Source organism: Apteryx mantelli, chromosome 4 (genome assembly GCF_036417845.1).
Source record: "Apteryx mantelli isolate bAptMan1 chromosome 4, bAptMan1.hap1, whole genome shotgun sequence".
Classification (NCBI taxonomy): Eukaryota; Metazoa; Chordata; class Aves; order Apterygiformes; family Apterygidae; genus Apteryx; species Apteryx mantelli.
In genome coordinates this window covers 73,060,767-73,132,496 of record NC_089981.1, presented here as the reverse complement: position 1 = coordinate 73,132,496, position 71,730 = coordinate 73,060,767, and the positions used below count along the sequence as shown (strand labels likewise).

The 71,730-nt window shown below is 43.6% G+C and overlaps 2 protein-coding genes across 4 annotated transcripts; one reads left to right on the top strand and one right to left on the bottom strand.

The window, feature by feature from the left end:
- The first annotated feature begins 18,921 nt into the window (after positions 1 to 18,921).
- On the top strand, positions 18,922 to 49,747 carry ASB2 (ankyrin repeat and SOCS box containing 2). Of its 3 annotated transcripts, XM_067295624.1 has the most exons (9): positions 18,922 to 19,179; positions 26,110 to 26,373; positions 32,594 to 32,760; positions 33,331 to 33,486; positions 34,972 to 35,217; positions 37,639 to 37,810; positions 42,570 to 43,131; positions 46,893 to 47,046; positions 48,357 to 49,747. In XM_067295624.1, the coding sequence occupies exons 2-9, from the start codon at positions 26,129 to 26,131 to the stop codon at positions 48,491 to 48,493; spliced, it is 1,839 nt and encodes a 612-aa protein (XP_067151725.1). In that variant the 5' UTR covers positions 18,922 to 19,179; positions 26,110 to 26,128; the 3' UTR covers positions 48,494 to 49,747. The 3 variants fall into 3 exon arrangements, with proteins under 3 accessions (XP_067151725.1, XP_067151726.1, XP_067151727.1); XM_067295625.1 differs by lacking the exon at positions 46,893 to 47,046; XM_067295626.1 differs by lacking the exons at positions 18,922 to 19,179; positions 26,110 to 26,373 and adding an exon at positions 28,012 to 28,070.
- Positions 49,748 to 54,908: 5,161 nt separating this feature from the next.
- Positions 54,909 to 55,959, bottom strand: FAM181A (family with sequence similarity 181 member A). The gene has a single exon (XM_013941017.1). It carries the CDS (start codon positions 55,957 to 55,959, stop codon positions 55,084 to 55,086), a length of 876 nt encoding a protein of 291 aa, XP_013796471.1. The 3' UTR covers positions 54,909 to 55,083.
- Between the last annotated feature and the right edge of the window lie 15,771 nt (positions 55,960 to 71,730).

The window sequence follows — 71,730 nt, the reverse complement described above, 5'->3', positions numbered from 1 at the left end:
GTGTATTTATTAAAAAAGCAAGAGAAAAAAGCATCAAAGCTGGTTGGACTGACTTGCTTGTTTGGAGAAGCTGACAGAGCATATTTGACCTTAGACATGTCGGGGGGAGTCAGGGAGCAGGACTGTATTCATTTTATAGTGTAATAAATGTTTCAACATATCACAACCCTCTTGGTCGCCTTTCATGATGCTACGGGGGTCACAACCAATTTGCTGAAAAACACTGAGCTATAAAATAGGCTGGAGCCTCTCCTACTGCAGCTCTAATTCCCTAATAAGTAAGTGGAGAGAAACAGGCTGTGTCACTCACAAGAAGGTGGATGCCCAAGTTCAGAGCTGTCTACGGTCACGCTGTTCCCATGCAAGCATGTGCTCTGGTGCTGTTTAGGGCAAGTGCCACAATCGCCTGGAGGGAGATAACCTCCAAACCTAAGCACTGTGGGCTGAAGGTGTGTCCGTGTCATCTGGAGAGAAAAGAGCTATTAAGGCCAATGAGCTACAACTTGTCCAGGCAGGTTTCTCAGGGTTGGTGCTACCTAGACGTGGTGTGGTTATGTGGAGTCCAAAGCACAGCAGCACTAATGACCAATGACGCAAATGGGAAGCAGCTGAGGCATGAGCCTCAGGGGGCTCATACCGACTTTCAGTCCAGTCCATACTTGCAGTGGTGTTGTGGCAGGAGCTGTGCAAGCATCACTACCCCCTTCCTCAGGTACTGTAGCCCTGTTAACTGCAGTGTGTGGCTTGAGTCTGGCAGATCTAGGAGCTCCCTGTACAAGATGCCCATCTTAGACTCTTCTTTCAATGGCAGACAAGCTGAACAAGGCAGAAATGAAATACATGTATATTGAAACCTTCCAGCAGCATAGCGTCTTGGCCCAAACCAATTCCTGAATGAACAATGTCATCAATAAATTGCTCCAATGCTTTGCAGCTGTATTTTGCTATCCCAGCTTATTTTGTTCACAGGCACAGATTTACAGGTAAGTTTAAGAGGATTTTAGTCCCTAGCACTGGTATCACCTAATGAAGTGTTTTTTTCTGGATCACAGCCATGTGGCTATGCAGACCTCACAGTCAAATTGGGCTGCAGCTACCTTATAAAAGGAGTCTCACTCCCTCATCCTGTGTCTAGAGCTTGGCATTGCTGACTAGACAGGCTTAGCCTGGGAAAGTGGGTTTGACTCATTCTCTGCTGTTCCCCAGGCAGGTCAGCATCTGACTCTGTGGAGAAGTGTGTTGGGGGTGTAGCCAGCAGATATTTAGAGGCATGCTTATTGCTGATGGCTGCGTTTACTGGCCCAAGGCTCAGGAACAAAGGGAGTCAGTGATGGTTGCTGTTACTACAACAAAAGAGATGCATTAGAGTAACATTTACTGTCAGGCAACTTGTCAGTGGTTTTGGGTAGGAAATCTTCATATCTTCATATGCTTTATACTTAGCAACTATCTTCTCTAACTTTTGCTGCCTTCAAAGAAAATGAAGAAATAAACCAGGCCATTTTAAGTGAGTTAGTTCAAACAAATGAGAACGAAATATGTTGTTAAAAGGATCCTTCAGTGTCAGAGGTGCTTTTAGTCATGTTCTGCCACAAAAAGGATTTCCATGATGTTGGCAGGCTGTGTAAAAATGAGTATTCTTTGAGGGGCAAATCTAGTAGTGTTCAGACAGCTTAGCCTCCTCCCAATGGCCTCCTGTAATAATAATAATTATTATTATTCTATTATTATGTAGGAGAAGGATTTCCAGTATAGGTAGAGAAATATTAATGCCCTGTGATACTAGGCATTAATGAAATCTCATCCCAAATGTTGTGTGTAATGTTCACAAAAGGGGAACTCAGACCAGACAGGTGCAGGGAATGATAGCTAAGTAGAGCAGGGGAACTGAGAGCTTGTCTGAGGACTAGAGGAACTTGGCTGGCTTAACACAAGCAAGAAAGTATCCAAGAGTGGATACCATTGCTTTCTATAAATAAAGGAAGGGCATAACACCAGGGAAAAAGAAGAGCCAGTTAAGCTGAAGGACAGAGTTGGCAGCAAAAGAAATAAAGGGCCATGAATCAGTTAGGAGAACGTTTCTAATCAGAGGAGAGAGGTCCTGAACAATACATCACTGAGTGTAGTGGGAGCCAGGGGCTAGAGCCATGTTGGACACCATCCCTTTGTGCACCATCACTACAGACTATAGCTTCTTGAATGCCCTCTATTGCTGGAGGTGCCTAAATCACATAGTACTCTCCTTGAAAGTCTCCTAGGCACTGCAAGATCCGCTTCCTCACGTGCCCTGCACTGCTTGGACTGAGCAGCTTCGCACTTCTACTCACACCTCAGCCCCATCAAAAGAGGCTGACACCAGTTGAGACCCCTGAGGGTCAAACCAGGAGAGCATATCACAGTGGGTTTGCAGTGGGTTGTCAGGACTGAACCCCTAGCAATATTCATCAAGAGCCACTTAATTTTAAACATGGCTAGGGGAGGGGGAGGCACTGCTCCACCGCCCACATTTGTTTGTAGTATCTTTATTAACAGCCAGTCTACATAATGGTGGCTAGTGCACTTCTCCAGGAGCTGGAAGACCTGAGACTGTCTCCGTTTTAGCTTCTTGGAGTTCTCAGGTCACCAGGTCACCTCTGCCTATGCCCACCAATTGTAGAAGGAATCCGAGCTCCCAGATCTCAAGTCCCCTTTGGCTCCCAGTGCCTACAAATCAGGATTTGCATTGCCTAACTCAGCAGTGCTGCAGTCCTATACTGTGTCTAGCCCAGTCTTCCTCACTCATTTTAGATGGGTTTTGACATATGCTGAATAGGGGTTACATATACTGTTTAATAATACCATACTATCATGCTGTTGTGTTTTATTAAGTGAATAACTGGAGCAAGGGAGACACATGGACAGAGACAGTCCAGTGTGACACAATCTGATATTGTAGCAGGGGGGACCTTAGCCCTCCCAGCCTTGTTGGGACTGCATCTCCCTTTAGCCTGTAGTATATATAATACAGTAGCAGCAAACTGAGTTGCTGCCACTGCTAGTATCTGTACCTGCAGGGGGTAAAACTTTAGTGCAGCCTCAGAGGTTAGAGCCAAAGCCAAAACCAGGTAACCATCAAAATGAGGTCAGGTAAAATAGAAACAGCAGCTGTCTGTAAGTCATGGTGGAAGAGAAGTTCCCCAAGCTGTCTGTCACATACCTGACTCATTTTTTAAAGCTCTGCCACTGGTTTATTTCTCTCTCTCTCTTTGATTTCATTCAGTTCTACTTTTTCATGGCACTTTTGGATTGATTATCTCCTCTTCACGTCACTATCCTTAAAAAACTTCTTAAACTTAAGAATTTGATCCTTGTTCCAGCACAAAAGAAAAAAAATGGTGTATGGAATAGGTGGATGAGACACCCCAGTAGGGCACTTGAATAAACTGGAAAACAGATGAGGTTGTACCCTGGATATTAGTTAACAGCAGATCTACAAAGTTCCAAACAGTTGAAGTGTCCACACTGAGAATAAAGCATGGGGAAAGATGCCCATGTGATAACTGGCCCCAGTGTCATTGCTGAATCCAGTCCCGAGAACTTTACAGCCCAAGCAGAAAGTTCGGCTTCAGTCTACGGAGGCTGCCGCACTGACTCACAAGTCATGGTAAAATATGAAAATCACTCCTGCCCTGTATGCAGGATGTGTACTTGTGAGAAAGAGTGAGAGAGTGCACACTACTTCCACTAGAAGAAAGACTAGCATTTGCAGCTCTCTCTTTGCTCCAGCGGACTCTGCCTGCTGCTCAAATGCCCCACTGATTGCACCATGCATGAAAGTGCAAATGTTCCACGTGAACAGCCAGAACAGAGTCACTGAGGGATGAACCAGGACGAGGCCCAGTCACTGGGGCTATGCTCTCATAACGCAGAGCAAGAAGGGTGCTCACATCTTGTTGCTTGGTGGCTAGCTCTGCTCTCGGCTAGGACACGGCTTCCATCCACTCTTTAATTTCTTGCGTTTTGACAATGAGCTCTGCTGTGACACGATCGACTTGGAGCTCTCTCTTTAGAAGCAGAGTCTTCTGGAACATGTTTGTGCTGCTTTGCAGAGTGTTGCAGGGGTCCTGCCAAGGGAATTATCATGAATAACTGCTTTGGGGTAGCTGTATGTATACCAAAGTGCACATTTTTAAATGTGTAATTTTCTGTGAAGGAGGTACCCCTATAAAAATGTGTCTTGGCTCAAATTTGAACAGATAAATCTACTGTTGAATCTACTGTTTACTGTGGCTTCCTGCACTCATGGCATTGTCTCACCTCAGCCTTTGATACACAGTACTAAGGTAATTTTCCTGAAGAAGAGTGCCATGCTCTCACTTCTCTAGGGGCTTGAACTTGGTTCCAAATAATAACAGACAAATAGATAGAAACATCTGATGCGAGCTTGGCTGACACGTGTACCGTACACTGAGAGGGCTGTATTTAGTTTTAAGAGTTAAGAGGTTGCTCTCATTTAGGGAGAGAATAAAGTTCCCTGAGAATCTCTGACATGTATGTGAATAGGTAAAAAGATCTGCCCAACCTCATGGATGATGAGGATGTAAATGAGACCTTTATCCTCTTTCTCCCTGGGAAAATACACCAAAGTCAATCAAGAGAAATATTTTTGTCAGTCTGGACCAGGACTGCACAATACAAGGAATGTTGTAGTCTCACCAAAGCATTACCCAAACCGTGAGTTTCCTACTCAGTGTTCACTTGCTCCTGATCTAATGAAATGGCCTATGGCTTCCGCAGGCATTTTGTGTAAGAAAAGATTTCATGAACTGACCCGCTCTCTGTAAAGGTGCTTAAGAACAAAGTCATCCAAGAATATGCAGAAAAATCTGAATGTCATGCCGGACTGCCAACCTTACTGGCCTCATACCCACAGCTTTGGAGAGTCAGGAGTGCAAGATCTCTCCCTCATTCCTTGGAGAGTGCAGGCTGGAGATGACCATTTCTCCTTCCCTTCCCTGGGGGCCAGAGAAGGGACCAACCAGATGTTAGTACTGTTGATGTTGTGTATCACCCAAACCATACAGTGTATAAATGTAGGTCTCCTTGGTAATCTTAATTCCAGACCAGGGCTCTCTCTGCTGGCTGCTGACAACACCGGTATGGGACAAGGTGGTTGTGTCAGCCAGGAAATTATTGAATTGCCATGTTTTAAAAAGACCTACATTACTTATTTGCCAGCAGAGATCAGGCAACAGCTTTCATCAGGTTTCTCCTGATAATATTTATAGTTACTGAATTTTTGTTGAGATACAATTATTTACTTCTTTGGCCAAGTCATAAGCTCAACAATGCTGATGTAAATTGAAAGGGAATTCATTGCATTCAGTGCTGTTATAATCATGTAAATTAGAGGAGCTGAGGGCAGGGTGCATCTCCTTTTCTCTATTAGATTTGTCATCAAAATAGTGACTGCAATGACAGTTTGAAAAGGTCTTTATGAATTTATGAATTGATGACAAGAGAATACTTTGATTTTTGTAATGCTTGGTTGGTTTCAAGAGCAATTGCACTACCTGGAAAATTTTACTGTATAATGCAAGGTCATTTCAGTGGGTTTTTTATTTTGACTTTTCTTTTAGATTCAAGATTGAGGTGAATGGAAATGAAACTGGAAATCTGATGATTTTTATTACATTTTGCTTACTTAAGAAAGACTATGCTGCATGTTTACAAACAGGTCAAGAATTTGTTCCTGGAATTAGACCTTGTACAGGGAATATCAGCTTGCAATGATGGGAGTTTTTCCTAATACTTTTCTTAACCCTGATAAAGGTTATTATATGTGGTTCATTGTTATGGTATGTAATCACACAGCTCTGCTCGGTAGCGCATGATAGCAAAGATGAGAAAAAAGTAGAAACAAAGAAAAGAGTCACTTTCATTGTGCCAGCATCAGCACTTTCAATGCCAAGGGGATTTTGGTCTGTGTTTCCAGAGATGACTGTACTTTGAAATGTTATGTGTACAAAATGCATGGGTGTCTTTATATATATGGGCAGGGCTCCCTGCGAGGACAGAGTGGCCTAAAAACAGTAAGAGAATATAAAACAGGTCTGTCCAGCTTCTTGACAAGTGGGGTGCAAAGATTATACTTTAGCATTTTACTCAGGGGCCAGGCAGCAAATAAACTGTATAATATTGTACGATGGAGAAAGACATTCAGGAGGCAGACAGGTTTTCCAACAGGAAAGTTCAACCCACAAGCCACAAACAGAACAACTTTTATAGCGCACTTCCCTTTCAAGTTTAAAATTCACTGTTTAAATCTTCAGATTTGATATTTTATAAATTCATGAGTTCAGATCCTGACAGGTAAGATCCACATCTATTCATCAGTATAATCCAGAGTGTGATGCTCTGTTGAATGAATCCTTCTGTAGGGGCAGATGCTAAAGAGCTCCTGAGGATTTCTTTCAGATGAAATTTTTCTTCAGATGAATCTCTGCAGAGATTAATACAGTGCTCATGACTGCCAGAGCCTTGGGGAAGGTACCTGAATGGTTTTATAAGTTTTACAGATGGGAAAATGAGAGATGGTTCCAGTTACTGATTTTCCAATGGCCACAGAATAAACTTGGTGGATTCAGGATGAAAAACGAGGTTTCTGTTACAGGATTAGTCCCATTTGAATGGTCTTAAATGCTCTTATCCATTTGATTTGTTTATGGTTGTAAATTTTGGAAGTCTAGAGTCTTTTATTACAGGGCATTGAGGTCTTTGAGGGCAGGCTGCAAGAGAATGGTCTTGAAATGTGCAAAACTAATGGGCATGTCTGGTATGTTGCTAATTCTTTTTAAGAGGTATTCTGTTGGGAAGAAATGCTGCCAAAATACATGAGAAGGACTGCACCTCTTTGATCTTTTGTGCTGTTTTGAGAAAGCCCAAAGGCAAGTCAGCTGGATGTACAGCAGCTAGGTAGGTAGATTTGGACAGTAGTTCATGAAAGCAGATCGATGCACGGATGTGGTATGTAGATAGATAGCACAATAGTGGGCACGTTACACATTGATGGATGGATTAGATGGACTCACACATGAACAGCAGCTGCGCGTACTCAATTTCCCAGATCTGTCCTAGGCTTTTTGGGGGGTTAGACAACCAGTTGTGCACATATGTGTCACATTATGCATGGTGTTGTTTTGTCTTCTTATTTTTATTGACTCCATATTATCTGCTATAAATTCTCATTTTGAAATGAGGAATCATCTCACTGCCTTCTACAAACTCCCTTCCCCATTTTGCAAGATGAATTTAAATTCAGTCAGCATGAGCCATCTGTAAAAATGTAACAAACACCTAACGTATTGTCAGTGCCTACTAACATCATCCCAGTTCTTTTTTATTTTCTGGGATGCCATAGTTAAATGCACTGCACTAAGAGAGAGCTGTTTATATATACAAGAAAGTTACTACTGAGTCATTCCTCCTCTTATCCTAAATTCTTTAGAAACACTTCAGTTTCTGAGAATCCCCAACAAGCACATTTCCCATAAAGATTTCCTCTTTGGACTTTAAATTCAATGATATGCTGTAGGGTTTGAAATCCTGCATTCACCCACCTGGGTCACAAAAACATTTCTTGCTGTTCTTCAACTGCAGTAAATATCTGGAATCATCATTTAAGATTGCTGGGAACCCCCAGTCACTCATGATGAGTTGGGAGCACAGTAGGAGTCTTTCCTTACATGTAATGCTTTACACCCTAAGCCACATGTATTTTGATGACTTCTGCAAAGGGTGGAAGTGGAGTCAGGGAAGAAGAGTTTAGCAGGCCCTTGCCTGCAACACCATGATTCAAAATATGACCAACTACAGTTTGGTCAGATAGAAGCTTCAAGACAGATTGCAAATCTTCTGCAGATCTCCACTGCACGGAAAGGGAGCAGCAGGGAGGTGAGCTTTGCATTGCTGCAGTGAGCTTCCCATCCATGGCTGCTGCCAGCGTTCCCCTAGCAACCTCAGGCTGTGTTCGGGAAGAGGCTGCAGGACAGTCGATCACAGGCCTCAAGGCTTGCCCTGGCAAATATTTCTTCTGCATGCCACTATGCAGAGCACTGCCAAGTCATGTTAACACCCTTGCTTGGGCTGCAAAAAGCTGCTCCCTTCCTTGCTGCACATGACACCCCAGGATAAAAGTTCAGACTGAAAGCCTCAAAATCAACTGCAAACTTTAATAATCCATTCCCAGAATACCTTCAAGATACAAATGATGCAAATAGAATTTGGGGGTTAGATTTAGATTTCTTTGATTTTTCAGAAGCTGTTCAATTTGCCTGGTGTTGTCCTTCTCATACACTTCCAAGTCCCCTTTTTGCATCTGTGTGTATGTGCGTGTGTATCCAGTTCAGTGTATGTAGAGACATACAAACTATCTTCCTCAGAGCATAATGCTCTCAACACGATTGTGATTGATTTGTATACCAAAGTTCGGTTTTCCTCTACAAAGTAAACAAAAAGGGTGCAGAGTCCCCACGCTTATATCTAGCTTGCCCCATCTAGTTATAAGTAGTTGTAGTTGTAGTTTTAATTTATTTTGGTTCTCTGCTAGGAAGGAAATCTTTATCATGATTTTTGTCCTGAGGATGCCTAGCCAATACAGAGCTCTGACCTGTCAATCCCTGATGATAAGGATATTCACCTCCTAAGACAAATTCTTTTTCTGCTTATTACAATTCAGCCTAACCATCTGCATAATGCACACCTATTTTTTATGTTTCCCTGATGCTGTGCTCAGACAGGGTGATGGACTCTGTGCACAAATATGTCATTAAGTCCTTTCCAGATCTGCTTACATTTGTGATTGTCATTCTGGTCAGCATACTACCCTCACCCATACCAGATCAGTAGAGAGCTTTTCACTGGTCTCCAAAGAGCCTGAAATCATGTTATATTTGTCTCTTACCAGACATAGGATATTGTTCTGAAGCTTAAAAAGGAAAAGCATAAAAATGTCACAAGACCTTCATATGGCAAGTCAGTGTATGCAATTTGCATGTCATATTATTTTTTTAAGTTATGAGACAGTTTCCAAAATCTTGATGGAACCTACATGTCTACCCTGAAGCACGATCTCTGAAGTACTTCTTGTGCTTCTAGATCTGAGCTGGGTCTCCTTTGGAAATAAATAGGCAGAGTTCCAGTACAATTAGCAGGGATATGCTCATTTCTCACAGCTAAACATCTGCTCATTCTTTACGTAAATACATACAAAAGACTGCATTTCCTGGCCTGGTCAGTCCATGTTACACCATAAAGTAAAGAACTAAAGGATGGATTAAAAGCATGTGGAAGTAGAGTTTTTTTCTGTGTAGAGGAATCCTTTATCAGAAGAAAGTTGGCAGAAAGCCTTCAGCTTCTGCAATATTCACCCCAACTACTCTCTTGCCACACTAATTTATACCAGTAATGGATATCTCAGATAAAGGACTTCACCCTCTTCACCCGAATATAATGGATTTCCAGTAAGAAATCTGTATATGTGCACATGCGCATGTGAACAGAAAGAGAGGATGTGTGTTTATTCATGGGTGTGTCTGTTGTATGATGAGAGAGTCAGAAGAGATGATAATAGTTTGTTATAAATAATAATGTGTAACTACACTAGGGAAAAAAAGATCAGGTAATGCCTGGTTGATCAATTCATTCTTTGCATATTTATGTATTTTATTTCCAGTGTATTAAGAGACCTTAGTGAGTTTTATCTGATTGTTTTATCCTTGCTTATTCTAGTGTAACACCATCAGCTTCTCTCATCCTGGACCAATATACCTGAGCAAACCACTAAATGAATATTGGCTCAGGCTCTCGTGCTTTGTTATACAGATGTGATACAGAGCAGAAACAAACTGATACTGCAGCCAAACATGTGGTATGGCTTATGGTTACAAAGATCAGTGATGAGGACAGCACCCTCCAATTACTCCAGTGGTTTCTGCTAAATCTTTCTTTTCTTTTCTCTTCCCCATCTCCTTTTCGGTTATGTTAAAAGCAAATAACATGATTATGCAACACTCCACTCCTGTTCACATCCTGAGCACTGCACCAATAGCCAGAGACATTTCTTAATGTTGATGAAAATTTATACAGGCTATTGACTGCTTTTTTATGATACAAGTGTTTTAACTCTAGCCAGACAAAAAAGTGTCTAAGGCTCTGCTGGTGTCATGTGCTGCAAAGTCTGCCCCAATGAGTGTGCTGGCATATTTATCAGAGTTGCTGTCTGCAAAAATGAAGTTTTCATGCAGGTTATGAGATTTGGAATTTTTTTCTTTCACTATTTTTTAAAGATAACCACAAAGTTTCCTGTACAACTTGAACTCAGTATTTGAAGCATGCCCCCATGTCATTTCCGTGTTACTCAAAGTATGAAAAGCCAGTTTAGTATGTGCAGCCTTACTTTCCTCTAATGACTGGCTCACAGTGTCAGCAACCAACAGTGATAGGGGTTCTTGCTCCTGGTGTTCAAAGCTGCATGTGGTTTTCTGCTGGTACACAGCAAGATGTAGTTAGAAGTTTGACAAGCCCAGAAATGTGCTATTTAGGGTTTTGGAACTCATTGCTTCAAAATGTCATGGAGATAAAGAATTTAGCAAGATTCAAATTTGGGTTCAACATTACATGACAACAGGACTGTTCAGAAGTAATCAGAAAAATATTTGGAAAGGTTACAAAGTGCCAAGCTGTGAAGATTTAAACCAGTTTTTTTCTGAGCTGGCAGGACTTCTCCAAGGGGAACAGTTTATCCTGCCAGAAGTTTCTTGCAAATGCTCCTAAACCACTCACTGTCAGAGTCAGCCTATGGGGTCTATCTAAGCTAACCACTGGCCTGATTGATTTTTACCTATTGAACAGCAGAAAATAAAATTAGGTCAGAGATTAATCCATGATAGATAATTGTGAACATGGCTAATGTGAATTAAATGCCATGTACAATCTCATCACAGAAAACAAAACCATTGTCATGAAAAACAGAATGTGCCAAACAAGAAATGACTCATTCTTAGCAGCATTTTAATAACAATATCTGTGAAACGCTGCATGCACTTACCTACACTTGCATACAGTGTGAGTAGCTTTAGATGTCTAAACTTGTCTCACAATCTCAGGTCAAAAGCACCTCTCTCATTAAGGGAAAAAATGATACTTTTAACATGATTTAAGCATTTGTGAAAGATGCTGTGCTGGCATGCCCTGGTAGCAAAGTGTTTTTGTATCTGGAGAACAAGCACAAAGTGGACAGACAGACTTCCCTAGACTGGCAGGATAATGTGCCTCACTCTGGTCCCAAAAGACTGTTCCCTTCTGATGGTGGGAGAAGCTTTTTCGGCTGAGGAGACAGTGCAGTGCCAGCTGCACTGTCCCTGATGTGATCATGCTGTCACCCAGACCCGGACCAAGACCACATGCTTTCTTATCAGCTATTGCACAACTGCCAGGCATCACCTCTTTCATTTGGGCTGGGCTGGTTTTGGCCTAGTGACCTAGGGAGCCATTTATATACAGTTTCTAATCCCTTGAAACAAAACCCTTTCCTTTCTCAGCTACTGCACCAAAGGAGCGCACCAAATTCCCCGCACTCCCACACTCCCTGCTCAGTAACACCTCATACTGCCTTATGCACTATTAGTATATTTAATAACAAGTAGATTTGAAAATTACTGTTGTTGGGCCCCCTCATGCAGAAGTGTGGAGGGATGCTTTATGTACAGCAGCATTCAGCATTTTCTGTCTTGTCCTGGAGATCCTCCCTCCACTGGTGGCCAGCAACAGTAGCTCTGGTGACATGCGTGGACATGGGCCACTTGCACCAGCTGAAGATCTGTCGTGATGTTTTCAGCATTGAGAAGTCACTGAGACTGCTGCTGGCCCCTCGGCGTGGTGTTGACTTGAAGGGCAGAAGGACGGAGGAGCTCAGAGCAGTGCTTGAGGAAGATCAGGGAAGAGAGCTCTGTGCTGATGGCTCTTGCCTACCTGCAGCCAGGCACATCCAGAACTCGTTCTTCAAGGTCTGCTGAAAACACCCTGCACTTTTCTTATATGGAAGGTGGGACAAGATTAATGCCAAAGAACAAAAGCATGTCAGTAGCTCAAATGGAGAAAATATGTCATACTTATCATTACAGATCTGATTAACGTCAAGACAGTTTGGCTGAAATTCGGCTCCTTACTCCGGCCTTCATCTGTGCTGTTGTGCTTGTTCTCATCTGTAAAGGTGTTAAACAGATTTTCCTTTTAACTTTGTGGGTTTTGCCACTTGTATAACAGTTTTTTTTCTGCACTTAGGTTTTCCCTGGAGCTATGATCTCCAAACACAGATCAAGAAGTTAATCATGCTTAGTTTGGAGATCAATTTCTCCTTGCCTTAGCTATGCTCAATGGTGTGATTGTAGTAGCTCTATTGTAGTTAAGGAAACCACAAATGTAGCAAGCTGTTTCTTAACTGTGAAAGAACCTGTGTTTTTCTAGACTTAGAGTGGGAATTTTAATAGTCGTTGAATTCTACTCATGATGAAATCAGGGATCTTTCACTTCAATGGAAAAAAAATTCCACAAATCTTTTCACAGTTCCACTCTACCTACTCATGTCCTTATTTAGGATGATCTATATTGTCATACATAAATGGTAATGGGACAATAATTATTACTTAATACAACAAAAAGAGAACTAATTGGGATTTTTTCTGTCTTCTTGCTTTTAGTGATGTCTCTTCCTTCAGTATGCTTGTGACTTTTATTATTGCACTGTCTGCTTACCAGTTCAGTAGATAGAGTCCACAAATCTGCTGAATTAGGTAAGTGTACAGTTATTTTTAACTGAGTTAAACATTACATGTTCATATGGCATGTTGTGCAACAGACATATGCTAGTCTCATATGACATTCTGTCCAGACACTTGTCCTAAATTTAGCTCTAAATTTATCCTGAGAGATGTAGGGCAAACAATCAAATGTCAGCCCTGCAAAACAAGCCTGTTGCATTATGGTTTGAATTTAAAGGAGGCATAAATATTCTGGTCCTCTCTCATGCATGCTCAAATCAGTTTGTGCAGGAAAACTAAGCCTTCTCGGTGGCTGTATGAAGGATAGTTAATTTGATCAGCGCTTCAAATATTGTATTTATCACATTTGAATTTGATCACACTGCCAAAGCAGCACTGGGTAAATAGAGATGATGGTGCAATATCCTTTAGTTCAATCTATTTTAGCTCTTTCGCTGGTCTCATTTGCACAGTAACTGATCACCTCCCAGGTCTGGCCATCTCATGGTAGGGGAAGCATAGCTGAGACAGGCCAGTATCTCCAGCCCATAGCATAGTGGCATCAATGCGGATGACAGTATGTCCTCTTGCCTTAATTTCAGAGTCTGATGGCAGCAAACCCACTTCCAGTTGGGATAACTGGAAGCTGCTTCAGCCTTAGTCCCAAGCCAGGCTTGAACACATCTCTCTGGAATCAAAACCACCCTACTGACTTCTTCTCCCTGAAGCATGTACACAGGAAGGTCCCGCTCTGCCTCTCACTTACAGGCCAGTCCAGTAAAGCCTGTTAGCATTAGTTTAACTCTCAGCTTGTAGAAAGTCATAACTGAATTCCTTGATAATCCTTGTACTTGAAGATATGTAAGTTTTTGCAAGGTGCTGAATTTAGGTACAGATATCACTTGTTTTCTGAGGGCTGTTTATCTGAGGGCATAGTAAAGCAAGGACAGATCTGTATTTAGAAGGCCTGTTGTCCTTTGTCATTGAGGGAACGGAAGGACAGCAATACAGCAGACCATATTGTATACAACAGACACAATGGTTGGAAACAAATGACGATCTTAAAGGAATTGCAGAGGGTACCAGAGGAGTGCATCAAAAATCATGAAGTAGAAGAAGGAGACTGTTCAGAATTTAAATCAGCCTATGGGACTGAATGGAGAGATATATTCCCATTGTAGTTTTTTACAGACTGCTTTAAAAAACTCTGTAGAAATGTTGTTTCCCATCAAAATCTATTTGACTTTTCCATCATTGCCATTTTGAAGTCACTATTTTTGCCAGTACCTTTGCTATTCACAGCAGACTGTGTCTCATGTTGGCATTCTTGTCCTCCTCCCCTGCAAGAGCCTCAGAGCAATGGGGCTGCAGCAGTATCTCTGAATTTTGTGTATTTTGTAAAGGTCAAAGAAAAGAACAAGCCTTTCATTAGAATTCTTACTAACACACATTATAACATAAAATAAATGATATTTGCACAGCAAAGTATAAATAAAAGATAATGTTTATGCTTTCCCACTTCCTCCAAGGGACACGTATTTGTTTATACAGTCTTTGGGTTATGTTCATTTTGTATTAGCATTTCATGTTCTCCTCTGACTGATTCCTCTTTCAGTTTGAGTCAGTGGATATGACCTTATGATGACATTTGCAGAGGGAAGCTATGACTACAATAACTGTAGGTTCTTCCAAAGCTCACTGGCAGGTCAGGTCTGGGCTGAGTCATCAGATATCTGAAATGGGGCTTAGGAACCTGACTGCTAGATGTTCCCATTTTTCCTCATGTCATGTCTCTAAAGGAGTGAGAACTCCATTTTGATTGTAACTAAGAGGTGAAAACTTTCTGTGAAGAGCCATCATGAAGACATGTATATTGAGCCAAAGTCCACCCTGACTTGTGGGAGTGAATCAGGAGCTATTAGAATGGGATAGATTCCTCCTGAAGGGGGAATTATGTTCTTAGTAGAGAGAACTCAAAACACCTACATCTTTGCAACACTGTAGCATTTAGACAGCAGAGTCATCAAGAAATAATGTATATTGTATTCCCTACCCCTGGGCATGTGTGACATTCTGCACCTTCTCCTGTAGAAGTGCCTCTGGCTCCTTGCCTCTCTCAGGGTACTATGGCCAAAGCAATCATTAGTTCTTTCAAAGGAAATTGAAACCATCTTCCCCTGTGGGAGTTTCCATCTTCTTGTTATTTGAACATGGGTTGTATAGCAGGAGATACAGGAGGGTTGCTTTTGGTTATGACATATGCATTTAGTCTTTGGGAGTGTCTGATGGTAGCACAGTATGGCCCACACTGAATATAAGGCAGAGCTTGAGGCTCTGCTCATTGGAATATGATTGTAAAAGGTATAGAGACATGTGCCCTTGATCTATGTTCTCAGTGAAATATACCACCTAAAATATATTGCTGTCTTTCTATAGTGAAAAAGTTCAGACAAGGTATAAGTAGAAAGTGAACGGTTCCAAGTAACTGGTGCATAAAGTAGTATGTTGTTCTGTGGCAAAGGATTGTGATGAATTGTGATGTGTTCTGCTTTACACATGAGAAATTAATGTCAGCAGAAAACCTAATCTAACAGTGGTTGTGCAACTGCATAATGCATTAGGTCCTCTAGCTGCATCTTTTTGCATCTTGTATCTGGGTATATTCAGTAGTTGCTGTATTCACATGCTTAAAAACTATTATGTATGAATGGAACCACATTAAATGTCCTGGGACTGTTATTCTGTTGCAACTAATCAATATTTTCTTGCTTTCAGAACAGTACCCATGAGCCAAATGCTTGGGGGTGCAGTAGAGTTAGTCATTATCAGTAGTAATATGCTATCAGTGAGAATACAGTTTGTGGTAATGTCCATTCTCACGTGCATTTCATCATGAGATGGCAGAAATATTGCCACCTTTGCACAGAGAATGAGTCTGTAACAAGCTCATTGGTCTCCTGGTTGCACAAATCAACTTTGTTTTTTCACCAGCCTTAGTTGCCTGATACAGGTGCATTTTAAAACAAAACAGTGCTGAAGAACTGAAGAGCTACTTAATTCAAACTAATGGAAGTTAAGCTAGTGAACAAATCCAGAAATGGAGCAAATGCTAATTGTGCTTTCCTAAACTGACTTCTGATGGCTATTTTGAAGAAATATGAAGAATAAAGAGAATCATACTGTTTGTTTAGCCATGTCTTGTTTTCCTGTGGTAATCCTCCTTTGTCTTCTCTCAGATTCAACTCTCTTTTATTGTACCCTGTTTGTGAGACCTAACTCCCCCATCAGTATGAGTTGGCTATCTCCATCATTTTCCAATTCAAGAGAAAGAAAACAGTTACTAATATGCAGTGCCTGAGTTTGAAATTTGTCCCAGAAAATGGCATCAATTTATGTATTTATTTTTGCAGGTGACATTTTGTAATCTCTTGAAATGTCTTGAGGTTAAGCTGAAAATGCAAATCCATAACTGGCTGTGTCCCTTGGGAAATATTAACAAGTCCAATGCGATGCTAATAAATCATAATGATTATTATTATGCTTTGGATGTGTTGTAATAAAGCCACAACATTGTTTTACTGGAAAAAAAAATCAACCCCCAAATGTATGATTTCATTCCTATATAGTAATATTTCTGTACTTAATATTTTAAACTTCTATGAGGTCTCCTCTGAGGATACCAAAGTATTTCACAGATATTAATTAAATAAGATCTTATTCGTCAATCTCTATCCATATAAGTAGTCTCACTGGCTTCCCATCTGCAAGGAGTTTTGGACTCTTCTCTGAAGTTAATGCATTTGATTATTTCCACTTCACTAACGTAAAAAATGAGACACAGAGGAGTTAAATGATTTACTCAAGACAGAAGGGAGAGTTAGTGGTATTTGAAAATAGGTCTTCTGATGCAGAGTCCTGTGCTTTCATCAGAAAATGGTGCAGAAGTATTTGTAGGAGCTTGAAGCAGATTGGATCCCTGTTGCTCACAGTACTGCAGTTCTCCAGCAATGGGCACTTACGCTGCCAGGTGTGTCCAGTCTTGTGCACTGAGTGAGACACTCGTACAAAGAGCTCCTGCATGGTGATCCTCCCTGGCTAGACTTCTCTCCCCTGTGTCAGCTACAGCTGGCAGTGCTCATCCATGATCTGCCATCCCGTGGCATTTGGTTTGCTGACACATGGAGTGCGGAAGAGGCTACAGTACTGTGCCATGTTGGGCGTGTGCCAAAGAAGCCTCCACCCAAAGCAGACACCCAGCTGTGACACTTACCACTTGGTGTGATGCCGTATGTCCTGCATGTCTCTCTACACATGACCAAACATAGTGCTATCTCATGTGCTGGGCAACTTGAATGGTCTATTCTGGATAAAGCTGAAAAAAAGCAGGGCATGGCTCGCGCTTTACAATGACATGCTCCTTGCTTCTTGTGTGTCCCAGGACTGGAGTATCCTTCACAGTTTCTGTGTGGGAAGGGTGGACTGGGCACTGGAAGGAAATCCAGGAGTGTGGGAGGGAGGGAACTGCAGTGTGCATGGTGTGAATGACATGGGGAACCACCTCCAGTGTTCATAACATCTGGAACCTTGAGCCCAGTATCTTCTTTCCAATCAAATAGTCCATCCTGGAAGACTTAGGCACCCTTGCCTTTGCAAGGTCTGAAGTATCACATTTTCCTTGATGTCAGTGGGACATCATACAGGTCATAAGAGTGCCAAGGGTGTGGATCCAATGAGCGACTGCCAAGGGGCAAACAGAAGGGTTAAATCAGGGAGATTTTCACTCTTGGTTTTACGCCAAGGCTGGTTATGATCTTAATGTAGTATCAGGAAAATTAGTGTTGGGTATTGTTTAAAAGTCTTCAAGAGCTAGCTGACATGTTGTCAGGGATGTAAGAATTTCACACCCTCCTGGCAGTGACAACCAGGGTTCCTTTGCCTGCCACAGTAACTGCTGAATATCCTTAACTATGGGCAAAACAATTGCTCTAACATGCAGTTATGAGGGGCAGATCATTTAGTGGGTAGCAGAGAAGGTGGATGTGTGATATAATGGCCTGAGCAAGTTGGAGCAAGGAACAGGTAAGGAGCAGTCACGGAGAGGGAATGAGGTTGATCCTGAAAGACTCTAAAAGCAAAGCAAGTGAGTTGGAAGAGATCATATATTGGTAGATGATGCGGTCCTGCTAAACGGGCTCCCTTCAAGATTGATCTTGCTAAGCCTTAGGTGAGGGGTGTTTATGCACTGACACTGCGAGTACAACTAGCCTGAGGCTCAACAAGGTATTCTGAAGTAAAAGGAGACCCATTACATTCTGCAGTGTATTCTCCTTATATGCATTGTTTTGCCACTGGAATCAGTGAAGTAAGAGCTGAAGGAAAAAGTGTAGGCATCATCTTGATTTCATATTATGCTCTTCCCCTGCATTCATTATATAAGCTGGACAATACATACTACCTTTCCAAATTGGGTATTATCCCCATGTTCCAGCTAACCCTATAGTGTCAGTTCTTCTATATGCGCCTGACTATTTTCTTCTAGCTCATCCTTGCATCAGAGCTCTCTCTTCCCTGGCCAACTTGCCCTGTACCAGATGTGGGGAAGATGGCTATCATTTCACATTTATGGCCTCAAGCAGTCTGACATAGGGTCTGTCTTTCATATTTACATGTTATAAGAGCAGTTCTTTCCCAGTAGTAAGCTCTTATAAATACTACTTGGAACAGGTTCACAGCTGCTTTTGTCATCTTTTGGAATTCTGAAGTCCCACATTTGTAGCCTTAAAAATATACGAACCATTGTAAAGCATCAATAAATACCCATGGTCATATTTCCCCCCCCCCTTTTTTTTTTAACAAGCAGCAGCTACAGGAAAAGTAAATTGAGCTCCTTTCTCCCCAATAAATAAAACTCTCCTGGACAATATATTTTACTTCAAAATTATACGGTAATTTCTTTTTTTTCTTTAGGTTCCAGAAACATGTCCATATATGGTCTGCTTGTCAGCGACAATAAATAATGATGTAATAGAAAGGTCAACTTTGTGCCATTTAGCTACAGGATGCTTGATGAAGTGAAGTTCCACAGATTAATGCAACAAAAAAGAACTTTAGAATGGGTAAAAGTTTCTCCCGTGCATCTTCAAACAGGAAATCTGAGATTCAGAACAACTTATATTTTGGCTTGTATTCACTGATCATGGGGTGATCCAGAAATAAACTCCAGGCTTCAAAGTGAGACTGTTTCAAAGCTGTCCTGCAGTTGATCGAAGCATCCAGGCAAAGCAGGGAGATGAATACCAACGAGGATTTTCTGAATTAAGACTTAATCAAGGAGATAACTCATTTCAACAATATTATTAGCCTTTTATTTCAGAACAAAAAGGTAATGCAAATGTGCATGTTTTGAACTTGTTTTGCATTTTCAACCTGCCAGTTTGCTGTGGCTATGCAAATACTTATTCCTGTAGCAATTTGTAACCTAACACCCTAACACAGTATTTAGAGTTTTTGTGTTTTTGCTTTTGTTTTTTTAAAATAAGCCATAAAACACTTACTGTTTAAAGTTAATTCTGGAATAGTTAAGCAGAACTGTAGCTCCATCATTTCCTTATTTTTCTTTTACTTTCAGATGATGCTTATGTCTTTCTCCCTAGAATAGTTTGCTCAGAAATAATTGTTATCGTTGTTATGACATGCTAAGGTACAGTGAGTGTAGTGTGCAAGGTCCAGTGTGAAGAAAAAAAATGACAAAAGTGAATGATTTCCTTCATTTAAAGCTTTCCAGTTGGTACAACAGAAAGCTAATACTGCACTGAATGCCATATGAATTGATGCTTTCTGAGAAGAAATCAAAGTATGCAATATATACATTTGCAGTAAAGAATTTGTGCAGAATCATAATTTGATGGCATTATACAATATGCCAGATTGATAGGTGACCTGTTTTGACAGCTGGGGCTTGACAAGGGGATTTGTTTACTTGGAGAATTCCTTCGGGAAGACTATCTTTTGCTTCCTTCAGCACTGGGCTATAACTTGACCGGTTTGCCTAAGCTGTTAGTACAAAATATGTTTGCCTGTTGCTGCAGCTGGACACCATAAGATGTTGTTCTTCTAATGCCCCACTTCTTATGGGCACTGAAAATCTTTCTGTTTTTAAAAGAATTATTTATTTCCAAGCATACCTGGAAAACTGAAGAGATTTATCTTGAAACTGACCTAAAATACAGCAAAAATGTCAGTATTTCAAGTGCTGTAAATTGGTCTAGTTTCCATTGCCATCAGAGGATCTGGCCTGAAAGGTGCAGCAGTAAGGACTAAAGTGGAAGCTTGGTTTACTCTAAAGAGTTTCAGTCGTGTCCTGCTGTGTTCAGAAGTAAAGGTTAACACATGGAGCAGTATCTGCAGAATCTGGGACTCAATCATTTCTTGGAAAAGAAAAGGCAAAACAAGCAAATCGCTCCTCTTCTCTTTCTTTTGCAGTCTCTTAGCTACTTGTTTTTGTTTTTAGAAATGTGGTTTATCGGACCCTGAGCCATAAATACTGAGGTTCTGTATTGAGTTACAAGCTGATCAGGGTAAACTGAGTGCTAAGGCAGGCAAAGTCCCAGCTCTGCTCCTTTAATGACCTTGTCGCTCACCTGCCACCCTCCTCTGATGGACAATAAGTAATTCTGCTAATTCTGCTGCCTGGGGTCTATTGAACAAGGACAGGCAGCCATGCTAAGCTTTTCTTTAAGGAAGTGCTATCAATGGGGACCAGTTGTTTCAGATGCTAATGGTATTGAATAGCGGTTCTGCATGTTCAAAGCCAGCTGTAATCCTTGTTGTTTATTTATGTTGCATCAGGGATCAGAGGCCCACTCTCCCAAACACTGTATGTTGACAGAGCTTGTAGTCCAAATATAATAACAACGTAATTGTGTTTGTCTATGGATTTTACCGTAGTGTGAATGGTTACTAATAGTCACCCTGGTGAGTAGTACCTTTGCTTTCAGTGAGCTGCCAGGTACAGCTGCTCATTAACGCAGGGAGGAGCACCACAGTTTGGCCCTGGCACAAGCATTTAATTTCTTCCCTTATGTTCTTGTCACTGAATGCAACTAAGCTATCTGTGCATGTCACAGGCCTGATTTCTATGTCTTAAATAAACAAACTCTCGCTGAAATCAGGATAGCAAAATTAAGAATCAAGTGGGGATATTGTTTATGTGGAGAAAGCAGGATCAGGCCCTGTGTGGAAATGGCGATAAATTTAGATTCAGGAGATCTTGTCAGACTGAGATATTAAATGGCAGCACAGACAGCAAAATGCTAAGATGTGTTTCTACCAAGAGAAATCAGTAATAAAGCAATTCAGACCTGAAGGCAAACAGTTCTGTAATGAATAATATTGACACTGTAATCAGAGCTTTTAAATTCAGGTTCTGTTCTTAAGGACAAGCAATGCTATTGTGCTATCTGTTTGCGAGAATGGGTTCTTGGACTGTCAGAGAAATGCAGGGGACAGCCAGACATTAAAACCTCCCACAAAAGCCTGAAGTTGGAGTGAACAGTTAACCCAGCATTTAATTTGTAAATCTGATTCCAATATTTTAAACCTACAATAAGCAGGCTTAAAGAAAGCAAACAAACAGATTCCTACTGAATTTAGAGAGACTGCTTTGGTTGGATCTTACTTACCTGAACTACTTCAACCATCTCTACAAACAAAGATTGATTTTTTTTCACACCTTTCTGACAGAAGGTGGAAAATATTTAGCTTATAGCACATCATTAGTCTAGTTAGCTTTTGTAAAGTCATAGTAGGTAGTTCACTACTAACCTGATGGCTCTGCCACCAGATCATATTATCTTAGCCCTACGGTGTCAGTTGAACCAGGGTCAGTCTGTGCGACTGCAGCAGTGTCATATAACGTGACTGAGCTTATCCCACAATGAAAGAAGGTTAAACTAAATCAGGTTACTCTGGATTAGCCTCAAGCTAAGGGCATGCACTTGGTCTGTTACCACTGCTCACCTGGCTTGCAGTAACTTGTTGCAGAAATAACTTGAATCTGTGCCTGAGCCCCATGGCTCTATAGCTACAAAGAAAACTATTTCCAGGTGGAACGGGACGGTGCCAGGTCTGCTCTGCGCATTGTCAGGGTGCTCTGGGCTGCAACACAGAGAGCTGGCATGCTTCTCACCCTCGTGGCCTGATTCAGACACACCATGCATCTATTATCCACATGATAGCACAGTCCACAAATGGAGCAGGTTTGAGCTTCTATTAGAGGAGTCTTGCTGATCCATCCCTCTACCTAAGAAAACCGAGTTTTCAGGAAGATGATGAATGAAGCAGAGGGGCTTGTTTTGGTGGATTAAAATATGCCAGCAAATGGAGTGGGTATGTCACTCTGAGCAAGAGGAAACAGTGGGAAACAGGAGAGAATGGATTCGTCTGAGAAATGAACTACTTAACCAGAGAATGGTTTCAAACCAAACTTGAACTGTCTCTGTTAGGGGGGTCAGGATAACCAAAGCTTTCAGCTGCTTAGGATGGGCCTGAAAGCTGCTAGAACCCCAAATATGACAGTCACACCCTCATCGGGGTTGTGACAGTTAGAGGAGGAGAACTTAAAGCTTTCTCTATTTTGGGCCCCACAACATTTCTTCCTGCAGGATGAGTCAGTGGCAGGAGCTGCTGCCAGCACTGTTGTTTCTGCACTCCATGGGACTCCTGTCAAAATATTTAGATTGGTGAGGATCACCATTGTGTAGGGAAGATTGTCCCATTCCTTTGTGAATGGAGGGGACCTAGTTAACCCGTACAAAGAAGTGGGAGGTGAAATAGAAATGATCCCCGATATCAAAATGTTCTTTTTCCCTCCTTATGCCTCAGTTAGGCATGAAACAAAAGGAGGAGGGAGAGGAAGATGTCAGAAAATGGCCTTTATGCCTAGATCCTTCAGGGAGATAGGAAGGCACCTAAATCCATTAGCCCCTCTGTTGGAGTGAGGAGCTGCATTGATATTGATCTCCTGTGTGCTCCTCAAAGGAGAGGGAAGGGACTCCGACAGCCAGCTTAAAGACAAAGTGAGGCTGGACCCGCTGTCCACTCTGCCTCCTGCGTAGTCATGAGTTAAAGAAGAGGGGTCTGCACCTTACGCTCTACTGAGGCAGGTTCCTCTTGGAGAAGAGGTCCTTAGTCTCCACTCTCACCTCCTCCTCCAAGGATTCTTTCTGAGTTTGCGATTAAAGGCAAATGCAACAAACTCATCACCTCCTTTAGGAGCTCACAGATCCCTGCCTCTCCACTGATCACTTAGTTCAGGTCTCTGAGTCATCATCAGAGCTAGGTCTCTACATTTAGGCATTGCACTGTTGGGTGTTGAAGATAAGCCATCTGATTCCAGCCCATGGGCTCCACACATCCACAGCATGCCAGTTACTAAGTATGTAGGTTGACAGACTATAGAAGTGCTGTCTAGAGTGCCAGGAACTGAGCAGGCAAGCAGCAACAGAAGCTGTTGGGAAAAGAAAGCTGTGTCATGGTTCTTGGTTAGCCATGGGATGGAGTGCAACCAAGAAGAGGTACTGAAGGGGCTGGGGTGCAGGGAGGGGCCAGCAGCTCTGTTATCGGAGCTATCAGCTCTTTTAAATGCCTTGGCTTAGTTCCTTTGGATAGACAGGGATCATAGCATAGGCCTCAGATATGCCCACGCTCACTGAAAAATATAATCAAAAGCAGCCTTGAGAGATATGGCAAAAAACAAAAAAACAACAAAACTGGTTGTATTATTTACAGCAACAGAAGGTTTTATTTTGGCAGTTTTCAAGGCTGTAAAACACACAGTGTATTGTAAAGAGTAATAATGTTAATCTGAAATCTGCTGGGCTTCTCTTTACCCTGAACTCTTCCCACTTCCTCTGCAGTATGCTTGAAGTCTGAAGTAGATGCAAGCAGCGCTAGTAGATGTAGAAGACACCATTATTTATGAAGTGATATGTTTAAATCCAAGATTTTAAGCTTCTTGCAGCTTAATTCAAGCTCTTGCAATTTCTTTAAACTTTATATTAATTGATTTATTTTTAATTATGGTTAAACTGATGCACATAGATATGGCTCTGTTATCATTTGGGGGAGTCACAATTTCCTGCACTGTCAGATACCATTTCCTCCATGTCAGGACTGTCTCTTGGCCATATGCGCAGTAGCAATGATTATTAGGGCATGGTAGTCTACTGGAGTGAGGCTCACCGCTTGCTAGACTCCCACCCACAGGGATACGATGAGCCAACCTTGTCATGCCACTGCTGCTGATATGGGTGCGATTCCCTGTGAGAAGTCCGGCTCTCTGTGAGACACTGGGAGCTGGAGGAAAAGCCCCAGCCAGCGGGAGAGTGCAGTTAAATGGGGGAAGGAGAGCAGGGGTGTTAATTTTGTCAGCCGGCGCTCTGGTGTGGTGGGTGGCAGCTACCAGCCTTGTGCAGGAGGGGAGGTGGCTCCACAGTTCTTGCATGTAAGCTGGGGCAGGAAGGTGGGCGCTTTCCCAGGTACTTAGGGCAGGACAAATTCTGCAGGGCTCTTGGTGCCTGGGATCTCTTTGTAGACGTGCGTGTGCGCAGCACTCCTCTGCAGAGCTGTTTGTATCCTTATGGTGTCACATAAAGTACCTGGCAAATGTCGTTTTCAACCAGATGCCAGGAAAAGCACGTGGAAATGATGCAACTGCTGGGACAGAAAGCTGAAGTTCGAGAACCTCGCTAGGGCACGTTGTGCTGATGGTGTGCTCTGTTCTGCCAAGCACTCAGCCCCTCACCTCCCAAGTGGCAGGCAGTGCCTTCACCCCGGTCCTGCAGGACACCCAGTAAACCAACCGCCAAGGCAGCGAGTGCTGCCGGAGGGCACAGTGGTCATGTTGGGGAGCAGCGCAGGCTGGTGGCTCCCCGGGGCCAGTGTCGGGGGGCTCCCCAGGGCAGCAGGGCCAGGCCTCACCACCAGGGCCCATTCCACAGCCCCAAGGGAGCAGGGCACCAGGGAAGCCGGGGCAGCCCCAGCCCTGGCATCAGGCACCACCACGGGGACGGGGACGAGCGGAGGCCGGGCAGGGCAGGGCGGTGGCAGGGCTGGAGCCAGCACTGCTGCGGTGTCATGGGGCAGGGACTGATGGCCCCGGGCTGGGCTGAGGCGGGGGCCTGGGGCTGGGGCAGGGGTGGAGGAGGCCTGGGGTTGGCAGGGACAGGGAGGCGTCTTCCCATTTCCAGTCTAAACCCTTCCATGGGCAGTTTGGATCCGTTTCTTCTCATGCCAGCCCTCTCCTTTACACAGCTTTTCTTGCTTGCTGATATGCTTTTAAAGAGAAAACCTGCTCCCTCTGGGCTACCATCTTCTTAACAAACCAAGTCTTTCCATCTCTTCTCATGAAATATGCCCTTGACTCTTGAACGCTGGAGGCCAGAATTGTCCCGGCATCCAGATGAGATCCTGCCAGAGCATTGTATGTTGCTGGTGCTAATACTTCCCTGTCATTGCTAGAATTACCACAGTATTTTGTATTGTCTTTGCCTTTTTTGAGTCCCTACTGCACTGATGATTCAGTCTGTGACTGCTGAATGTGCTCTGACGTTTCCCCTCCTCTCTCATTTCCATCTCTGAAACTCCAGTTTTCAGAAGATAGTCTTACTATGAGTCTTAAAACTGATGACCTTGAACTTTGTTCTGTGAAAATCAGAAAACCAGAAGTGAAACTGAGTAGTGTCATGTTGCTCTTCTAGATTAGTGAAACAAAGAAAGTCACTTCAAAGAGCAGCTTTGCATGTTGCTAGTGAAATCTTCAGATAGCATGAGAGAAACATCTCCACGAAGTTGCTTTACCCCGGCTAAGAACCTGCCCTTGCAGAAAACAGACAACCCTCTTCCCTTAATTTCCAACGATCAAGCAAGAGAAATAAAAAAATAAAAAAGAGATATACATTAGTGTTCTCCTAAAGAAATTAATTTCAAAGCTGTATCTCCTTAATCTGCTGGGGATTTCCTTTACCTATTTTTCTCCTGAACTGTGACAACCAGAATAAGTAGATAAAAACTTGTCTTACTTCCTTGCAGCAGCTCCCTTCCCTTTTTAACCAACAGATAAAGCAGTTACATCTATGTGACAGAAAGGAGTTAGTTCATTAAGTTTATATGCAGATTTAATGTTCTCTCCATGGTTAAGGTTTTTCTAAGGAATTCTGGTCAGTCTAATCAAGAGATATAGCTGAACAAGATCACAAGACAGCTGAATTTCTTTCATTTTCCACATTTTGATTGTCACAATCTCCTTTTACAGGAAAGCAAAAAAAAAAAAAATGGCTACAACAGCAGCAAATACTCAAAGAGAAACGATCGGCTGTGAGGAATACAGTCTGTACAGTAGCCTGAGTGAGGATGAGCTTATAAAAATGGCCATACAGCAGAGCCTAGAGGAGGATCCTGCGGGGCAGTCAGCTGCCCAGAGTCACCAGAAGTCGATCATGACGGGTCCCGGTGAGGCAGCCGCCCCCAGCCGCACCAGCAGCCACAACCCACCCTACCAGATTTACCCCTGGCAAAGGTGAGTGAGCCCGAGTTTAGCCTGTCTCGGCAAACAGGCTGCCCAGGAAGGGACGGCCAGCCTCTCCTGCCAAAACACACGCTGGCTAACTAATCGTACCAAGTGGCTTCAAATACTTCATCATTAGTTTGGAAGTCAGATTCTGGCATACATGCAATGAAGTCAGTGATTTGCACCTTCACAGTGAAATAAGAATCTGCTCAAAGTTGTCTCTGTTAAGCAACAAATAAAATAAGAAACTGGGCAGTTCTACAAGCTTTCTTGACCTAAAGAAGCCCTGTTGAAGTGAGCAGCTCCTTTCTCCTGTGGGGACACACTGCACTCCTGGCTTAGGCAGAGCCAGAGAGGGAGCACAGGATTTCTTATGGGAAAACATAGGAGAGAGGCCAAAAATGGCATATAAAACCATGTGAACTGAATACCTTCTAGATACTACAAACTCTAAAAGATGTAGTTATTTCAGATCAGAGTCCAATCTCAAGCGCGCTTGCTCTCAGCCAAGAGTAGCTCCAGATACCAAAGTGTGTAAGCATCCCCCCCTTGCCAGTGATGTTGTGCTCAGGCTGTGGGTTACAGAGACCTGCTGACAGTTTCAAAACCAAACTTTGTTCTCCTTTCATTTTTTAAAAAGCAGAATTCTCAAGGGGGAAGGGGAGTTAGAAAGTCAAAGAAGATAGAAAAGTATCCTTTCAACCTTTTTTTTTTTTTGTAATAATTGGAGAGTAACTGACGTTCTGTTCCTCCATCCTTCTCACAACTCCACTGTCCTCACTACCTCGCTACCAAAACCTCACTACCTGCAAATGTTTGATTTTCAAGGTCAGGAGACTTGGAACAATTTGATGAGCAGTAAGGATGCTTTATAGTTGCAAGATAAAAGATGCTTTGCAGAATGCAATCCTGCTCTAACTAAAGGCTTCTCGGTGTAATTACTGCACACTTGTATTGTCAGCTCTTCTGTGGGAATCTGACATGGGGGGAGAAAGGGCTACCCTGGCTGTTTGGTCTTGTCTTCCTTGGGGGTCCTTTGACACCTGCTACTTTAGCAAAAGACAGCATCTGCTCTTCTGTACATTAACCTGTCCTGCCTCTGCCTCGGCTCAGCAGCTTTTGACATCCCACTGGAAGAAAAGCCTTTGCAGAGTTTGTAGCTCCAGATATGTAGTGTTGCTGGACACTGCTGCTGCCTGTGAGAGCCGGGGCTCAAAATGGAGCTTGCACCTGGGGCCCTGGATCCTCCTCCACCCCCTCCTCTGACCTGCTTACATGACACTTCGGGAGGTGATGAATGTCACCTCGTCTCCTGCCTGCTTCCTGTGCAGTGGTGGCAGGGTTAACCTCACTGTTGTCTTATATGGTCATTTGAATCCCCTGACACTTCCTCAGAGGGCCAAAAATAATCTCCAGCCGAGAGAGCAGCTGAATCCAGTGCGGAGCAAGCCGTGGCCATCTGCTTTCATTCAAAGCCCTGACCGGCAGGCTTTCGCTCTCCCTCTCAGTGGGTGTGTGTGTCTCTGTTTCTGCCTCAACATGACCTGTTTCTCCTATTCGGAGTATTTCTCTTTATTTCATTCCTGTCATCGCCACTCCAGATTGGTGGCCCAGGCGAGAGGCCGTGCTCAGTCTTCCAGCTCGGGGGCAGCCTGGGGGGTCAGGCGAAGGTACGACGGCAGCCTGTTCAGCATGCCTCAGCCCGTGTAAGTGCCTTGTTTTCCCTCTCCCACTTTCCCCTGCGGTCAAAAGAAGCCTTGCTGCCCCCTGCCCTCCCAGTCAGCTCCTCTGGGCGGTGATGGTGTCTGGGGGGAAATGGTGGCATTTTGGGTGTCATCCAAGGGATTTCATGACCTGCTTAGAGGGGTCTTGCCGATATCTGCTCTGCATGCTCTTTGCCTTCCCTTTCTTTCCTCCAGCCTCCCACCTGCCCCGAACCATCACACTGTCTCTTGTGGGCAACCCCACCTCCAAACCTTCCTTGTCCTCTTCTCCCCTTTCATCCCTCTCCATCCCTCCAGTGCACATGTCTTGGGGACTCTGGGTCTCTTGGTAGCTCTGAGGTGACAGGGGACAGCAGGGAAGCGACGGCTGTGTTGTGGTTTATTTATATAGGCTGGCTCCCACATTGATACAGCAGATGAGGCAGATGGGTGCTGTTTGTACTGCGTTGGTATTAAGTTCATAGTTCAGTGGTGGGGGATGGTGGGGAAAACAAACATTTCATGGCAGTATATAAACAGGGTGAGAAAGTCCAGTCCTTCAAAGTAATGTTTTATAAATGCTTCCAAGATGCCGTGGCTGCTCCCTGGCACAGCAATACCTGCACTGTCCTGCCTCGTTGAAAAGGGCTGCTGGGAAGCCACACTGTATCTCACCCACCCAAGGAGAAACCACCAGGACAGAGTTTGACCCTCCTGGCTCTGTTTTGCCATTGGCAGAGACCGTAAATAAGCTTGGCTGAACACAGTCATGGTTGAGGAAAACAGATAGGAGAGGGTGTGGGCCGAGCTCTGCCCATGCATAGTGGAAGTGTCTGGACCATGATGGGTTTATTATAGCTCTCTGCCAGGCAGCGTAGATGTTGGCACCTGCCTTTAGGGATGAGAGGAAGGGTAAAAAGTGTCACAGGCAGAACTTCTCTGTACCTTGCAGAAAACTTTCCTCTGCCTTTTTTGTCTTCTGGTTCAAACACTCTTTGTTTTATCCATCTTACAAATCCCTCCCTGGATGCATTGTTATATTGACTACCACATCGTCACTCTTCTTCCTTTCATCTCTCTCGCCTGTCTCTATCTTCTCCCCCATCTCACCCTGTACCCTGCACCCTGTCTGATCTGGGCTCTGCCCACCATGATCTGCTGACATTGCCCTCACTGACATATGTGAAAACCTCTTTCTGCTGAAATGTGGGGACTCCCTCACCTCTATCACTTGTCAGCTCCCCTTGACCCCACTGAAATCACATGCTCTCATTATGTGATCTGCACTCCTTTCATATCTCTCTCCTGCTCTGATTGCAATGACTGAAAAGCAGGCTTTTTCTTCTGCGTCATATAGCTCAATAGAGTTCAGTCCACAACAAGGGCCACAATAATGCTGATAAACTACCCCTCCTCTGCTGTCAGGTGAGAGCAGAAAAGTGGCTGGGAAGTCACAGGGGAACATGTTGGCACAACTGTTTTCTGGCCCTGCTCTCAGAGCAAGGCAGGAGGTGATAGCTGACTTCACTCAGGAAGATGTTACTTCATGCTGTCTGCATCCCACCAAGCTGCCAGGAAAAGAAGGTGCTTCCTGAACCCTTCTGTGCACTACTGAACCTCTTCTGCAGCACTTAAAATTGATCCCACCATGCACCTCTTTTGCAATGAGTATTTATGAGTCTGGCTACTGGCCTTTGAAATGCATAGCTTTTTTGATTAGCCTATAAAGTCAAGATTTCATCAGAGCTTCAGAATTCCTCCTTAGTCCTAATACTGAATTTTTCTATTTCTGTTAAAATCCAAACAGCAGAATGTGTTTTTATATACATATGTGTGTGTGTGTGTGTGTGTGTGTGTACATATAGACCAACTCTGAGACAGACAAAAAAGAAGGATTTCACATGGACACTCATTAAAACTTCTGTGCCAATCTGGAATTTGCTTGGATAAAGCATCTGCAGCCGGGTCCAGCAAACCCCTTGTATTCCTCAGGAATCATTTAAGGTCAAGGGGCCTAACGGAAGTTTACTTCATTCAACATCTGAAGGCTCAAGCAGACCACTAACTGATTCTGCACACATTTTTAACCCTACCACAGAGATGCAGTATCCTCTGCTTTCACTGGGTTCTCAGTTAATGTGATTTACTTTGCATTTGCTGTGTGCCAACAAAATGCAAACAGACTCCTGTCGTATCCCACATGGCATGCAGTAACTCATTAAACTCCAGTAACTCTATCATGTGCCCAAGTCCAGGGTTGCGGTAAGCAGCCCTGTGTATATAACATGAAACTTTGCATAGCACAACAGATGGTTTTAGCAGGCTTGTGCCAGAGGCTTTTAAAGATAAAGATCCCCCACCTCCTTCTCCTCTCCCAGCCAAATATACCAATTGTTGCTATTAACTGACTTCAACAAAATGCTGAATTTTACGTGCCTATATAAAAATCTCTTATCTATAACTAACTACTAATGTTATAGTCCCTTAGGTACTCTAAGGAGTATGGGGATACAATGGGGTCCTTGGGACCTCAGTCCTGCAGTTATCAGGAGAAGGTCAGTTGATTCCTTCTGACTGGGTGGTGGCCAGGAAGGCAGCTGCCTGCTCTAGCTGTTATCTCCTCAGGCAAATTGCCTGACTTCATGTCCCATATCTCCCTCCATTCCAGTGTTGCTATTTTTGTGACTCTGCTGTCTTGAGATCACTGCTTCCAGCTATAGAGAAGAAAGAGCAAGTGGTACTAAGTACTTTTTCACCTGGAAAATGCTGTCTTTTCCCATTTATTGGCCTACCCATTGTATTCATGGGCTTCCACTGCAACCACTGAGTTTGTCCTTAGAGAAGCAGCGTGGTGACTTTTCTTTCAGTGCAATTATTAGTGTTGCACCAGACTGGCTTGAATACTTCTAGGCAAGCTGAAATTAATGACTACTGTGGCAGTTTCAGGCTGCTGGTCTGCTTAGCCTCCGCTGCAGGCCAGCAGTGCTCCGGGAAGCTCCCTCAGCATGAGTCATGCTACTCTCCCAGTCTCCATGCCCTTCTGCCACATGCAAGGTGTCACCATGCAAAGTGCCACCTGCAAGGTGGTGAAATTCAGTGCTGTTCCTGTAACCTGCACTAAATGCAGTGGTTGTACCAACAAGCTGCTTTTTGGGGATTCCACTGCTGAACTGCCCACGTTTTTGTGTCTCAGGTCTTGCTCTGTTGTAACATTTTAGACCTTTTGTTATAACCAGAGTTTCTAGCTGTTCTCATTCTCACTGCTGTGACTTTAGTCGTGTGTTGAATTCCTGCCCTGACAATGCAAGACGCTCACCTTTGAGACACTCATCTCCCTCCCCAATTTCTCTGCCTTCAAAACTGCAAGATTATCTCTTCAGAGTTAATTCAGCCACAAACTCTCCTATGTTTTCAACATCCTTGTGTCCTCTGTCTCTAAAAATATAGCCTATCTCCGGCAGAGGTTTCCTGGGTTCAAATGTACTATCACTGGGTAACATGAACCACTTCACTGCATGGCATCTGGTTCAGCTGTGGTTCCAGAGACCCCTCACTGATGTGGTCACTCAGGGCATTGCTAACTTGGCTAAGAGGTTTGCAGGAGTGGGCTTGTCAAAAAAAGCTAATGGGTCAGCTCCCAAGCAGGCATCTAGAAAAAGAACTGATTTTCAAGTGTCCAGCACCTAGCAGGTCTTGTTGTGACACTGGACACCTTTTCAAAGGTCTATAATGTCCAAAGTGGTTATCATTTCTGAAAATTTGAGTGCTTGATACTGAAATAATAGCTGGGGATCTCTAGGGTATTGTCATTAAGGGCAGCTCAGAATTCATTTCAGTGGGTAGATTTTTCTTTTTATCTTCCCTGGCCAAAGGAAAGAGAGCCCAGACCAACACCATAAGGTTTACAAGGTCCAACTGGAGTTCTCCTTTCTTGGTAGCTGGTTCACCTAACTTCTCATAAGAGAAATAGAAAGTATCTCTAAAACATCAGAACAAGATTTATTCAGAATTTCTGCTTTAGAGCTCAGCCATCTGCAAATTAAAGCTAACATTTCTTCAGTGGTGAAAAGGGGCAATTCTTCTCTAAGTTGATCTTGTTTATGAGATCTCACATGGAACCACCTTACCACATTTGACAGCAAATGGCAAGGTGATGTGATTATCACAACTGTGGACACTTAATGGTAGTGTACAGAACAAGGCTAGCGCTAGTCTCACCCAACTCTAGATTTCTAAAATGTAAATGTTTATGTCAGTGATAGTCATGCCTACACTTTCTTTACACTTAGTGGAGAAAGATCCGCACCTCCAGAGAGTGCTGCTTCTGATCCGTCATGACTGGCTACATTAGGGCAGATAGATTTTACCTCTAGTGACGACTGCAGCTAGATGTCCTAGGGCTACAAAAAGCTGTCATGTAGGCTGTAGATGTTCATTGTTTTTTGTCTAATGATACCGTGCTGTTGCTGTAAAAAGCTCCTCAGTAATGAAGAAAGCAGTAATCAATTTTCAACCTTGTTTTAAAGAGAACTTGACCCAGTGGTGGCAGCAATCAAGGATGGAGATGAAAAAGCAGTATGTAACATGATGAAATCAGGAAAAGACCTTTCTGAACCTAATAAGGATGGCTGGATACCCCTCCATGAAGCTGCATACTATGGCCAAGTGGGTTGCCTGAGCCTGTTGCAAAAAGGTTAGTGAAATTAAAATTAATTGATTACAAAATGGTTAAGAAGAATATGAATAAACCAAAAAGCAGAATTAGCACCAGCCCAGCCTGAGTGGGTCCTCGTGTGAAGTTCTTTTTTCAGCCTCTGTGTGTACATTAATTTCACCCTCTCTCTGAAGACACATTTCCAGATTGCGTCCTCAGCTGTTGTAAACTGCTAGGCTGCCACAGCAGGCAGCAGAATTACCTCCGTTCCCACTAGCTGAAGATCCAGCCCAGCCCCTCTTTGCCAGTAACTGAAGGGGGTTAGCTATCATATTGTGCTTCAGATTGCTACTGAAGAGCATTTACTCAACAGCTTTCTGCATCACTAATGGCAATAGATGCACATTAAAATCTAAGCCCGTGACTAATCTGATTTAGAATAAGTTCACCATTTGTTCTTAACTTACTTTCCTTACTAAAAAGGAAAAGAAAAGAAGAAATAAACAACAAAGACTCACCCAGAACTCTAAGGATAGTGAAAGGTGATTGTGCTTCAAATACTTGCGTACTACACACCACAATGACTGTGGGCTAATGGTTTCTTGACAGCGTACCCCGGCACGATTGACCAGCGCACTCTCAATGAGGAGACAGCGCTGTACCTGGCCACAAGCCGGGGCAATCTGGACTGTCTCCTCACTCTGCTGCAGGCTGGAGCCGAGCCAGACATCTCCAACAAGGCCAGAGAAACACCTCTCTACAAAGGTGAGCAGCCAAGTTCCCGGAGACGCTGAGCTCTCCTGGTGCCATCAGAGGAGAGCTGCTGGTGCTCAGAGAATTAGCCCCACATAGCTCTCCTCAGATGTGGTAGGCACACTAGGTCTTGCATGCAAAGACTCAAATTCAGCAGTTAGTTAGCTCCCATTTGTACAGGTAGGCATGTATCTCCTGCGTCTGACTTGCTGTGGCACAGCCTCTCCTCTCATCTGCACCAGGGACAGGGGATTGGTGCCTGCCGCAGGGCTACAGGCTGTAATGTGGGGCTGAGGGAGGGGGTGGGATGCTCAGGGAGGTCCTCAGCACAGGTTGTCGTGTGGGTCTCTGCATAGTGTCTCAAACTTTGTGAAAGCAGAAAGCTGGGTACTAAAGAAAACTGTTACTAAGAATGTGCTAGTCTTGATACAAAATTTTCTGGTCCATCCTGTAATAAAGAAAGAGTGAAAAAGTTATAATGACAAATTAGTCATCCTTTGTTTGTAAGCAATTGAACTCTGTAGAGCTGTTGTGCATAGGTAATTACAGCAGTGTCTAATCAGATAGTTTGCTTTCAGAACATGTTAGTGACACTCGTGAATGGGAGAGGAAGCCATGAGGATGTCTCAAGGGAAGAACCAACACTGAAAGGCAGCACTTCTATGAGAAAAAGACAGTATTATTTAAAAATAATAATAATTACTATAGACTGTGCTGGCCTCTCTCACTGAGCATTGTACAGCATATGCTAATTGGGGGTTGTAAAAGTGGCTACTTATTCTAGAGGCTTTTGATTTGGGATGCCACAGTAAAAGTGTGTAGAGAGCCTCATGACTTTGGATGCAGAAAGCAATGGAACAAATTAATAGAATAAAAATTTAAAAAAACAATTACATATCAAGAAAATACCTTTAGCTTAGGGTGGTCCTGAGTTGTGAATTGTGGCAGGCTGGGAGAATGCTACAAGCTCACCCCATTCTTATATTCTAAGGATCCTTTGCTGGCTACTGTTTGTTTGGTCTTTTTGTATTTTCTTGACTATAGAGCTTTATTCACAGTTCAAGGCAGTAAGATACAGGGTCAGTTTGCATAGAATTTGGACAGAGTCTTTAAGTCATGTGGTTTCTGTAACATATTCATTCTTCATGAATATCTCCTGCACTTCATCACCTCCCTGTGTCACAGTGATATCCAATTAGTACAAAGGTGCTGGGCTGCATCTCCCTCAGTATCAAGCTTGGTTCAAGTGCAGTACATGACAATTAGCCTCCTCCAGGTCTCAGCTGAAGACTGCTTTTTCTGCTACACCCTTTGCCTGCCCCGACACTGTCATTTGGCTGCAGCCTTGGCTCTCATATTGAACTAGATGGATCTTTGGTTTGACCCAGTATGGCCAAGTTGTGTTATATTGCTTTGTGCTACACGAGATGGATACTCAGAACACCTAGAGTCTTTTCAAAAGCTTGGCCGATATCTCTTTCCTTTTTCTCAAAACAGCCTGCGAACGCAAGAATGCAGAGGCTGCGAGACTCCTGGTGCAGTACAATGCTGATACCAACCATCGTTGCAATCGAGGATGGACTGCTCTCCATGAGGCTGTCTCCCGAAATGACCTGGAGATTATTGATATTCTTGTGAAAGGAGGTGCCAAGATTGAGTCCACAAATGCCTATGGAATCACTTCTTTATTTGTGGCAGCTGAGAGCGGGCAGTTGGATGCTTTGAGATACCTGGCAAAATGTGGTGAGTACAGTTGTGTGACTGACATGCCTTTACTCATTTTATCCTTAACATTTCAAAGTGCCTGTTAATTCTCCCTGCCTCATTTTTTCAATCTCTGAAGACAAGGCTTAGCCAGAAGAAGTGCTGAGCCCCTGTTGCCCCAGAAGGCCAGATTGCATAGGGTCTTTGAGAGTGCATGGACTAGACACAAAAGTTTCTTCAGCATCCATTTGTGGTCACTCACTTTGTGAAGTAGTTTGGTGCTCTTTAATTGTATTGACTGGCAGCTTTCAAAACCCATATGACTGCACACACGTAGCCTAAAATCCAGTCAGTTATAAAAGAAACTGTAGGTAGTAATAAATGGCAGAATTTGAACATTAGCCAACCCCATTTGCTCATGAACATGTGCAGTGATGGGCAAGGTTAGTTTTCCTCTGCTAATGTATCCTGATGAGAATGAAGTACTACTGTCGTTAACAGTTTTACACAAAGGAGAAGCAGACTCACTCTTTCTCGTGTGTATGTGTGTTCAAACATATAAGCAAAGTGAATTTGATTCTAGTTTATACTAAACTTACCTTATACTGCTCCAGTCATATAAAACAGCTTTAAAATAAGCACAATATACTTTACTCCCATTCTGAGGCATATTTTTGTTCTCAGTGTGGCATAATATCTTCAACATAGGTGAGAATCAGGCCCTACACATGTGAATATGCTTGTGAAATGAGACCAAAACAGCAATGAAGATAAAAACTTCTGAAGCAATTTGTATCGCCAAGAGACATATGACAATTGGGGAACAAAAAATGTTGTCTGTTGTCCAGCTAGCATTGTCAAGTCAGTTTTATATGACCAGTTAGTCCATCAAACTGCCTATGATTTTGAAAATGGAGCTGGAATGTGATTTGTGTTTCAACATAGATACATATTAGGATTTCCTTAAAGTTCAATTTTGAGAAAAATACACAAGAGAAAATCCAATAAAACTGTCCAAATATTTCAAGCCCTCAAAAGCTCCTCTGAGAATGCAGGGAATGATATCATTGCATTGTTTATGATGTGCAATGTTCATCATAAAAAAGGTTTCTTTTGTATTTCTTTTTCATTAAGAATGTAGTCCTGTGTTATGTTTTGTCACTGCAGTTCTCCTGATGTTTCTAACTACAATATCTTCAAGGGGCCAAACACAACACAGATGTTTCAGTCTGGGGTGAGAGCCCAGAGAAATGTTCTTCTTGGCAGGGAGTTTTCATGATCAAACAGGAGACTGACTGACTCTTTTATTGGAGTTAGAAGCAAAACTCCAGTGAACTGTCATTCCCATTTAGGATACACATAGAGCAGCCTTCCTGAAGACAGAATGGTATAGTACACTACAGTCAAAACCTAGGCTTTCAGGCCTTAAATTTCTAGCATAGAAAAAGCTAAAATTCAGATTCAAAAATGCTTGTGGACAAAAAATATTAGGGCTTGGTTAGCCATCACCCACTAGAGCTCAAGAAAAATTCCCCAAATAATCCAGTAGCTCATTAATTAATATTATTTGTCTTTTTTTTCAGTAAAATTTAATATTTGGAGCCTAATTTGAAGCCTGGAGAAATCAAGACATAGGGCCTCAAATGCTAAGTTCTGAAATGAAATATTCATTGACTAAGGCATGCCTGAATAAAAGCAGCTTTCAGAGCAACTTTTAGATACTGAATTCTTTGCTTTGTATTATGAGAATGTCTTGTTATAGAATTCTATTTTAGCCTCGATAGGTACTACAATTAAAATATAGTATAAATAGTATAAATATACTTATAGTATAAATATATATAGTATAAATAGCATACATAAACATACATTTTATATATACATATGTAAAATATTATTATAGAATAATTTCCTTTGGAGGGGTCCTATTGAAATCATCTAGTCCCACCTCCTGCTGAAGAATAGTGTACATACATAGGGTAAATATATAAATACTAATGAGATTATTGTGTCTAAAGAAAAGGCCGTGTTATATAAAGAACTACCCTCTAGCATATTTTAAAGTGTTTGCCTTTGAGATATAGTTGGATGGAGCCTGGATTCATAACTGTGAGCTAATGGTTGACACCCACTGTTTTTTTTATCCTGTGGGTACCTCCCCTTTCCAGGAGTGTATTGTCACTTTATCACATTGTTTTCCCCCAACAGACTGAGTAAAGAGAATAATTGCCCCAATAAACTTTCCCTCATAAAATTCACATCATAGTAAAAGTCAGTGGAGATCTAAAGTATAACTGTATCAATTTTTTATTTTGATATGATATGACCTCATTCACATCCCCTTCTGGCACATATTGTAGTTCCAGTGTCATGGCATGGAGACTTAACTGTTCATTCAAAATATGTTGCTTCTGTCTGATTTTAACCTTTTAGTGCTACAAAGATTTCATTTCTTCCTAGGTGCTGATATAAATACTCAAGCCAGTGATAAAGCCTCTGCTCTTTATGAAGCCTGTAAAAATGGACATGTACGTATTGTGGAGTTTCTCTTGTCCCAAGGAGCAGATGCTAACAAAGCCAATAAAGATGGCCTGCTACCTCTTCACATAGCAGCCAAAAAAGGCATTTGCGAGTAAGTTTGGGTTCATTTCATAGTTTCACCTTTTAGACAAGAATCCAGAGTCCTTATGAAAAAGAGTATAAGGTTCCATATCTAATACTGAGCATTGCGAGTGAGGGAGCTGCCAGCTGAGAACTCGCCTTTCCATTTTTAGAGCTTGGGTTTGAAATTCTAAACTGAGGCAGGGCAGAGCAGTAGTGTGAGGTGAAAGATCCTTTTAGCTTTGCCAAAATATCATTTATTAGGGCTAAATAACCCCATGCATCTTGGAAGCGTATTAAACTGAGCTCCACAAAATATGTTGGGATGGAATAAAAGCATCCATTTGGAGGGTTAGTGCTCAAAAGCTATCACAGCATAGCTTAGTTTGCAACCATTTTCCTACCTAAACAAGCCCATAGTGATTCTTACACATGAGCAGAACATGCTGCATTCATCTCTGGTGTGTTCAGGGTTTTTTTAGCAATAATTCAGATGTGACAGCAGGAAGCGTTTAAGTGAATCTCTAAGGCATTCGCGAGACCATTGCTAGAATATGGTGTCCAGTTCTGTATCCTTCCTTTCAGAAGGCTGTCAAGAAATTGGAAAGACTTCAGAAAAGGAATAGAAGAATAATTCAAGGTCTGGAAGATATACTTTATTAGTGAGTGATTAAATGACTCTTAAATGTAGCAGACAAATGCATAAAGAGATCCAGTGATTAGTTTCTGAAATTAGATGTGTTTGAGATAGAGTTGAGCACACACTTTAAACAGTGAGACAAGTAACTAATGAAAAAAATAACCAGGAAATGGGTAGATTTACCAGTCTTTTGAATTAGAGGTGTTTCTAGGAGGAGGAGAAACTCCACAGCCTATGAAGGTATTAGTTTAAAAGATGCCACCTAGAGATGTGATTATAGTTCTGTAATGTAAGTAGTTTTTGTCTAGCTCTTCCAAGAACTGATAGATACTGTCATTGCAGCATGCTTCTGATCCTGAACTCCTGAGTACATGCTTCTGATCCTAGGGCAAATTTTACATCCTGCCTTTAACTCCTTGCTGCTGAAAGGGCCAGTGGCTCATAGACATCTGTGCAAAACAGTCACATCTCTGATTGCAGCGAGAGACTCCTTTGATGATTGTAGTGGACTCTTCTGACTATTACATTTTCCATCAAAATCCTAACATCAATAGTAGAATGAGAGAGTACATCCAGCTGCAAAGACTGTGTCTGGATATTAAAGCTGTCTTTGCAAAGAACTGCTGGAACAGATTCTTATGTATTTAACAATGTCTGAGGAATGAAAACTTTTGACAGCACTATACCTTCCCATAGTAACTTTTCTCCAAGTTTCAGTCTACTTGAGAATCCTAATTAAGTTTCTCAAATCACTTAGACCTGAGGATATTTATTTTCTGTAACTGGACTAGGCCTGCTTCTTTGTGGAAGCTGTATGTTCCAGAGGGCAGCCCAGTGTGAATTTATGTAATGGATTTATACACTTCTAGCATGTGTGTAAATGTCTTGCATAGGCTTATGCAAGGATGATTCAAAATTTTCTCTGGGGGTTGAATTACAAAGACATTTTCTTGAAAACAAGCACAGTTTCAATGAGAAATGGGCCAGAGACAGAACCCAGCTCCTGTCACTCACTTTCAAAGATGTTAATCCAAAAGTACAAAACATTGATCTGAATCCAATTTGTATATAAAGCCTAGACCAGCTCTCTGAATCTACTCCTCCCCTTTGCTCATTACCTCCACACCACAATATGAAATCAAATTTACATGGAAACTCTGCAGCCTGGGTCCATCCCTATGTTATGAAAGAAAGGGCTTGATTCAGATCTCACATCAATTACTGCCAATACTCAGCAGCATAGATGAGATCAGAATTAAGCCTGAAGTCTGAGTTCCTTCACATGTAAAAGACTGAGAACAATTTTTTGGTTTGTAACTGCTGAAAACTGAAGTGAAAAAAACAGGTCTTTCGTGCAGCCCCAACCAAATATTTATCTAAATGACAAACTTTTAACCCAATTGACTGATCATTCTTAATTCCTTTGGTAGTCAGTAAAATAACACCCTTCATGGTGACCTCTCTTTGTATTCCTGCAGATTTAATACGTAATTCAGCAGGAATTCCACGCTTCAACTTTTTGCCAGAGCATGAAGGCTCCCTACCATCAAAGAGCCAAGAATGTGGTCCCAAGGCTCAACTGTCAACTCTTGTTGCTTGGTGTTTGTTTATTTTAAATGACACCTTGTCAATACTGACATGAAATTCATAAGGTTCATCTCATCAACTGTAGGAAAGATAATAGTGAGCAGTCATTTAACCCGTTTCCTCTTGGAACTGATGAGCTGAGAAGGGAAGACATTATTTGTGAAGTGTGGGCAGATTTATTAAGTAAAAGCAAGTCAATAATCTCTTGACACACTCATGCTAAGGATACGCTGCCTCCTCCATGTAATTTCTAGCAAATAGAAGTCACAGAACTAAGTGTCAGGGATATGGGGAAATGTAGCAACATTTCAAATATGTATATGAGGCTCAGCCCTGTGACAGAAGTGGGTTGTGACCTGGCTTGTCCTGCCTTTGCTGCTTTCCCTTGAGCTGCCTTCCCCCTACAGACAGGTAATAGAGACTGCAGTTGTGGAGGCACCATATAACTGCATCAATCCTCTTTGGAGGATGAGGAAAAGAGGAACAAAAGGAACAAAATTTTGAGGAACAAAATCAGGTTCGTGATACAAATTTGATGCTTCCTGCTTGACCTGCCAAAACAAATCTGGGTTGCAGGTGTTGTACCAAGGTCTGGGACATTGCAGCATTTGGATGCAAAGCCTTGGTGCAACACCGCTGCAATAAGGTTCAGATCCTCCCCACAAACAGAAATGAGGCAGTGCCTCTTTAATTATATGTGACGAGCTGGCTGGAGCATGTATGCTTCTGGAGGGAAATAAGAAAACAGATCCTTAAATCTTCAAAAACAGTAGACTGTGAGATGGCTGATCTTGGTGTGGTGTCCTCACAGTGCTCCGTGCCCTTTTTGCTATTATGGGTCTTACAGAACATTTGCTAATGGTGGGAAGTAGCTAGCTCGCCAGCATCCAAGCCTCCTGCTCCCTGGTGAGTATCACGGCACTGGAAGATCAGTGAGGCTTCTTGGAGAAAAACCCCATGCTTCATTTCCCGAGATACTTACATAAGGACCAAGCCCCTTTTGTTTAAGAATGAGATGTAGAAGTAACTTGGAGACATCAACAGTCCATCATGTAAATGAGAACATAATTCTGTAATATGTTATGCATCTTCTACTCTTATTTCAGCTCCTGGGAGCTTTGGAGGCTCAGTCTTTTTCAGGACCATTCAGTGCATCACAGGCGAAGCTTACACTGACAGTAGTGCTTATATTTTGCTTAGTTCATTATGTAAATGTTTGAGGCCCCAGTGTTGGGACTGGCTGTTGCAGTCAAGCTCAAGATCTCTAGCACTATAAAAGAGACACAGTGCATGTTCAGGAAACTGAGCTCTGCACATTTGTGTATTTGAAGAGCTGTTGCCTGCTATACAGAGGAGTCTGTGTGGGAGGAGGAGGAGGTGTGCTCAGCTTGTTGGTTCCCACAAGTCCCTTTTTTAGGGGTCTCTCTCTCCACAGGCATCATATAGGTAGCATGGCAACATGCTGGGACAGTAGGAACACTCAATTTGAATGTTGCCTGATCTCTTTCTGGATCTGGCTTAAAGTGACTTGTCTGTTTTATAGAATCAACCTAGTCCCTTGACTAAAATACGCAACTTTATGAGCAGGAAATGAGGATTAAACCCATGGGTTTGGTCATCCAGCTCCAGTGACACCTATGGAGGCACCAAAATGATCATGGATTTTTGACTGCAGGGTCACTGTACTTCACATATTTGAACGTCACTTTATACAACGAGAGCAGCTCAATTTACGTTACTGCATTTAAGGCCGTGTAACACTTTCCAATAGCATTCCCTGGTTACTGGGGTTTAGAACTTGGCTGAACATTTTTTCTCCCTGGGCTAAAGCATGGCAACTGGCCTGCAAAATATTTTTATTTCTTTTTCTCCCTTTTCTTAATTGTCTTTTTGGCTCCCCACAATCTGGAATGGACATTGATAGCCCTGTGGATTTGCCACAGCCAAAAGGCAGGCAGTGAAGGCCTCCAGGACAGGGCTCAATTCAGGGTAAAAACTGCATTGTAAAATCTGGCATGGAGGCTTGAAAACCAAATATATAGCTGATCCTAGCTAAGTCCCACAGAGGAAGGTTTGGTTTCATCCCTTTTATAGTCTCAGGCATCTTGCTGAAGTTGTGACATATGAGACCTACCGATGTCCTGACAGAGGTAGGGAGACACCTCTTTGCCAGCAGGTCCATATGCACGGGTCTGAAACAGTTTTTAACTGCCCATTTGGGTTTTGGCCTATAAGTGAGTTACCACAGGGTAGATGAGCTATCAGCATGTCACCTCTTCCATCGTAACTGCCTTGTCCCTGCCTTTACCTTACAGAAACTGGGAGATAATTTCAAACAACTTGTTCCTCCCTGCAGGAGAGGTCACATAACTAACATTTTCTGCAAGCCAAGAGCATACATAAAGCTGTTGACAGGTTCCAAGTTCATGCTCTGATTTACCTCAGAGCGAGTTGTTTCTGTACCTGAGTTGACAGGCTCTTTCTTATGATTACAACCGTACAGCTACAATTTGCAGTAGATTCCCTAAAGCTCACAGCTCCTCACTGACTCTCCACCTGGCAGGATTGTCTCCATGCTGATCCCTGTAACCAGCCGCACTCGTGTCAAGCGCAGTGGCATCAGTCCCCTGCATTTAGCAGCTGAACGCAACAACGATGACGTCTTGGAAGAGCTGATCGACGCTGGCTACGACGTGAACACTGCCCTCTCCCAGGAACGGTCCTGCCTTTATGAGGACAGACGCACCACCCCCCTTTATTTTGCTGTCTTTAACAACAACATCTATGCCACAGAGCTCTTGTTGCAGGCTGGAGCCAACCCCAACACTGACCTCATCAACCCATTACTTATCTCCATTCGCCACGGCTGCCTAAAGACCATGAAACTGCTTCTTGACCATGGAGCAAACATTGATGCCTATATTTCAAGCCATCCCACCACATTTCCAGCTACCATCATGTTTTCAATGAAGTACCTTTCTGTGCTGAAATATCTCCTGGATCTGGGCTGTGATGCAGTTTCCTGTTTTGAGTGTCAATATGGAAATGGTCCACATCCTGTGTTAAATTACAGAAGGGACAGACTTAATGATCCTCAGCAGTCCAAACAGCCAACCACAGTACAGGTAAGCACTGCCTAATTTATGTACAGTACTTCTGAGGACCTCTCTTACCAATGCATCTTGCTATCTTAATGTATTTCTTCTCCCAACTTTCCTGTGAGAAAAGATGTCCTTATTCCTACTTCAAATGCAGGAAAAAAAGGCTCAGTAAGAGTTTGTAAGTTGCCCAAGGCTATGTTCAAAAACAGTAGGAGGGTAGGCAACAGACCTTGCAGCCATAGGCTGAATTTTAGGTAAATTCTAGCCATCTCAACAGCCTTTGCTGGCAGATCTACAATACTGTTTTCCTCTGGATTTGAGCTGCTGGGAGTGAAGCATGCTTCCTTGACAGGCAGTATCATATGGGCAGTAGACTATGGGCAGTAGGAACCTGCTTGTGTTATTTGCCATGTAAGATTTGCGTTATCTTGTACAAAATTTAAACTCCTGGTTAAAGCAAAATTGTCTAGTCCTTCATGTAATGAGGGTAACCTAGTGAATGTAAATAGTTGCAGTTTCCAAGTTTACTGAATGAACAGCCCTGGAGAGAGTATAAATCATTACATTAGCTACATGACTTTCTGCATTGCATTCAAAGTTTTCAAAGGAAATTAGGAGATTTAGATCCATGAGTTCATATTTTCAAAGCCACTTATGAATTTTAGGTGTCCATGTCTTACATATGTATCTGTGCAGTCCTTTCCAAAGCTTAGCTGTGGCTTTCAATGAGATGAAATTGGAGTCTTAATCCTCTAAACTACTTTACAGGATCTCAGGTAACACATTTCTTTTGGTCTCTGTTGACTCTTTCCAAAATATCTCAAACAAAATCCAGCCCTTCCATCAAAATTTGCTATCCTGCAATATGCAGCAAAGCAAAGATAGCTCAGAATGGCAGTCCTCTTTCAGGAGGATATCAGGGAAGGACTAAATCAACTCCTATCTAGTTAAAGCGTAGCTTTGGGGGATTCAGAAGAAAGTGTCATTCAGCTGAAAGAGATGGTCACCAAAAAATACTCCTCGGTGATGAAAAGAATAAAGGAAAATATTAAAAGATCCTGGGAAATCCTGAGCTTTTTCATAATTCCTGTGTTCCAAAAGATTTTGCTCTCCAGTACCTACCTGGGAAACAAAAGGAAAAAAAATCTCTCATCCTGAACAGAGCTGCCGTCTCCTTGAGAGGATTTGTTGAAGCAAAATTTCTCACGGACACCACATTTTCATCAGAGAAAAGGCATAAAATACAATATCCCCAGTTCTTGAGCCATGATACGATACAACACAGAGTGAGCAGAGGGCTGGAATCCCAAGACAAAGAGAAAGAGTTTGTCTGTAGCCCTCTGTGATATCCCAGCCACACAAAACATTCTGTTTTTCACTTGTAGAAATACAGTATTTCCCTCTCGGTCTCAGCTAACACTATTTCTTAGTGCATATCAAAATGCGGAACCTCTTGCAGACCTCACCTCAAAGGTCAGACAACATGAGACAGAGATAGCAAAAGCTGTGTAAAATTATATCTGTGCCTACAGCAGAAGAGATATCAGTGAGGGACAAATACATACAGAATGGAAAAAGCAATTCCTTCCCTATAAGAAATGTTATTTTAAATTTACTTCCAACAACCAGGGTGGCTAATAAAAGTAAGGGATGTATGGTGTAGCTTCATGATATGGTTGTGAAGGTTTATATTCTGAAATATAGAGGATCATATGAAACCGTAACCTTCTCCTCACAAAAGATGTATATTTCTTATTTTCTCATACCAGTTTACATAGAGATAATAAGTCAGAATGATTACTCTTTATACAGTAAAGACTATGAGCTACTGGAAGTGAATTTGAAAACTGCATAACTATAAATCATTACTATTGCTACTAAACTAATGTTTCTTGGGGAAAGTGAACCCAGAGAAATGGTCACTGTCTCACTCTGTATTTCCCAAATTGCAGTTTTCAAACAATGAACATGGGGATGAAGTATCCTACTGCTGTGATAGGGCATTCAGGGGCCTACTGAGACTGCAGGCAAAATATGTCCTGGGACTAGAGTCACTTTGTCTCTGAAAATCCCTTTGCATGTAGTTGCAGGTTTGCATTGTTTTGTTTTGTTTTGCTTTGCTTCATTTTCTGCAACAAGATTTGGAACATTTTTATTCTGGAAAATGTTTTTGTAGACTGAGCTTGTGTGTAGGGAGGAGAGAAAAGGACAGGCAAGATCTCTGGCAGAGACAAGAACAGAAGAACATTAAGACCAAGTGTTTTATTGACCTATACCTGTGTCCTCATTTAAATTCAGACAGAGTGGCTTTACTGCTTGGAGGTGGTAGTGCAGATCCCCTTCTTTGCACTTCCTGTGGTTAGCTGCATGGCAACAGCAGTGGCACTGGAGAATCAGGCCAAACTGAAATTTTGATAATCAGTCCAGGTAGGAAACTGGGTTGTCCACTGGGATCCTCCCAGTATTTAATTTTCCTAGGAAACACTACATAGGGATGCTTAGGGAAACAAAGTCAGAAGAGTAGTAAACACCTCTGTGGATGCTCTCACTTTAAATAAAATGGGCTTATAATATTCTGCAGCTTTATTCTTCCCTAGATGAGCTAATATCATTTTATTTCCGAATGAGAGTATCCACACAAGGGCTTAATGCATTTTGAGTTAGGGCTCATGCAAATACAATCAAATGTGATCTAGTTACAACAGTTTAAACTGAAGGAGGTTTAAGCTGCTGCCGTTTCTTTCACATTTGGGGTAGGCTCAGAGTGTGCCTGCTGACAGCGTCAGTGACTGAGCTGATGAATGGTACTTAAACCACCATAATTCAATTGGGTTCAGCCATGTGCCTGAATTCTTGTGCGCACAGTGTGATTTAATTCATCTTAACTTTCCTGACTGCTCCCATGCAGATAAGTCACAGATATCTTCATCATATGCAGCACCCTAATAGAGACAGATGAAGCTGTCTAGTATAATACACATATTTAGACTGAAGTGGAAAGACAAGCCACTACTTTTTTAAATGTGACAACATAAAGTCAGTTTCTTAAGTCTGTTTTTCATTATCGATATAAGCAGCCCTCCTTGCAAAGGCTCTGAGTACTCTGCAGCTCTCACTGGTGGTAACAGACGTTTTGCCTGATCCAGGACTGAGTAAGGGAGGTGTCTTTGCTCCATGTTAGGCCCAGGATAGTTCTCCTACATGTGAGTGAAACTGTCTGGGATTCATCTCCCAGACTCGTTTCTAGCAAGGTGTTTGATACCCAAAAACTGAAGATACCAGTGGGTTCACCAGAGCCAGGAGGTGCTGTGCTCTGCCAAATCTCTTGTTTCTCCAGAGCCTCCTTTGTGCACAGTTGCCCCACGGAGGCCCTCTGAAGAAGGAAAGGGACCCAGCACGCTTGGTTGCAGCACCCTGGGCTGTGTGGACCCTACAGCAGCTCCAGCACCAGCTCGGGGTGAAGCCAGTAGCGCTGCTCTGCCCTCCCATTCCCATGGGAGAAGGACTGTCAGACCCCTGTAAACAATTCAGGATCCTTTCTAAGCTCCAGAGCTAGTACTCCACCAGGGTTTCGTCTCCTCCTCCTGTGGTGGTAAAGGGGAATTCTGCCCTCAGTCTCAAAAAAGAGGCTTAAGTAGAAGTTTTCTGAGGAAAAACTTGGATTTGTCCTCATGGCTGGTAGAAAGGTGAGACAACCAAAGTAGCCAGGGCTGTTGCTGTTGTTGTAGTTTCTGCGGGGTGCATTCATCTCTCACTGACAGTGATGAATCTGTTTTTTGTTGAAGTTTTGTGACATGGTGTCTGCTCCAGAAATGAGTCGTTGGGCCGGGCCAATTATCGACGTTCTCCTGGATTATGTGGGTAACGTGCAGCTCTGTTCCCGTCTCAAGGAGCACATAGACAGCTATGAGGACTGGGCTGTCATTAAAGAAAAAGCAGGTATGGTCACCCAGGGAAGAATCCTGCACAGAGTCCCACTGTTGGATTCAAAACCTCAGTCACCATGTCCTCTTATAGTTTCCATTCTTTCTGTTGAAAAGTCCTATAGGTTTTTAACCTGATTTCTACAGAACCATACTGGATTCATCCCTGTTAAACTCTATAGGATTTCCCCACTGAGACTGAATTACATTTGGGCCAGGTATGAGGTAGTAGAAATTGCTGGGTTGCCATTGACTCTGTGATATTAAATTTACACCAGCTGTGGATTTGACCCACTGGGAATGAGCCTTGCCAGTGTAGGAAGGCTCATTTGGGTGAACCAGGGGTGCAGCCAGAGTAGGGCAGGTGAGTAACCTGAACATCTCCACAGTGGCTCAGCAGGCACTAGTGGCCTTAAAACCACCACTAATACTCTGCATTTCTAAAACAGCATTTTCCATAGGCATCCAAAGTCTTTCATTGACATTGTCAGAGCCAGTTCCCCAGGACCCAGCTAAATTGCAAAAATATCAAACTTATTTTCAGTGGGGAGACTGAGTACAGCAAAGCAGATGCTTAAATCTTCACAGGAAAACCTGTTGCTGAGTCTGAGATGGGATGCAGCATCCCAGCCTCCAGCCCTGCTTCCTTCCTTAGGAAGGCTGCCATGGATGCCAGGGGCATCATCTATCTGTTCCAGAAAAGGAAAAGACTTGTTTTTCATTCCTCCTTCTCCTCCCATTTTCCTCTGCTTAATATTTTCCTCCCCATCTTCCTGCTTAGCTGTGTTTCCCATGGAGGCAACTCCCACGCTAGCCACACTGCCAGACCATCGCTCCTGGCACTTTGCAAAGCAGGACTTTATGTGGCACTGGCTCTCTGTCACGAGGCTTCTGCCTCACCCCTTTACCCTCTGCCCACACAGTTACAAATCTCCCTCTTTCTTTTCTCCCGCGGCAATTCTCTCAGGCCCTCCCAGCACCGTGGGGCTGGCGTGGTGCGTGGCAGAGGGGAAGAGAAGGAGGTGGGAGGAAATCCTGACTGTGCAAAAAACAGCAGAACAATTCCGTATCTCCATTTGCTTCCCCCAAACCATCTGTAAAGGTCCTTGTACGTTCCCCTTCCTATCCTTTGTGGCCTGTATGGGTGTGCTGTGGCAGGACTCCTTTCAAATTGAGCTGCATCAGCATGCTGGCCACAGCCAGTGGTTTCAGCTGCCAATAACGTTACCCCAGCCTTGGTGTGCTTGCCACTGACCAGGTCAAAGAGAGCTGTTGCTCTCAAGTTTAAGTTGTTCTGCTCATATCTCTGACCTGTCTCTCCTTCAGAGCCCCCAAGATCTCTTGTCCATCTTTGCCGCATCAAGGTTCGAAGCTTGGTTGGAAGAAATCGCATTAAACTTATTGACACCTTGCCTCTCCCGGACAGACTGATTCGATACTTACAGCATGATTACACACAATGACCTTGGGCAAGCCAGACACACAGCAGCTTCCCGGCATGGCACCCAGTGTCATCACAGCAGACAACGGCATGGTGATGGCACATGCGCTGCATGGTGGGGAGGAACTGCTGCTGGCCTTGGTCAAGTGCTCTCCAATTACTCAACTAAAATAAATACACTTCTGGAGCAAGAATGAGAACAAACTGAAACAGTGTGCTAAACACAGGACTATCATTGTTTTTTCCAAGAGAAAACATGTACGATTCACCCCAGAGCTTGGTCTGCAAAGAAAGGGAAATGAAAACCAGCACTGAAAAATGAGTAGTGCTGAAGCAAGTATCAATGAGGAACCAGAAGGTATTCTGGGGTCTGGTGGAACTTTGAGTCCTTCCTGTGATGAGAATTCAGAAATCATCAAGAATCACTGTGTCTGGAAAAACAATCACATTTTGTTCACTGACTGATTTTTTTTTTTAGTTTCTATTCTATTTTTTGAATTTCTGCTCAGTGTGCTGGTTACTAATTCTCTGATATTTTGACACCATCTTGCTAACACTTTTACTTTCTTTTTTCTTTTTGACCTTTCTTTTTGAAAAGAGAACTTGATTTCTGAACATTCAAAGCTCAGAACTTTTTAGTAGATTCTTTTTCCCTCAACATAGTACTGTGTAAATATTAGGGGAAATCCAAAAGTACTGATTCCTTTAAAAGTCAAGGGAAGGTTTATTTAAGAAGGATGTAAGAACTGTATTTATGCATAGAAAGTACAGCTCATATTGCAAGAAATAGGTGAAATTCTGTTTGAGAGAATTTTCTAGACTGGGGATTTGAAAGCAACTCTGAGCTCATTTTTTGGGTGTAAATTAGAAGTAGCTGCACTGAAAACAGTAGCTTTACTCTGTCTTGAAGCTGGTGTCAGAAAAGAACGAAGCCCTAGAGGAACATGAACTGACAATGACGCAGAGGAGAGAGGCAAGGTACACAGGGATATGCAACCTTGTTAAACCAACTTTAACTGTTGCTGTGCTGAATCTTACCATCCCCATGAAACCCAGCCTCTCTTACCTCCTTGGACCACTGTGGCTATGACAGTAATATTACTGGAAGAAGAGAGATTATTTCAAAATGATGAAACTCAAACTTTGAGATTTATAAAAATGAATACCCAGAATTAGACTTCCAAAGCCTTATTCAGGTGCCTGAATGATGTGAAGTTGCTTACACCAGGTGTAGTTCCACTGAAGCCCATGGGACCACATTTGGTGTCAGATATTACTGAGGTAGAATAAAAGCCTTAGTATTTAGCCCTGAGTTTCCTGTCTTTGGAAGTTTGGAGTATTTCTTAGCTCCCTTTGACACTGATGAAAGTTATTATCTCAGCTTCTTTGAAAATTAGGTCACCTATTTACAGCTCAGATCCACAACTGATTTATGGCAGCTTAACAAGTTACCATCTATCAGCTGAACTGCTATAATTGTCCATGAAATTCTTTTATTGAGGTTTTCAACAAGTCACATTCCCTCACAGCTGGGGAGGCTGAGGAGCTCAGGAATAGTTATTGGCAGTGACTACAGCTCCGTTGACAGGTGTGACTTGCTGAACCATTGTGATCTGATGTGTGCCTCAGTCCCAATCAGACACCTAAGTAATGATGGAAGAACCAAAATTTGTCATCATATCTTTGCAGATCTCATGCTAGAAGCACACTGTTCCTTATCTTAGATAACAAAGGAGCTGTGCACTATGGTTTGGCTGGTTTCCCACCAGAGATTTGACAGATGTGTTTTCCTTGTTGGGTGGCGTACCATCCATGGAATCAGGCAGAACTATAAGTAGGGAAAATGTGTTGCACTGAGTTTTCTTTGTGTGGAGTTTTACACCTTAACACAAGACTAAAACTGTGTTGTACACATGCAGACCTATTTGGGCACAGAAGTTTAGATTGCGAAATGGATTGGCATGAAATGTGTTTAGCACTTGTGGAATAGGATGTGAGCAGAAGCAGAAACAGTTACAACTAACTGTGCTCTATCCATAGCTGTCTCCTTCTCAAATACAAAAGCAATTGAAAAAACAACACAGTTTCAATTCAGGCTGAACTGTGATCTTCTGGCAAAGCTTTGGAAAGTCAACTGAGATTTCTCCACTGTTGAAATTTTGTCCAGCAACTTCCCTTATTACCAATTTGGGATCTGCCTCCTTGTCCCGAAGTGTGAACCCCAACACTCTTGCACAGTGGGGGGAAGTGCTCAGAGGGGAGCTGTGCTGTCTCTTCATCCAGACCCATGGTAGGCTCAGTCCTGTGGCACACGGGCACTAAGTCAGGCTCAGAAGATGGAGCCTCCCAGTCACACCAGTTAGGAGCTGGCTGCCAGTGTTCTCAATACTTAGAACAGCTGCCTGAATGGGCCACTAAAACTCTCTTCTGGGTTTTGGGAGTCTGTTCCTGCAGACCAACACTTTAGAAAATATATTCATACTTCAAGAAAAAAGAAAAAAGTAAAAAAAATGCACCTTTATTCCCTATGTGCTGTGCTGCCTAGAAAAGCCTGTCCCAGGCCACTGCAAGACACCTCACAGCACTGAGCAGTGCAGCTTTCCCGAGCTGTGATCGTGGAGATGCCTTATAAACCACACCAGGGAACTGCTCCAGGCTAATCAAATACTGGGTGGAGGGAAAGGGAACAGGGATGGGAATTCTTTAGGCCAGTATTGCCTGGCAGAGACTATGTCCTCAAGAGTTTGTTTGGTGTGCAGTGACAGTCCTGGAGACTGCTGGCTGATAGAAGGTTTTGAAATCACCATCTGCATATATACACCACAAGGATGGGCTTCCATAAACAATCCCAAGCTGAGAATTTCCCCTGAACCAAAATCATTACATATATAAAAGTCTCACAAATTGCCTTTTTTTTTTAAATTTCCTTGGAAAGTTGAAATTGGGTTTGGGTGGAGCAAATATGCAAAGTCCATTTCTTCAGCCAAGGAATGTTCATGTCTATTGGGAAGGCCATGTTCTGGTACCTCTCAAACATTTGTCCTGACCAGGAGTATCACTGAGCTGGAGAGTGTTAATCTGATGCGGAAGTATCGCAACTGCGAGAAGAATAAGAGCACACTTTGCACAGAAACTATGGAGAAAAGAGTCTGTAAGAGGGTGAATCTAGTAATTATAATATTATTATATCCTTTCTGCTTGATCCTTGCTGAGAACCTTTACACAGTCAGTTTACATTTATTTGCACTGAAATAGAGCTGGCTACCTCTTACACACTGACCGCTGACACAAGTTATTTCATGTGTGATACTGAATCTGTACAAATTCGATGTGAAGTTAATACATCTGTCTAGAAGTTACTGTGAAATGGCAAATACCAAACAACCCAAACAAACAAGGCTCTGTAACCAGATCAGTACTTCCAGTGCAGGGTAAAGTGGTTCATTTTTACTGAGCATGATAGACTTCTTCAGAGATGATGACTTTTTCTGAAATGTCCTAGGAGTATTTCATGATCAGGTTACTGTACTTTTTTTTTTTTTTTTTTTTTACTGCAACATGTGCAATTCACTTTATGTTCCTGTGCACTTTTTTGATTTTTTATTTTATTTTGTATGAAAGCCTTTTCATTCACCTCTCCCTTCCCATTATTTATAAAAGCTATTGTGGTGTTAACAGTTTAAATTTGCACTGTTGTAGTAAATAGCAGCTCTCGAATGTTATATTTCTGTCTTTCAAAGTATGAATAAACAAGTAGATTCTGAAGGACTATCAGCTGTCCTGAATAGCCACACTGAATAACTTAGCACAAAAATAGCCAGGAAAAGTCTGAATAAGTCCAAGCCTGAACAATTAATAATTTTGAAGGTAAACTCAGGGGTGAGAGAACAGCAAGCATTGCAAGCAAGGAGACAGAGTTGCAATTCTTTGCAAATCTTTTGGAAAGTCTCACACATTCAGTAATTTCAATTACCCTTAAAAACTGTCTTCTGTTCATTTGTATTTTACTTCACTGATGCTCTAGTTCTTAGCGTGCACCAGAACTCTACCAAAGGCCTAGCGTCTGCCCTGGGCTGGTGAGGGAAGTCCCATTTCCTGAAGATTTTAAGGATTTTAGAATGTAACATCTGTCTGAATCTGAGGGTAAGTATATAAATATCTGTGTGTTGGAGGTCATTTGGAGCAGTCTGATTTGACCCTCTGCCTCTTAACTTAAAAACATACTATTCTACTACATGTAAAGCATACAGCCACACACTTTCAAAATAAGGCAGAGTTTAAAAGAAGAAAAAGCAAAACAAAGCACTTAATTCCAAAAAGATTGAAGCTTGGTTTGAACTTTCTTCTTTTTCTGGATTCCTTCAGAAAAAAAATTTCTGCAGAAGCTATACACTTTTGCAACTATTTCAATTTTGATGGAAATCCATACTCTGGTGTAATATGCAGCACTTCCAAGTTTCTCTCTTGAACTCAACCAGGAACGCTTGCCCACAGCGATCACTGCAATACCTGTGGGTTGTTACATGACCTGCTCTGCTCACCCAGCTGGAAATTCGGAGATGCCAAGGATGCTACTGTGCAGTGACACCACTGAGACAGAGTTCAGCATCTGTATTACAACAGTGACACAAGGCTATGTACGTGAGAAAATGTTGCTATTTCCATATAAAGAAATCCCTTGCCTATAGCTCTGCAAAATCAGAGCCATAATTCTCCCACTGAATTAAAAGGGAGTGCTACCTTTGATTTCTGTTAGAGTAAGGGAGGGACAGAGTCTCCTCATTCTCCTCCCCCCACCCCAACATACAAAAATCATATCTGCACCTCTAGGTCAAGTGCTAACTGGGTGCCACTAACCCTTAGACCCGCTCTTCACCACCCTGCGTATTGCATGTAGTTGCAGGTATGTGCTACCAAAGCCACTTCCTGCTATCTCTCTCCTATAAGAGTGGTCTGCACAGGCTTGATACACGCATTAAGTGCTGGTACCAGAGAGAAGGCAGTGAAAATGATTTCTGTTGTTACTTTTGGCCTGCTAGACTAGCGCATTACAGACCTTGCTTTCATATAGGTAAACACAGGTGTGATTCAGTGAGAGGTTTAGGAAAAGAATAAGCTACTTTTGGCCAGAGGGTAGTGCATATCCTAACTAAAGTTGCAACCTGGTTATCAGAAGATCTGAAGCTATACTTTAGAAGGCTTAAAATGTTAACTTTCTTATGATTGCATTGTCCTCAAAAGAAGCTGAGCCTGTTTTCCCCCTCAGTGAGATACTGATTAAGAGTCCTAGGGAGCTATGCTAGTGAGGCTGCCTTCTGCCGAATCCTGGGAGAAGTTCCCATTAACTCCAGTGGGAGCTGGTTCAGACCCTGGAAGATCAGAGTCCATTCTCTGGCCTTTTTTTCTCCCATAATATACTTCTCTTGACCTCAGCGATTTACAGCATTTACAATATAAATGAATGGATATGTAAGCCTGCAATATTAAAACTTTCAGATCTCGTGTTCTGTAACTTAGCACTACATTCTTCAGGGGCTTTAGAGATGTTTAACTTAGGAATATCCCCTATGAGCTTTTCTAAAGCAACTTCATTGAAGTAATTGAGAAAACACTTTTGTAGTCAGATCTTGTGGTTGCATCTTAAAATCAGGCAAAATAAAAGATCTCCTGTGCTAGTCAGAAGTCAAGGCAGGCTATGCTATACACTTTTCTATCATATTTTATATTTTTGTATTCAGCAAATTACATGATTTGTCATTTGTGCCGTTGACACTCAAAAATTAATTCTGCTTTTCTTTGCAGCAGTCTAACACTAGCTAATTTCCCAGCCTCAGAAGAGTTGCTGTTGATCTATATCACTCTGAATGGGCAGAGATTTCAGCCCTCATGTTTAACCACCACTTACATATAAAATCTGCATCTACTCAGTGGGGCAAAAACAAACAGAATTCGTTTGCAGAATGACCAAGATAAAATTACCTCCCTTCTTAATTTTTTTTTAATTCTCTTCATATTTACATATAAGAAGAGCTTAAATCAATTTACAAATGTGGTTTCTACATTAAATACTGTCCTTCCAGTCTCTTGCACGCTAAAGGAAGTGACCCAAGTATCTTGACTTCTCTGGAATTACTTTAAAGCACAAAAACTCTTTGAATGGGTTTAATTCATTTCATTTCACTGCTGTGGCTGCAGGGCAACCCCAGAAAGATGTTCCCACATGGTGGAGGTCTCCTAGGTGTTACAAGTGCAGATTATGAATGGCTCTTAGCCCAGCTCGCCATGGCTCAAACAATGCACTTCAATAAAAGAGGCCTGATTTGCCTTGCACTTCATGCCACTGGCTTCATAAGGCTTATTCCTGATTTACACCTGCATAGTGAGAGGAGAATCAAGCCCAGATAGATTCACAACCGTTGTTTAATTCACCCCAGCCTGTGCGAGAGGAACCCCGTGCAATCGCTGCCCGTCTCTAGACAGAAACCACCCTCCTTCCCCGCGCACCGCTCCACACCGCAATTCGCTCATGACCAGCACCTGACATTACATTTCAATTCATTTTAAGGAGCTATTGTGTTCAAAGTCACACACCCCCAGCTCCTATCCCCGCAGCTAAATATAGCCAAAAACATTGAAAATAGGAGGGGGCACGGCCGGCTTGGTGGGGATGGGTTTCAAAACCATGGGCCTGTAGAGTTTCTGCCCCGTGCTGTCCGCCTCCTTGCTGAAGTGCTGGATCTCCCCCGGCAGTGCCGCACTTTTCCGCCACAGCCCCAGACCCGGGAAGGGCGACGGCGGCAGCGCCCCCGGGGTTTGGTACAGCGGCTGCCCGGGGCACTGGAAGGGGCAGCAGGTCCAGGCGGCCACCCGGCCAGACATGGGTGGCCCCGGAGCCTTGGCAGGGTCCTCGCTGCCATGCTGCACGGGCTCAGGGGGGCTCTCCGGGCCAGCAGCCTCCGGGCTCCTTCTGCTTTTCTTCCCCTCATAAGGAACAGGGTCTCCGGAGTTTGGGAGCCCATCCAGGCCTGCGGGAAAGCTCCTGGCCAGCAGACTCTGTGCCGGCCGGGGCTCTTCCCAGAAGGAGGCAGGCAGCTGTCTCTTCCTCATTGGCACCTGATCCGGCCTGGCAGGCTCGGGGTTTTGCTCCTGCAAAACCTGCTCCCCAGAGAAGTTCTCCTCCACCTTGGCTGTCCTCAGCACCTTCTCAGCAGCAGCTCTGCAGTGGTGGCTGGAGTCCACCACCTCGGACTGGGAGCCGCGACTCCTGTCCTCCGTGCCCCGCTTCACACTGCACTCTGCGGATTTGCTGGGGTGGCACCGCGGGATCCTGGAGTATTTCTGGGAAAACCTTTTGAGCTGCTTCTGCAAATATTTTCTGTGGTCAACTGACCGGCGGCAAGGAGCGGATTTATCCAGAGCCGCTTTGATGTCACTCGAGGCCAGATTGACGAAATTCAGGAGGGTTTTTACCTCGCTGTCTGATGCCATTTCACAGAATGCAGCTTGCAGAGATTTCCATTAAAAGTTTATAATCCTTCTCTTCAAACTTTGGTAAACCTGTGAAACATGATGGGCAGATTTAGAGCGCAAAGCATCAAAAAGCATCAAGCAAACTGGGGCAGGATGGGAGGAAGAAACATGTCAAACTTCTCAACTAAACAAACAAGTTGTCAGCTCGCTGCCGTGCGGGTAAACTTTGCAAGCGTTGCCCCACACTCGCAGCCCAGCGTCCTCGGCATCACTGCCCAGGCACACACAGACGCGGGGATTGGCTTGCTCGTGCTGGAGAGCCCAATGGTTAATCTTGTTAGATAACATTTAAATCGCACGCAGAAGCCTCGGAAGCAATTCCCATGTCCCCGTAGCTAAGCACACACACTCACCCGGGCGCGCAGGAGGTTGTCTCACCCGCGCCGGCTGCTACTGTAGCGCTGCTGAGACGAGCCCCCTTCCCCAGCTAATCTTGTTATGCAGGTTATACACTACCAACCTTTACAGAAGCAGCCGGAGCCCGCGAGTGTTTAGAAGCAGTTTAGCAAGCACTTGAGTAAGCTGAATGAATATCGACTCCGTCTAGTTCGGGGGCTTTCTCAGGCCAATCAGAAGCCACTTTGCCAAATACAAAGCATCCCAATCAGGCATTAGCCTCCCCGTTCTCACATTCTTTGCCATCACAAATTGTTGCCATGGGGACAGCCACAGAAAGACAGCTAATAAATACAATCATTTCCCTGAGATTTCTACCATTCTCGCCTATCCTCTTCACCCCTACTAAGGCCTTTTTTTTTTTTTTTAAAGACACAATCCAAAGAGAAAATGCTTATGATGAGCTAAGAAAGTTTAGACAACCTATTCTCTGTGCTCCCCAAAGCTGTCTGGGGGCTGATACTAACCATGCTTCATTGGCACAGGACAATGTAATACGGGGGACCAGGCTAGCCTACTTTTAACCGTTCCCCATCAGAGCTTTTTTTTTTTTTTTTTTTTTTTTTAAGGGGAGGATGATGTCAGAAAAAGGTAGGAAAGGAACAAATCTCTAAAGAGATGTGCAGATATCCATGGAAAGGGAGCTTGAGCGCTCAAGAATCTTGTCTTTATGTTTGCCCCCTCAATTGAGTTACACAAAAGCTGAATTACCCATTCAAACTACCCGGACAAAAGGATGGAGTTGGATAGTACTCTTGCATCTGTAGTCAAACAGTTAGAGACTTAAATCGAGTCGTCATGATGGAGAAAGAGTTAGACAAAGCCCATAGAATTGCCATCAGCAAACATTTTCCTGTGTCATATTAGTGGGTCTCCATGACTCCCCCTGGCCTGGGGACAATAGCACAAGTTTGCACACTCGACTACTGTCACCCTGCCAACGCTGGCAAGGAGCAGAAACAGGACAATCCTTTAAGGGGAAAGCATGCCCGCTGCAGGGAAGGTAAGAAGAGAGGGAAGAAAAGGCATGTGAAATGCTAATTGAGCTGCTTCCTTTACTGATCCAGAGTTATGCGAGTCCTCCGCCTTCTTGCAGGGTTGTCCTAAGGGGTGGCAATAACTTAATAGCACAGTAAAACCGGGAGTCCCACGATACATACCCTCTCATCCAGGAGAAGAGGAGAGCAAGGAGGCCTGTCCTCGGTGCACATAGGGCATGCCAGCGATGCAGAGCTCGTGCCGGCCTGCATGTCAGCCCCGAGACCCACTACCTCACCACGGGCCAGAGCATGCGGGGGCTCCATCGTCGGTCTTGCTTTCCAGCCTCCAAACTTTTCAGCCTGCAATGCCTCAGAGATGCAAAGAGCTGTAAGGGTCCCAAGTCTTGCGCATCTTCAGAAAGACACGTGCGGACTCTGGGGCCAAACACACACATATATCACTGTGGGGAAAGCAGTGTCAGAAATCCAGTCCACTTCCACTCTGCAAGTAAAAGCTACATTGCTGATGTGTGGCCTCAAAAGCCTGAGCACAAAAGCCTGACAACAACCACATTTTATGCCTGTTTTACTGTATTTCTCTTACTTTGGCTTTCCTCAGAGCAGGACAATGATCCAGACTGGCCATTACATGACACTGCAGCTCAGCAGAGCTCAGCAGGTTGTGCAAGACCTTAGAGACAACTCATCAGTGGTCCGTACTGGTGGGCCCAGTGCTACTGTCCTTATTCACGTTGTTTTTCCCAGTCTGGTCTGAGCCACATGTGATGACTCCAGTGCTCAGGGTGTTTCCAGTCTAGGTGGACTCTCTGGGGCCAGGACATCATGTGACAGGAGGTGTTGCAAAGCCTTTAACATTGCTGCTCATGTAACATTGCTGCTGATTAGCCACACCAGGTCTGTCTCTCTCATAGTTTGGATGTGCAAGCACTGAGAATAGTTTTGCAGCCTTCTGGTGGCGATGCGCTCCACAGGGAGGGTAGAAAATCCTGAGATCACCTTGCTCCTGGCTGAAGCAGCAGGTGAACCTGACAGAGCAAGAAGGCCAGCCAGAAAGCTTTCCCCAGCTGATGAGGACACTAGGGCTTCTTTTCTCATAATTTCTGTTCCACAAGCAATTCCTTCTCTGGGAGACCTAGTGTAGCTAACCCTGTGCCTGCTGCACACTCCGTCAAGTGCGTTACACCATCATGCAAATCTCTTTGTAATCTTCTCCCTTCAGTTCATTTTTCCCGGGCAGTTTCCAGTCAATTGCTTGAGCAGTTTCCTGATACACTAAGCAGAGCCTGGCCTGTCCATACCCCCCCAATGCCTGATGCAGATTATTCTTCTGCACCTGAAGCTACAATGAGAAGTTTTTGTCTAGCTAATTTAAAGAAATGCACATGAAGGGATCACATTGCTGTTTGAAGAAACAAACTGCCTCCTGTGCTTGAAGAGCACTTGAACCCAGTCTGGACACCACGTTGCACAATGCAGTCTCCTGATAGACAAGCTTGTTGGTTACTCAAGGGTGCAGAAGGGAGGCAGAGATGTGAGATGGTTGTCTAGGAGGAAAGGAGTGTCTCAGGATGTCAATGAACTGTGTCTTCAGAGGGCTGGGAAACTCATGTCACATCCTATGAGATATTATATCTGTCTCTGGCCCCTGGGCTGGGCTCTGAGCCTGAGGGCTGGGAGCTCAGTAAGACTGAAGAGGGTGGATATGGCTCACCTGTCCACGAGAGGTGGTGCAAGCTCAAGAGAAGGGAAACCCTGGCTCCCCTCTCCAACACCCTCTGCTACAAGCCCTTTCCCACCCCCAGGCCTGGCCATGCCCATCCCCTCTGGGGGCCGCTTCCCTGGGTCATTGCTCCATGGGCATAACGCTCCTGCAGGCCTGCCATTTGCCCTGGCTGCAATTCCTCCCTCTTTGTTTCAGGGGTGGCTACAGAGGCTGAATCCCAGCTCAGCCCTCTATTTCCTGGACGGACGGTGCTTAGTCCCTCACCAAATGTCCGGCGTTATGGCCCCAGGGCTTTGGCCATTCCTGTTTCTTCCCCTGCCCTGACGCTGCTGCAGAGGAGAGCCCTTGATGGGAAGGCTATGCTCACTGCTCTGGTGTCCTGTTCCCCTGCAGCCGGATAACAACGGGGAGCCAAGGAGGAATGAACCAGGGAGCAGGATTTAAAAAACAGAGCAACCCACCCTTTCAAGGTCAGACTCAGGTTGAGCTGCACAGGGTTTTCTCTAAGAGGCCACCGGAGCCCTTTTGTTCCTCTCTGCTCTCACCATGTTCATCCCAATGTACATGTGAAAGGAACAATTAACAATAGGGCACTCCTCTCCGAGGATCCAATGCACTTTGAAGTGTCCACCAACCAAAGGCTCAAGAATGATACATCATTTTCCACTGTGAACATGTCAAACGAGTACAGCAATTGAAAAAATGTCTCCACATGCCTTCCCAGCATGCAGACAGGGACCAGCTGGAGAGCCACTTCATATCTGACATGTCACCCCCTGACAGCTGTCTTCTTGGGAATTTTTGGTATGTGAAGTTTTGTATTTTCCTTTTTTTGTTAAGTAGTGCTAAACATTAAATTCGTTTGCTTTAAGGCTGCGGCCAGGCCTCTCCTGAACATGCAGCATTTCCTTAAAGACTGAATAAAGGAGAGAGAAAAGAAGATTTTCTTACACAAAAATACCTGGGAAGTTTTTTTTAAGTGTCACTCATTGTAAATGATGTCAACCTTTAGCCATTTCTATACTAAAACCTCCCACTGCTTATTTTCACACTGAGGGCCCCTTTCAGCAAAGTTATTCCAGCATCAGTCTGACTTGAAGTGCATCAACAGACCCAGTAAACTCAAGGCATGCCATTAAATTGGGTAGTGATCGCTAAGCAGTGAGTGTACTGAGCATATACTGAATATGCAAATCACTGGTGTAATTTTTAATGGCCTGTAAAGCAAAGAGCAGCTTAGTGAACAGCTAGGCGGTATAGACACTGTAGAGAAGTCACTGTTTTGACATTAGTTTAACCAAGATTTCTCTTCCTCCTGTAAAAGAGCACTTATTTTCAACCCTGGCCTCAGCAATAGGTGGTGTCATTTGGCTTACCCCACTGATAAAAAAACAGACTAGTGTGCATCACAGCATTGTTAAACTCTGCAGGCAGAGCTGGGTGGGGGTCCAGGCTGCTGGTGGGGGTCTGGTTGGTACCAGTGCGGTGCTGCCCTGGTATCAATATATTGCACATCATTACCTGCCCCTGCCTGTTCCACATGCCAGGGGATAAGACCTCCATGGGACACGCAGGGAAGGGCGTCAGGCAGGGAGGCAAAAACTGGGCTCTCTTCTGGCAAGCGGCTGGAACATGAGCACTGAAATCAGCTCTCTGCGGCTTCTCACCACTCCCTGATGTGGCGTGAGTAAGTATCTACATGTCTGAGGTACATGTCTGTTTGGTAAGTACTGTGATCCTCATCTCTTTTTCAGGAGTGTTAACTAGGGAATCTCTGTCAATAAAAAAAAAGGGGGGCTTTCACATTTTTACCTAAAAAGTAAGATTTCTTAACAATGGACAAAATATTTTCTTTAGAAATTCCCCTGAGGTTTCACTTGTTTTGGTTTTCAAGGAGAGGGAAGGTGAGTCAAAGTGAAGCAAAGATAAGAGAGAAAACCCACACTTTTGGGTTACGTACACCAGCAATGACTAATAGTATTTTCTGTTACTTTCATAAATATTTCTGAGGGTGAAATTCATTTGTCAAAATGTTGACATGGGCAAAACTAGCAGCCTGGCTCCCAGTCTGAGGACCTGAAGGACCTCTGGGACAGGTGACAGTGACTGCAGGTCCGCAGTCCCTGCCACCAGACCCTGAGAGATGGCTGAAGATGTGCATATGGTGGTTGCTGACAGACCCCTGCGTGCCTCCCTGCCATGTGCCAATATGCAGACTCTCGATGAGAGAGCAGCAGGTTTCTCTCCCTGGCACTAAGGGCTGGATCCTGCACATCCTGTTCCTGCTCTGAACCTGTGCTCAAGGATGGAAAAGGAGGGACAATATGGGATTTCTCCCCAGACCTGCACTGCCTGGCAGTCCCCTTTGCTCTCATTCCGTGTCTCCTTGCTGGAGTCAATACCTCTCCTCCCAGGAGAAGAACAACCTGGTATTCCCATAAGATGAAGCTTTGACTCTTCTCCTCTTTTTATTTTTTTTTCTCTTGACAATCTGCTTTGACCTGGGTGACATCCCCTCTTTTCTTTCAATCCCCAATTTTCTGCACTTGGGGACAGACTGAGCAGGCACTAAGTGAGGAGGCCGTGCAGAGGGAGGGGGAAGAGGGAGCGACAGTGAGGAGGGGGGCCGTTGCTACCCAGCAGCCTGCCATTCAGGCAGATGGTGGAAGGGTTTGATATGAATAGGTCCTGTCAGTCTCATAGAGCGAACTTTACAATTGTGCTACGTGTTGGACTGCACGTGACTAATGCCATTCTTCTGCAGGCTGCAGGCAGGGCACAGCTGGTTCTTTAAGGGAAATTTTGTTTTTCTGGGCAGAAAAAAAAAAAAAACTATTACAAGGTCATGGCAGGAAAAGAGTCTGTATCCAATATTACACTCTGTAATTAGACGTGATCAAAGCCAATACTGCCTTTCACTGTCTCTCTTCCTGGTAAATCAGATAATGTTTAAAAATGAGCCTGGAGTTGGTTTGGTCCTTCTGGAGGTTTAAATCCTCTGTTTCTCCACATAGCAGGTATGCACTGAGCAGAAGCAGCAGGGCCAAATATAGATTTCTTTACATAATTCTGGAGTAATTAAGTATTTCAAGATCAGTGATGAGCTGAACACCAAATACTACAGGTAGCTTCTGTTAAAGAGAAATAATGCTGCACAAAGGATTTAAAAACAGTACAGACATGAATATGCGCATTTGAATAGCTGAAGACCCTCTTTTAAAAGCTGCAAAAAAGGAAATGCACAGAGAGCTCTGGATGGGAAATGAACCTTGGTCTCAAGTCTACAGTGTGGAGAAGCTGTGCCAGAGCAAAAATGCAGTGCCCATCCTGGACATCCTTCAGCTGTTCTGTTTGTTCAGCCAGGGCTTCTCCCAGCATCACTCCACCTGGACGCTTCTGCAATAAAATCACTGCCAGGCACTTAAGGTTGGGATCCCAGCCAGAAATACATGCAGTATGACTGCTGCACCTGCCTTTCCGTGGTGGGGGTGAGCATGCCCCTACCCTGCAGTCTGGCTGGGGCTGAGCCGCAGCACAGGGGCAACAGCTAAGGCCACACGAGGTGGTGGGACGAGGCGTGGGCAGCCTGGGTGGATGTTGACCTGCTCTGCCTTGAGCCAGCTCTGTGCAGAGGTACGGGCTTATGCCTGGAAATGGGGAGGCTTTCCTTGGGAGGCTCTGGTGCAGTTAAATCACCTCCACTTCTCTGTGCCTGTTCCATCTTTGCACAATGCAGACACATCTTCTCAATGCCTCAACTGCGGTTTTGTTCCCCAGGGCTGATTTGTCACTTGATCTGAGCAGAACCTTGCTGATTTACACCAGTAGAAAACACAGTGTTTTGGGATGCGTGGGGCTTTAGTAGCATAGGCACAGATGCATTTTTAATAGCTTTCTGATGTGGTTTCTTTTAAGCGACAATTAAAAAAAAACCCTGCAAAAGAGTAATGCCAAACTCAGCAAACGCTTCAGCTAAGGTGATGCCTGAGAGTCCGTGCGTCCTCCCAGGTGGCAAGCTCCCGGCAGTGGCAGGCTGGGCAGGCTGGCCCTAGAGTCGCTGGAGCATCTGTAGGCGCCTCCAGCCCCACAAGCGTCATGTGAGGAGCTGGAGAGCTGCCAGCTGGGGAGCAACCCTCCCCAACACCGACACAGTTGTGCAGCGCTGTGACTGCCAAGGGCTGGTGGGAAGGGAGGTGCAAGACACAGACACGGGCACTACCACAAGCACCAGCTGGGAACAAGGGCACAGTGATTTGCAATCCCACAGCTACCAGGGAGCTCTTTTAGCCACGGTCACCTCTTTCTGAGGAATTCTAGGGAGAAAGCTTGGTCTCCAACCTTAGAGTCTCTAGTGAGACCTCTAGCAAGAAATCTTCTCCATAGTGTCTGCTGTGTTGACTCATAATTTTAATGCTATATATAGCTTGGGGAATTCAGTGTCCTTCACTTTAGGCAGTGGTTGCTTGAGGAAGGACAACTAACCCATATCAAGCACTCTGTTTCAGTGTCATCTCTCCATGCTGGTTTTGAAGATCTTCTTTTCAGTACTTGTCCTTTGCTTCAGAAGAGTGTGGAAAGGTGATGGCAGTTGGAGCTACTGGCCACCCCATCCCTGTCAGTGCATCTTGGGATGTGAGTGCATGGAAATGTGAACAGCACCCTGAGCCCACTGAGCAAAGGGGAGACAGGGGGTCCTTGTGGGGCTGCTTCGTGGTAGGATGCATAGAGAAGCTCTCCAGGAGAGGGAACAATTACCATGCTAACCAGCAAAATGTGTGATTCTTCTCAATGCTTGCTGCTGCTATCTGCACAGCATTGAAGGTGCCCTCCTTGGCCCAGGCTGCACTGGACACCTTGATCTGAGCCCTGCTGATGCCTGGGTCAGTCTCTTACTGCAATATGCTTGATTCACAGGTTGATTCTTATTTGTGCCTGCAGCTCTGACTGTATTGCACAGCGCATATGTGCTTTGACTCTTGCAGTCTCACATTTTTATCTATGATCCAATGCAGCATTGCTCCCAACTGGCTGCCCTTTGGCCATTGATGCTGCTGGGGTAGATGTGGCCGAAGGGCAGCATGTTCCCACTTTGCAGCTGCCTTAATTCCCAGGCTGCAACACTAGCTCCAAGTTTCCACACTCTAGAAGATGAGCTCCTCCTCTGCAGACAGGCTGAACAAGACTTTAAGAGAAGGAGACACGTGCTTTTGACGTGGAAGGAAAATCTGCCATCCCTTCACAGGCCAGCTGAGGGCAGGCCACGGGGGACTGTGCTGCTGACTCCTCACCCCGGGGGGACCTGGTGCTGGGGAAAGAGCAGGGAGAGCCAAAAGCCGGGCAGCTGCTGCAGCTATCCCTGCTAGGCCCCAAGAGTTCCCCTCCTGCACCCGGCACTGCAGGAAAAGTAAACCACCGGCAAGGTTTGATGTTGTTGCTGCTTCATAAATGGCTAAAAGTATAGTTTTGTGAGAGAAAAAAGAGTGCCGTGACTGTAAAAGCGCCTGTCCCTCCAACAGCTTGAATGTCCATGCTGTTGTGCCCGGTGGCATGAGTGGCCGCTGCCACCCAGAGACTGGCACGCAGTCAGCGCCCCTGGCTCTGCCTGTTTATATAAACTGCAGTTATTCCCTCGTGGCGTCAGGGGATGACAGTCCTGGGCACTTAGTATGTCAGCTCTTCAGGGCCTGGCACTGTTTGAAGGGGCAGGGAAGCCTCCTCTGTCAGGGTTATTTGTCTCCGCAATTTTTTAAGACACCTGCTAACTGCTGGATGGGAAGGACCGCATTCATGCAAGGCAAGCCACCACACTGGCAGGGCCAGGAGTCACACTGGAGAGCATAATACCCAGAAAGCAACGCTCCATCTCTCCTGGACCAACCAGTTTTCCAAGTTAGGAACTTTTTTTTTCTTCTTCTCTATCAACTGTTAGGAAGCATCAAGCATTTTTTTATCACCTAGCTACAAAGTTTATTCAGGTTTGATTCAATCCCTGGCAAGGTGGACAAACTTAATCAAGAAATGTTCTACTCCTGTTGCATCCACCAGCTCATTAAAGGTTTGTTATTTGAGAAAATACTCCCCTTCCACGTAAAATACAGCATTATGGATGCTCCCGCATGAGAACGATAAATGATGCTCTGCCTTTCCTTCACTCTAGGAAAGGTCAGTGTAGCATTTAAAACTGTTCTTACCCTTATCACAGTTTTAAGAACTGTTTGAATTATACTCACATCAATGTGAAAACAACCATCTTACAGTCTCAGGGCCTTTTTGGCACATCCTCAGACTTAGCAAACTGAATATTGCAATAGGGAGCATTCATTATTCTAGAATAATTTCAGGGTGATGCTGTCACTCATAAAAGAAACTCAGGCAGAAATGTAACCCCTTTTTTAGCAGCGAAATGCCCAATAATTTATTCTTTTGTAGGCTGTATCAGAAGCAGTGTCCAACACGAACCATCAGGCTACAGGAAAAGAAATAACACTATGTCACAAACTCTAGACAGAAATCCTACTATAGAAATCATATTCCAGTGTGTTTTTCAGGGCAGAGAGAAGGGCATGACTTTTATAAGGTAATCCTGGCTATCATTTGCTCTTGGAAGTTGCCCACTTACCCATTGTCCTTTGGAAAAACCTGATTTCACAGCAACTGTCATTCCAGTGACATCAGTGTGTGTATCTCTGCTATGTTAACTGCCCTGTTCTTGCAAAAAAAACAGGTACTTGGGTCCTGATTTCTCCGTTATGCAGAAAGTCTGCAGTTCCCCTGGACCCCCCCCTCCCCCCGGGAGCTGAGGGCCACCAGGGAGGCCGGCAGGGTTTGGATCACACCCGAGCCACCATCGGCCTGCGACTAGCTGTTGAGCTTGACATTAAGACACCACTAGAGCGCACTGTGGGAACCAAGTTGAGACTATTTATGCTACAGACTTGCTAAAGTTTGTGCTGTTTGTTTTCATCTTTGCTATAATCCCCCAGCACTGCTCGCTGTCTGGGCAGAAGCAGTCAAAGAAACAGTATTACTCTGCCCAGAAAAGCCAACATCAATATTTTAATCATTATATATATATAACAAATCCAGTGGGATTTGGGGGAAAAAGATCCTTTACCGTCTCCGCACCCCTTCAGTGTAATGTCAGAGTGCATGCAGGAGGTATTCCCCGATGCAGTACTACTTTTAAAAGGATATATGATATGAGAAGCCATAGCAGGCAAACAAATCTCTATTATTTGAGAATCTCTCATGGATGCAGAAGGTTCCAATGTGAGCGAGCAAAACTCTAAGCACCCTCAAAGGTCCTGAATTCAATGGGGCCTGTGTGTGCTCAACCCCTTCCAGGAGATGCTTAAGTCCAGTTCTTTGGACCCAAACCTGCATTTCTAAAGCATCAGGAAGAGTTTCAAATGAAAATGGGATTTTCTGTACATATTGCCCTGCAGAAATTGAATAAATCATAAAGCCAACATTAAGCAAGGCATTGGTTATTAGTACCTGTTTCTCTGCTGAAGTTCAGGTGTGTGCTATTGCAATTCTGAGCTCCCTACTCCCACTGAAGCCAAACTTTAGTTGGGCATTGATTTCTACAGGTGCTAAATTAGGTCCTCCATTAATTTTCTGTTAAAAACACAAGAACCGAGTACATGGAGGGGATTAGCACTGTGCTTATTTGGGATACCATAGTGCACTCAACACAGTGTTGATGTCCTCTGGGAGTCTCTACGTGGGTGTTGATGGGAGGCAGCAGAGTCTGGTATGTGCTTCTGCAGAGTGTAAAGGTCTTAGAACAGGAGAGCAATATGTTGAAATAAACAATATATTCATGAATGTTTATTGGTCCTAACAGTGTCTGTTCAACCATCCTTTGCAGAGTGAATGCTAACAACAAAACGAGTATTTTATTTGTCTATCACAAATAGCAATATGAATAGCTTGTCCAAGTTGGGTGATCAAGCCAATTTTTGCAAGTCTGATGCTAAGTGTATCATTTTTCTTCCTTTCTTTCTGCCTCCAGTGAATCTCATACACAGGAGAGGCTGTCACTTTTGCACAAGTAAGATCCTTGCATCATGCTACTGGACATCTGCAGAGCTCCACGATACACTGTGCGGGAATTGGTGGGTGCTGGGGAACCTGGTCAGATCCATCACAGAGACTATAGAAATCTGTCCAGATTTATAATGTGTCAGCAATCTGTAGAGTGCGAGTTCACTCACAAAATCCTGTAATCAGCGGCTAATACTCAATAAGAAGTGTTTGTAGCTGTTTCTGACAGTAGCTTGAATGTCCGTTATTTGCAGTGTGATTTTCACCTCAGCAAGGAAATATGACAAAATGTGAGGCTTTTATACCTAAAATAGGTAGTCAGAATTTGTATTCTTTTTTTCATAAAGTATACTGCAGAGGTGGGCTGTAAGGGCAGGCAGTGAGTACACTGTAGTGAGGATCTCTCCTCTAAGACAATGACACAAGCAATGCTTTGGCTCAACTTTGGTGTTCCTCAGCTTGGCAGTAGGCTAACAACTATTCATAAAGGCTACTTCTATTTTAGATGCCTGAGCCTGGCACTATTAAATGAACTGGTCTGTTGGGTAAAAACTCAGACACATAAGTACTTTCCTGAACTGAAGGAGTAGGTATAACCTGACATCTCTTTAGCTCATGTGTGCCATGTAGAGAAGCAAGTTACCAAGCTCAGCTGGCAAACAGGAACATCTCAGACTACAGAATTCATTCTTGTGTCTGAGCTGCCCACACAAAGTTAAGGGTTGACAAGTCTGAAGATTAGAGCCTGACTTTGCCACAGAATTTGTGTATGGCCTAATTGCCTTATGCCTCATTTTCTCCTTTGTGAAGATTTTAATAAATCTTCTGTCTTTTTCTCCTATTTACATTACACTATCTTTGGTGTAGGGGTTTTCTCTTACCATTCTATGTTTGCACAGTGACTAATACAGTAAAGTCTTTGAAGATTGTTGCAATAGTGGCCTTTGGACTGAACATGTGTTACCTTGTTCTTGGGATGGGGTCAGCACGGCAAGACTCATAAACTAACCTTGATGTTCTACCAGACACTTCATCCCAGTAATCACAGACATATAAAATATTTCCATCCACAAGCATTGCTGTGAAATGCACTTACATATGGGGCTTATAACTATTTTTCCACGTCTATTTATCAACCCAATTTAACAGACAAAGGCTATGAAATGAAATTGGCTTCCATTAGCTTCCAAATTACATCACCTGGCAGGGGGACAAACAAAAATCCATTGTGCCAGTCAGGTCCCCCTTCTGTCCCTGCTTTTTTTTGGACAATTGCTCCATAGTGTCACGTGCTAAACACAATGCTAAATCCAACGCTCCAGGTTTGCAATGCTATATATTTAAAACAGTCTTCCAGTTATAACTGATAGAACTTAAATCTGGGATACTGAAAGAGACCCCAAACACGAGCTGATGGTCAAATTACCCTAGGTCAAACAGCTTAACGCAGATGCATAGGGCCTTTCCTTTGGGGGTTAGTTTTGCTAGAGGATGCAAAAGGTCGAAATTTTCTGACAAGAGAGTCCTTACACCTGCATTATTCACAGAGTTGGAATCTTGATCACTGGATGGCTAATGCCTCCAAAACAGGCAAGGCCTCACATCACTCTCTAGAAACTTCTTTGGTCTATCAAAGAGAAGCACTGACAACCTCTGAAAGGCAGGCAGGCCCTTCTGGGTACATGGGCCAGTATCAAACCACGAGGACCAAGTGGCATCCATCCATATGTGCTGAAAGAACTCAAACATGAAATCTCTGAGCTACCAGCAGTCTGTTGTAACCTAGAGCTGATGCCAGTCTCCATCCCAAGGAACAGAAGCTGATTAATGTACTCAGGAATAGCTACTTGCATGAATAGCAGGAAGTGGAGTTCCCCAAGGACTTATGCTGAGGCTGGGGCTGTTCGCCATCTTTATATGTGATACATAAAAGAGGGTGAATAGTGGCAAAGTTTGCAGATGATACAAAGTTATTCGTAATAATCAAAGCTAAAGCTGACTGTTGCAGAAGGAGCTTATAATACCGACAGTGAAGTGCCAGATGAAATTCTGTATTGACAAGTGCAAAGTAAGGCACTTAGGGAAAAAATAACTCTACTTATACATCTGAAGGGATGGGCTCTAGATAGCAACACTCAAGAAGGAGATCTTGGGTAACTGAAACTGAGGTATGATGCTTCTGAAAACATCACTCTGCCTTGCAACAGTCAAAAGACAAACTGGGTGGTAGGAATTACTGGGAGAGGAGTAGAAAGCAGAACAGAAAACAGTATTACAACACTGTATATAATATTTGCACACCTTTGAATGTTAGTTATAGTTTTGTTCTCCTTATCTCCAAAATAAGCTAGGTAGCAAGGATGATCAGAGGGTTGGAACAGTTGCTGTATGAGGAAAGACTAAATTAGATCTCTTCAGCATGGAGAAAAAACAGCCTGAGGGGATATGGTATAAGTGTGTAAAATCACCAGTGACATGGGGAAGGTAAAAAGGGCAAGGTTATTTTCTGTTTCTCCAAGAGTCAGGGATAACCAATTAAATTATCATGTAGTAGACTTAAACCATAAAGATGTATTACATTATTTCTTTCTTGCTGGTTTTTGGACCCCATCAAGGATTCAGGTGCTCCAGGACAGTATTGCAGTGCCTGCATTCAGGGCCAACTATGGGGTCTGAGGCATGAACAAAGCAGGCTGCTGTCGAGGGCAGCACGCGGCTGGGGGCAGTGCAGTGACTGTGGTCATGGAGGCAGGAGCAGCCTAGCTCTGTGTTCATGAGGCAGCACAAATTCAATTTTGCTCAGCTTGGTGCAGAGTCTTGAGCTGCACTGCCTGGTTTGCAAACATGGGGACGCATGTTCCCATGGGAGCCGAAAAACAATGAGATAGGGCTGTTTCTGCTGTCCCATTTTATTCACACAGATTTCACAACCACATTCGAGGTCGCATAGACAAAAGCCAAAGAAGTTTTTTGAGATTTCCCAAGAGCCATACTAAATTCTTGGTCCTGTTTCCTTTCCTCTTCCCCAGCCCCACGAGCCTTCACATACTGCAGTGAAGTGTTTGATAGGAAAACTTTGGTTGCTCTCTGCTCCAAACGGCTCTGCTTTGATAAACGCAGCAGGATTGATCTTTGCTGTGCGTCCCTTAACTGAGTTATGATGTATAATCCTCCCTGGAACAGAACATTTACATTCCACTGACCTAGTTGAAAAAATGCATTAATTTTAATTTATGTAAAATTCTCCCAATAAAAGAGTGAAAGGAGAGAGGCAATGTCTTCTTTGCAGTCCCTGCCTGCTTGGAGCTAGAAGTGAAGTCCAACTTTTTAATCAGGATTTTTGAAAATAGTGAAGCATTTCTATGGGTAGGTTCTTCATATAAATTCAGATACAGCTTTATTACCTCCCTTTTTAGCTCACTGGAGTCATGAATAAAAAACATGGCATCAAGCTGTCTGCTCCCTAGGTCCGGTGCCCACCACACCCCTTCCCCTCTCAGGGTGCTGGGGCAGTGGCACCTGGGCAGTCAGGTACATGCAGGAAAGCAACAGCTCCACTCAGCCTCCTCACTTCAACTCCCCTTTCCACACCTCTGTGCGGACTGATCCTGTAAGTCAGGGAGGGGCAATTTTGTTGCTGAAGGAAGTAGGCTAATGGGGCATCTTCCTAAAACTGCTGCCCTGCAGACCCCAGAGAGCACAGCTGGCTCGCGGCCCTGCTCTGGACTTAGCTGGGCACCAACGCTGCAGGGCAGTCCCTACACTAGACTACGGCTGCTCAGAGCATTACAGTATCGTAAAATGCAGACAGCAATTTGTGACAAAAGAAAAAGCTTTTTTCCACCCAAAAAGCAGTCATTTTGTACTCCTTCTAATAAATAAATTAATGGCTCCTTCACAACATAAAAAAGCTGCTACAGAAAGAAACTTTTCCCTGTTTTCTGATAAATGGATACCAGCAACATAAGAGGTACAATATCAGTCAGGTATAAATAATGTAAGGAAGGAAGGGTAGGAGGATTATTGTCCATAGAAGGAAGTACCCCATCAGCTCCCAGAATGTTTCCAAAGATTTATTTGGTAGTGAAACTGGCAATATTCATTTCAAATATTAGAACCCAATCATCAGCTTTTCAGGCCTTGATAACTCAAAAGCTGTCAGATCTCCTTCCAAACGCACATGCATCCTCACAAACTTGTTTTTTTCTGCAGCTGGACTGTGGCAGAATCTTGAAACAAATGCTTCAAGAGAGAGAAACGGGTATGCAGTGATACAGCTTTCTCTAAAGAAAAAGAAAAGAGAAATAAATGATTTACACCAATGAACCAACGTGCATCTCTCTGTACCATTTAAGATTTGGAGGACACTGGCAGAACAGAGGGAAACTCTCCGCCAATCATTCTTCCAGATATGGAAACTCATGGAGTTGGTCACTAGCATGAGTAGCCAGGACTCAGTAAAGTCCATACATAAGCACAATTTTCTTTAAGAAGAATCTTTATTTTCCATGGAAATTCTCATGATCTTCAGAAGTTTGATTTACATATAGTTAGTATAGA

Excerpts from the sequence above, each read along its gene's own strand:
- FAM181A (XM_013941017.1), bottom strand. The coding sequence starts at position 55,959 with ATGGCATCAGACAGCGAGGTAAAAACCCTCCTGAATTTCGTCAATCTG.
- ASB2 (XM_067295624.1), top strand. The coding sequence starts at position 26,129 with ATGGCTACAACAGCAGCAAATACTCAAAGAGAAACGATCGGCTGTGAG. Across the intron at positions 37,811-42,569 it reads GCCAAAAAAGGCATTTGCGA|GATTGTCTCCATGCTGATCC; the intron begins GTAAGTTTGGGT and ends TCCACCTGGCAG. Across the intron at positions 43,132-46,892 it reads AACAGCCAACCACAGTACAG|TTTTGTGACATGGTGTCTGC; the intron begins GTAAGCACTGCC and ends TTTTTGTTGAAG.